Source organism: Helianthus annuus, chromosome 6 (genome assembly GCF_002127325.2).
Source record: "Helianthus annuus cultivar XRQ/B chromosome 6, HanXRQr2.0-SUNRISE, whole genome shotgun sequence".
Taxonomy (NCBI): Eukaryota; Viridiplantae; Streptophyta; class Magnoliopsida; order Asterales; family Asteraceae; genus Helianthus; species Helianthus annuus.
In genome coordinates, this window is record NC_035438.2 from 91,115,140 (window position 1) to 91,187,228 (window position 72,089).

Sequence of the window (72,089 nt, forward strand, 5' to 3'; positions counted from 1 at the left end):
TTCAACCATAGTAAAAAGCGAGCAAGAAGTGGCAATAGTTTAGATGCAAACCAGGAGAGAGGCTCAGTATCATTGGTAGACAAGAATTCTGGTGGACCGATCATATCTTATCCACCTATTGAGGTAATATATTTTATAGGCTGTTAAAAATGTTACATATTTTTTAAAATGTTTTATGGTTTCGCAGAAATTAACACCCTGTGAGATGCTTTTTCTATTCCAACTTACCGATGAATTGACGGTGGCTATAGGGCAGATATGGCCAACTTCTGATAGGATTCTACATGGCAAACTAATAAGCGAGGGTTTTGTAAAAGTTCAAGTAGATAATGTCATTGAAGGTTGCGAGAAAATGCCTGTTCTTGAAGTAACAAAAACTGTGGAAATTAAACGCGTTGGAGACATGCTTCACTGTTTTGTTCAATGGCCAAGGGATGCACTAAAGGTATATTTGTTTATACATTACATTATGTTTTAGTATATTGATATTTACTCTAAATTTTTTTTGTTAAATTGTAGATTGTGAAGAAGGAAACATCCCACAGCAGGTCTCTGAGTTACCTGAGAACGAACCCGAGTCTCGGTTCATCAAGCCACACTGGCGTCTCGCCTCAAACACAAGCCGGTGACATCGCAGCGATTTCATGTTACCATCCAGAGGTAGTTTAAATTAATTTAGTTTGATCTGTTCATATTCTAACAATCTTTATTGTTATTTTAGATTGAGGAAGACGATTTGTATGAACCACAAATGCCTATTCAACAAAACACTGATCAGAGTTTTATGAATATGTTAAAACATCAGCAACTTGTTTTTGTAACAATCTATACACACATGCGCGCACACACACATATCTCTTTCTTCTTTTATTCTCTCTCTCTCTTTATATATATATATATATATATATATATATATATATATATATATAGAAAGAGTACAAATCAGATTCTTGTTACTATAACAATACCTAAGTACTAATATTGCTTTTATAATCCTTGTTAGTTAATGCAAGTACAAGAACTACCCCAAAATGTATATCAACAACAGATGCAAGCTACTCATGCTCCCAATCCTGGTCCAACACAAGAGATGCAAAGTACTCATGCACCTAATCCCGATCCAACATTTATCAATCTTGAAGTAATTACTTCTTTGGAAAGAACAAAGACTAGGCCTCGTGCAATTCAGGATTTGGTAGAGCTATTATCAAGGTGTGTTTGGGATAACCATAGGATTGAGATTTCTTCACCGACGATGATGTATCCCCATATGGTTCGAGATATTATTCCATATGTGGAGTTGTTGCAATTATTTACTAATGACTGGCTTGACATCACCGTCATACATTGGTTTGCCATGTAAGTCTTTGTTATTGTTTTATATGGTAAAATAACATTTCTTAGATACAATTTTGTTTGTCAATTTTATCATATCTATTTGTTCTTGATTTAAGGTACTTTTATGAGTCCCACAATTCTCTATGTGCGTTCTTTAATCTGCACCAAATCAAAGGTGAATCGTGCACTAAAAATTCTGAAGGCGTTCAATCACACATCATAGACATGTTTACGTTCCATACTGACAAAAGATTTTTTGTTGCACCATATTTAGCAAAGTAAGTTATGTTTTTCCAACATAATTACATATATACACATACATACTTAATTATTGTCTAATTTTTTTGTAGTAACCATTGGACACTAATTATCATTTGTCCCTCAACTGAGAGAGGCTATATTATTGATTCTATAAATAGAGAAAAAGACCAGCATAGTTACCTTCTTACGTCTATCATTGATGAAGCTTTTGGGTTTCCATTTCTTTGGGAAATGGTGAAAGTATGTTATCTATTTTATTATCAGTTTATTTTCATGTATGCAAAGTACTTATTGTTAAATCAATGCAGTGTAAGCAACAAATGAATGGCTGGGAACGTGGTTTCATGATAATCAAGCACATGCATGAATTTGTCAATTCTATTCAACATGATTTTCCTATTAAAGTAAGTGGTTTGTTTTATAGACTTTGTGGATTGCCTAAATTATCTATTTTTCAATTACATATTTTCTATTTCTTTTTTAGCTTTGGAACGAAAAAGGCTTTCTTCCGCAAAATGAGATCGACAAGCTGATCTTAGACTTAACACCACAATTTATTAGCAGGGTGTTTCCAACAGGTCAGATGTTGTCCTATTTTGTTTTTGGGATATCTTTTGAGTCTATATGTTGAGTTGGGAAACATATTGAAAATGCTTAAATTGTTCTAATGCACTGGGTATTATTTTCATTCAGCTTAGTTATAATCTATTAGTTTTGTTGTGTCTTGAACAAATTGTTTCTTATTTTTTTTGTTTTTTCTTTTAAACTATAATGTCCAGGGATAACTAAACAACTCCTTGGAGGCGACAATATGTAAGAAATCTAATCTTTTCTTTCATAATTTGTTATGAATCACCGAATCTTAATATATCTGATCTTGATTAATTTGTACTTTTACTTTTGTCAATCAGTGGGGTAATGAAAACCAAGAAGAGAGCAATGCACAACAAAAAGTCAAAGTTGAAGTTCCACTGTTGGAGTTTAGAAGTTTTTTCATTTCGCGTTTGAACTTTTGGTTGCAATTTCGTTTCTATAGGAGTTTAAGTTTTTTTTCATTTTGTGTTTGAACTTTTGGTGGCAACTTCGTTTCTGTAGGATGTCTTTTCATTTTGTGTTATGTGAGAATTCGACTATTGTCATTTGGTATCAAAATATTATGTTTTCTTTGTTTATTTGAATCCATTGACTGTATTTTTTTGTTATAGAAATATAAAAAGCTACCTATATTATTATTATTAGAGTAAACTGCCATTTTGGTCCCTGTGGTTTGGCCAGTTTTGCCACTTTAGTCCAAATCTCAAACTTATTACATCTAGGGCCCTGTGGTTTGCATTTTGTTGCCATTTTAGTCCAAATCTCAAAAACCCCATATTTTGAATGTTGAGAGCTGCCTATTTTGTCATGTAGTGCAGGGGCATTTTGGTCATTTATCTTTTCATTTAATACATTAGTCCAGATTATTCAGCACATTAAAAAATCTGCATCTTGTCTTGATATGCAGATGTTCATCATCATCATCATCGACAACACCACCATCACTCTCTCTTTCTTTCTCTCTCCAAGCACCACCATCACCGCCACTGCCGTCGTCCAACACCACCACCACTGTCAGAACACCGCCGCTGACCCCGTCTCTCTCCTCTCACCCCGTCTCTCTAGCACCACCACCACCACCGCCATAACCTCCTTCCACAACCACCTATTTCCACCATCACCACCCATTCAACAAGCACTCCAGTCCGGCGGCACAACCAAACCCCCTATTTTCGATTAACGAATCCGTGATTCTCACCCTAAATTCTCACCAGATTATGAATATTCCAGTTTAATATCAATCATACAACCACAATTGTTTCTCTCTCTCACTAACTAATAATCACAAAAATGATTGCATGTACATCAAAACCAGCGTTTAGATTCAAATAATTCAATCAAAACCAGTGAAGGTAATTTCCACCATCCTCTAAATTCCCCATCTCAAACCCCTGAAAAATCAAGATTTAAACAAAACCCAAAAACAAAAAGCCACATAATCTGCAGATGAGAGAGAGAGAGGCGGTGGCATCCGGCGGAGGAACGGTGATGATGAAGATGATGACGCCGGTGGTTGGGTGATGATTTATTTGGGGAACGGCGATGATGAAGATGATGACGCCGTTCATCAGCATCAATCATCACGGTTGTCTGTTCATCTTCAAGTTCCAGATCCACACATCTTTCTTCCCCCAAATCTCAGATCCGTCATCGGAGTTCCTTCCCCAAATCAGTGTTTTGCTGAGTTTCTTTCTAGAGAGAGAGAGAGGGAGGGGGTGGCGGTGGTGGTGGTGGTGGTGCTATAGAAAGAGAGAAGGATGGAGGAGAGATCTGTGTAGAGAGAGAAAACTGAGAGAGAGAGAGAGTGTGTATGGCGGGGGTGAGCGGTGGTGAATGGTGGTGATCTGTGGTGATGACGGTGGTGAACGGTGTAGAGAGAGAGAGTGTGTGTTTCTGTGTTGTTTTAGTGAGAGAGAGATCGAGAAGGATGACCAAATATACAACCCATCATCATAATCAGTCATCATGTATTATTAATTAAATTATATAATATATAATTAATTTTGTTTTAATTTATTAGAAGAGTAAAACCAAAATGACCAAAATGCCCCTGCACTAAAGGACAAAATAGTCAGGTTTCAACAGTCAAAATATGGGGTTTTTGAGATTTGGACTAAAATGGCAACAAAATGCAAACCACAGGGCCCTGGATGTAATAAGTTTGAGATTTGGACTAAAGTGGCAAAACTGGCCAAACCACAGGGACCAAAATGGCAGTTTACTCTTATTATTATTATTGTTGTTGGCTTAGAAAGTTTTGTTAACTCTATTTAATGACGCGGTTGTTTCTATTTAATGACGTGGTTTCTTAACTGCGCTAAAAGATAGCCTCATTTTTTGACTCCCTATTTAAAGTGGCTTTGGACGCATCTGTTTCTACTTAATGACCCTGTTGTTTCTATTTAATGATGCGGTATCTTAACCGTGCTCAGAGATAGCCTTATTTTTTGACTCCGTATTGGTTGGGGCGGTCCATAAACCATGTCAAAAAACGACTTTAAATGCCCCAATAAACCATTTATGTACTAGTGAGGTATTGTGAGGCTCATCCCCCAGAGGATGGGCCGCCACGTCACCGGGAGTGAGGATGGGCCTAAAGGGGATGGACCAAAGGGGTGGAGGATGGGGCAATATATATATATATATATATATATAGGTATGTGTGTGAAGGAGGTGGCCCAGCTTGGGCGTCGGCTGGAGGACGGGGAAGACGGGACGAGGCATAGGGGGGCGGTGTGGGGGTCCGGCGCCGAGGCTCCTTGCTAAAGGAGAATATTATGTAAATATCAAGAAGTTCTTCCTTAGGGAAGAACAGTTATGAATAAATATCAGTTTCCTTTTTATCCCTTTGTTCATCTTTAAAGATTTTTGCAAAACCTGGAGCCCTGGAGCCATAAAAAGTACCGTTTAGGCAGGAGGCCGTGTAGGGAAGAATTGGTTGGGTTGGTCACTTGGAAAAATCAACTTAAAGATTTACCTAGTCAAATAAAAAGGAAAGGTATGTTCTATTCTAACTGTTAAATTACTTCGAAATATTTATATTAATATCTCCTTAAGCATTTTTATAAACAACTGTTTTTACAAACAAACACAAACATAATCGATTAACCAATATCGAAATCAAATGATTTATACTATCTCAAACAAATGATTCTTGTAATCAAAAAATCTAGTCAACAAGTGACTACTAAAATGAATTTCATTTTCCAATTCAATTCATCGACAAATTGTGTCGACAATTATCATGTAGACATACCTACTACATCAAAAACTTTTGTCATGGCATCTTTTGACAAAGACCAAAATTATAAACGATTGTTTGATTGAAGCTTTTGTCATGGCATCTTTTGACAAATACCAAAATTATGAACGATTGTTTGATTGAACAAACCTACTACTACAAAAGTCAACAAATGATGACTATGTTAGTAATCAAGAAATTACTACAACTATTTGCTAGTAACCAAAAAATTACTACGACTATTGGTGTAGTAAAATTAATAATTGCTAGAACCATTCCGCAGTCTGAGGATCACAGTTGGATTCTTGCGTGTACCATCCCCATCAACATATCAACGTTTGGCGCACAGGTAGATAATGTCACATGTTCACATGGCTAAAAACTACCTCTAGCATTATATGTATGATTATATATAATTATTATTTTATATTTAATTATATAACCATTATAATCATTTATATTATATAGATCAAAATATATTATACCTATAATATAATTGTTAGTTGGTAATTGTTAGTTGGTAATTGTTGATGGACCATACTACTCTTATTAACTAATTAGGTTTCTCATTGGATGTATATCAGGATATTACTAGAGAGAGATTAAGGTTAGACTCTCATAACGTCAAACACAATTCCGTCTCCCCTTTCTCTCCATTTACGAATTCCTAACCCTAGATTTCAGTACTACCATGAAGAACATACATCCTAAACCGGAACCAGATCAAGCTGGCAATTATGTCGAACTCTGTGGCTGCGTCCGTGACTAGATTCTCTGCTGGTCTGTCTTCTGTAACAAGTATGATTTACATGTTTACCATTATGTTTAAACAGAAATGATCAACATGTGGTATCAGATCATATGTTGCTCAATCAGTTCTCTTTGTTTCCATGAATCAGAATTGAAAATCTGGAAAACAAACTTTACGAAAACCTGAAAAATTCGAGAACATAAAATTTGTATAAACTTAATATTCACGTTTTAATGCTCTAAATAGATGTTAAATCACATCTTTGTTAATGACAATTTCAAAATCTGTATAAACATGTTTCTTTTTTCAGATTTTGGATTCTAGAATTTATTTTATTAATTTTAGGGTTCATTATGTTCTTATGAAAAATTTGAATAAATTCCTACATTTTGGAATGAATTGAGGATCAAAGGGTGTTTTCTATTTTTTGATTAAGTCTTATCTAATTAGGATTTTGAAACCTGTTAATTTTAAAGGATATAAATTTTTGAAATTTTTTAGATAAATATAAAACACCACTTAAACAGGAAACATGATCTCCTATGATCCCTTAAGTTTCGAATTTCAACCTTGTCACAATTAACAACTATTTATCAGCAAATTTTGAGTCTTGGAGAACAAGTTTCGAGATCCATAAGAGATTTCGAGATAACATAGAACTCGAAATCTCATTAAAACTCGTAATCTCATTAAAACTCGAAATCTTATTATTTTCGAAATAACATCAGTTTTCTCGAAATCATTGGAGATATCGAAAACCCAGTTAGAACTCGAAATCTTATCAGATCTCGAAATCTCATTAAAATTTCGAGATCAAAAGGCTTCTCGAAATCTCATGAAATCTAGAAATCTCATGGTAACCACAAAGCTTGTCATGTCTAATGAAAAAGATGACTTGGTTGATCAGACCTTATATAGAAGCATGATTGGGTCTTTATTGTACCTAACTGCATCAAGGCCAGACATCATTTTTGCAACATGTGTCTGTGCCAGATCCCAGTCAGCACCTAGGAAGTCTAATCTCATTGCTGTGAAAAGAATATTCAGGTACATAAAAGGTGCTCCCATACTTGGTATCTAGTATCCTGCTAATGGGAATGTCAAGCTTTCAGGTTATTTAGACAGTGATTTTGCTGGATGCAACTCCACCAGGAAGTCTACATCAGGAGGGTGTCAATTCCTAGGCAATTGCTTAGTGTCTTGGCAAAGCAAAAAGCAAGCAGCTGTTTCCACATCCACTGCTAAAGCAGAGTATATTGCTGCTGCAAGCTATACAGCCCAACTGTTGTGGCTTCAAAACCAGTTACCGGATTTTGGTATAACTGCTCTAAAGACTCCTCTCATGTTGGACAGTCAAGCAGCTGAAAATGTCATCAAAAATCCAGTATCCCATTCAACCACCAAACACATTGACATCAAACATCACTTTGTGAGGGATTGCTATGAAAAAGGTTTGATTTCTCTGCATCATGTTCCAACAAAAGATCAACTGGCAGATGTGCTAACAAAATCACTAGACACATTTACCTTTGAACATTTGATCTCAAGAATTGTTATGCTTAACTTGGATTAGAAGGTAAAAACTTCTTTTCCTTGAATAAAAAGCATTAAAATGTTTTCAGAAAATCAAAAAATTCATCCTTAAAAATAGCTAAAATGAAAATTTTTCATGAATCCTTAAAAGTCTGTCCATATCCACTGCTTGTTTTAAACCTCTGATGGTTGAAAATTCACCCACTGCTGAAAGACAACCTCCGTTTATCATTTCCTTTGTTGACCACTGTTGACCAAACACTGTTGGTTTCAACCTCTGATGTCTATCCACTGATAGACAAAAATCAGCCACTGATATTTCATGCACTGTTCCCAACCACTGTTGTTGCCCAACAGTGGTTTCCAAACAACTGTCATCTACTTTTTTATCAGAGGTTGCCTCGTGGGTAGATATTAACTTTCCGATCTTTAAAACCGCTACCACGTCAGCATTCACTTTTTCACTTTTTCAAACCCTGATAAAACCCAAACAGAGCTTTTATCGCCATATCGAATTCAAAATTCTCCAAAATGGTTTTCATCTTCTTCTTCACTTCTACTTCAACCATTTGCGATTTCTACTTCCGACCATGACTCTTATCATCAAACACCCACATAATTACCTCTGTACCTTTGAGAAAACCGACAAAAATACTGAATTTCATTCAATAATTGACATATTCTCATCCTCCAAGTGCAAAACACTCCTCACTGCCGATGCACCAATGTACCACGACACACTACGTGATTTCTGGGCAAATGCCGAAATTCAAGAACAGGGCAAAGAACCTTTGGTATCACTTCAAAAGTAGGAGGTGTCTTGGTTGCTATAACCCCCACTACCATTTCAGAAACATTCCAGATGAATAACTTAGCAGGTAAAACTTCTTTCCCTAAAAACGAATTTCAAACAGACTTGATAGAAAGGGGTTATGATGGACAGTTGACAAAAGCTACAATGTTTAAACCAAATTTTCCACCACCAATGAAGTTCCGGTTCCATACCCTGTTAACTTGCCTGTCAAACAAAACCACTACTTTTAATGAAATTCCTTTGAAAATTCAATACTTGGGGTATGCAATAATGTCAAAAACTGATTTTAACTACTCCCAAGCACTGTTTAAAGATATGGTTAATAATGTGAAAAACATTAAGAATGGGAAGAATACTACTTTTCTCTTGTTCCCAAGATTTTTGAGCTATTATTTGCAAAAGAAGGTTCCACAAAAAGCTTTTGAGCAAGGAACACCTTTCAAAATGAACAGTCTTTCATCTTTCATCTGAAACTTTTACTCGCCTAACGGCCAATGAGTCAAATGTTTCTAAAACAAAAGTAAAGAAGTCTGAGCAAATGTTAGATGAGTCCACATCTGCTCCTCAAACTTCTGTTGCTGAGCCCACTACTCATGGTGATCACAGCACCACAACCACTATTGTGAAACCCCCACCATCAAAACCCAAAAAGACCAAATCCAAACCCAAAAAGCCCACCAAACCCACAAATAAGGGTCCTCTGGAATATGAGACCCCAGAGGTTAACCCTGTGACAACACAAATGTCACTAGAAACCGCTGTTGCTACTTCCTCACAACAGATGGAAAGATCTCAACTTGAAACCTTAACTCCTCATGATTCCTCACAAAAGGAACATGTTGTAAGCACAGGACACCACAATATGAAACATTACCTTCACTTGAAAGTATGTTTAAAAGCCCTTATCTTGGGACAATGTCTCTTTCTACACTAATCTCCACATCTCCTATTCCACCAACATTCATACCTCTATTTGAGGCTATTGACAATCAGACAATAAGCAGCCCCTCTCACCAACACATTACTGAGAGTATAACTTCAACAATAGCTGTGTCTGAACCTGTTCAATTAGCTAACCAACAAACAGTTGAGGAGGTTACACCACTTGAATTTCCTGAAATTCTTGTTGGTAGTTCAACCGGAGCAGCTACTACAAACGTTGGATCCACTGATCTACATTTGGACAGTGGTTTCATTAGTGAGACTCCCTTGAAGGCAACTACTACTGTTTCTACCAAGGTAACCACTGGTGTGTTTACTAAGGTAACCACTGATGCAGAGGGAAGTCCCCAGAACCAAGAAAAAGGAGCATCTGCAGATAATGATTTGGAGTCTACTCCTATCACAAAAGTAGATATAACCACCTCTGGTGGGAATTCAGGTGATCCTATTAAGTTAGGTGATGAATTAAAATATAAGGATTTGACGGAGAGGATGTCCACAATTGAAACAACCGTTGGTGAAATGAAAGATCTAATGAAGCAGTTGATGGATGCTTCCAAAAGTCAACGTAATCATCAGCAATTATCCCATGAGCTTTGGAATCCAGTTCAACCTATTATTGCAGCTCAAAGGGGATTGGTTGAACTTCAACATAACTCCCACATGGAGCTAATTACAGTTACGGTTGAAGCAAGATATAAAGTCACTCATGCAGATATTAGGGGCATCAAAGAAGTGCTTGCAAAGTTAACTGGCACCTCCCCAGCTCCTGTATTTTAAAAAGAGGACCAAGATGATGCCAAAAAGGGGGAGAAAGATTCTCTAAGGAAATTGGATGTTGACCCCAAATCCAAACCCAAGGGTCAACCAAAACAAAAGCCAGATTCTGTCAAATACACTTCTGTGAGATCTGTTGAAAAATCTGATGCTAGAAAGAAAAAGGGAGTTGATGAAACCTTAAATAAATAGACAGATGAAGAGATTTCAGAAAAACAAAAGAGAAAAGACACCAAAGAATGCAAAGCAGATGTCTAGAAGAAATAACAGGAGAAAGAGAGGAAATGGGAAATCCAAACACAAAACCTTGGCACTTCAAATAGAAGAAAATCATTCAGAAACAACAGACCTCCAATTGCCACATTCCCTAAAACCACTGATGATTCTGAAAAGCCAACCACTACTGCAACCAAACCTAAACCTTCACCTCAAAAACCATCACCACAAAAACCACCTTAAAAGAAGCAGAAAACGGCTTCATCATCACCACCACCATCTTCCATAGCAACAGATGTTGATGCACCAAAAGCATCATCAGATGTTAAGACAACAGTTGTTGAGACACTAGTGGTTTCAACAGTTGTTAGTCAATCCACTGTTCCCACTCACTTTGATTCACCACCATCAACAAAACCATCAACACCTCAAAGATTCCCCTCACAATCAACTTTTTCACCCAAACCACCTTCTCCCTTAAAAACTCCTCCTCCTCCAAAGTTTGCTTATGCTAGAAAAAGGAAGTTTGTGATGCTTGATGATGAAAAAGAAATACCTGCACCAATTCCTTTATCATCTGTTCCTGCCTCATCATTCATTCCACTCTTATCACCAAAAACCAACCCAGTCAAACAACCACCCACTGACTACATCCCATGAAACATCTCCTTGGAAACTCAATATCCTCTTGAACTGATGGCAGTCTAACATGAAATGGAACAGTTCTACAAAATAGAGGATCCATCCAAAAGAACCTTCTCATCTCTGTATGGCTTCAGAACACCTCAAAATATGGATGAATACCTAAAGTTGAAAGCTAACCAAGCTCATAGCATTACAAAAGAAGAGAGTAAAGGGCAAGGTGACTGGAGATACCAAAGTCTCTATCAACATGGGCTAAGTAAAGTCAGAAAACTGGAAGACTATGCTAGAGACTTAAATACATCCATGTCTGGGTTACCACCAACTGCTGGTCTTCAAAAGGAACTAAGGGTTGATTATTTAAACATCATCATGGATACCAAGCCCTACAAAGCCAACAAGTCTCAATTCAAGGATTGCCCTCTTGAAGCTCTCAAAGATGAAATCAATAGAATTGAAATGATGAAGAAAGATCCTCAAATGAAGAAATCTGCACCCAACTGGAACAAATTCAAGAAGGATGATGTGGATGAAGCATTGAGGTACAAAAGGAAGAGAGTAAAGCTTATTGCAGCTAATTATGGGACTGCTAGATCCATTGCAAGATGGTCTAAGCAGAATGTTGATCTAACTTATAAAAAGTTAGAAGAGCTCAGAAAAACAGACCCAACAATTCCTCAGAAGCCAGTATATGATGATGAAACCACTGCTGATAAGCCTCAACAGACCCATACCTTTAAAAAGTTGTTCTCATCATCTGCTCCACCCATTATTGCCTTGAATCAACTAAAAAGGCAGAAGCAGATTGATGAGGAAGATGAAAAGAGGGATGCTGAATACAGAAAAAAGGCTATCAGAAGTCAACTACAATTTGGATTGGATGATGCTTCTCTACAACTTCAAGCTCAATTTGCTAAAACACTCAAAAAGTTAGCAAGCAGACCTCAATCCCCAAACTCATCACAAATAAAACTTCTCCCTAAAAAGCTATCAGATCCAAAAATACTAAAGTGGAAGTCTGACAAAGATACCCACGTATTGACTCTGATCAGGTCTGATGGTAGTGTTGAAAAGCTGTCAAGGAAGGATGCATTTGGTCTGGATGTAGGTGACCTCCAAGACTTATTGAACCTTCAACTGCACAGGGATGAAGAAGACACAGATTCTTTGGATTTTGAGCTCCAATTCAAAGGGCAAATCCGGGAACTGTTGATGAGAAAATAAAGATAAAAAATAATGGAGAGTTTTGGCATCATCTGTTCTAGGGGGAGATTGTTGGCCCATGTGATCCTTCCTTGAAAAAAAGATGATACAAAGTCAAAACTCATCTGCAACAGATGATCCAGAATAATAGTGCACTTAACAGTTTTTCCCTCCAATGGCAGTGGCATACATCAACTGATGATCTCTAAAGTTTGTTGGATACTAAAGTCTGTTACACTCAAAAGTCTGCTGATATGCAAATTCTGTTGAAGACCAATCAACTGTTTAAGTTAAAGAACTACTAGAAGTCAAAGGCCTGATCAACCTTAATGGAAAGCACTGCTCAATTCTTCATCAGTGGTTGATCATCATCAGCGGATAACATGCATCAGTGTTTGTTTAATCAGTGTCTTAATGTAACAGTGTCTGTAATCATCAGTGTTTAGAGGTTGTTAAGATTGTTAGCTGTCAGTATCGAGGTGATGTCAGCAAAGATGCCACAGTGTTTAGAATTGTACTATAAATAGATAGTGTATGTACTGTTCTATTAGCTCTTTGCACACACTTACATCTTGTACGAACTAACATTGTGAGCTCAGGCTGAGGGGGAGAAAGTGTTCATGCATGCATAGTCGAAACATTGTGTATTCAATCTTTTAATTATAAAAGCATATATGATGAAACCTGTTCTTTCCCTGATTGTGTTATAAAATTTTACTTCATTTCGCTGCAATTGCTCATTTGTTTATCTTCTTCATCTTACATCTCTTATAAAACAACACAATCAAGTAAACTCAGATCCTAACATAATCCCAAGTCAAGAATTAGCCGCTAATAATCCGAACCTCGTCTAATTTTTTTGTAAAATACTCCACAGATAAATCTAGCTAACGGTATTATAAAAAAAATGGTGACTTGACTGCCACATGTTAAATGACTCAAATGAGATTATTTATTTCCAATGACATGGATTATTTTAATCCTTTACTGTTGACTGACTATAAAAAGGGGCATTGACCCCAACATAACACACCGACGATCAAAACACCATCTCTTGAAAACCCTAAAATCCATCTCAAGAAGAAAAACGATCAGGTATGCTAAAATTGTTGCTACATTCTTGTTGTTTATGCGTTTTAATCTTGATTTAATCCTTCTCCCACTCTTAAAACCAAAAGTATGGATGACAAGGTTATTGTCAAAGCTTGGCACGGTGGTAAGCCGAAAAAAAAAAACCTAAATTGCACTATGAGGGAGGTGATACTTATATGTTTGATGTAGAAGTAGACAAGATGTCTTATTTTTGAGCAGATGGATTATGTGATTGAGAGTGGGTCTTACACAAGTCTTGCATTGTCCATCTCAACGAAATGACAATTACATTCACTTGATAACACAGCATCGACTTCTTGTTTCCACATAAAGAATTTGCAATCAGATCGCTATAGATATGCATTACAAACAATTGGTTAAAATTTGAAATTCAATATCGATTTTTTTTTTTTTTTGTAAATTAACTTACAGGCCATAAAGGGCATCCGTAAAACTCTTCTCCTTGCCTTGAACTTCGATTTCCATCCACCCTACGGCTTGCAACTAATTCATGGTTACAATAAACTTTTCCATCCGTGCAAAATCTGAAAATTTTTGGGGTTTTTTGGACGAATTGAAGCAGACGATGATGATGAACTCATATTTTCGTTATTGGGATCGATTGAAGAAGTTTAATTTGTATATTGAGGGTTCACTTATGAATGTGTAGAATTAGGGTTCGTGTTGGTGTGTTTTGATCGTCTGGTGTTTTAAGTTGGGGTCAATGCCCCTTTTATACCCAGTCAACAAAACCAATTAAAGATTTAAAATAATCCATGTCATTTAAACAAATCCATGTCATTTGAGTCATTTAACATGTGGCAGCCACGTCACCATTTTTTATAACACTGTTAGCTAGATTTAACTGTGGAGTATTTTACAAAAATTTGGACGAGGTCGGATTATTAACAGCTAATTCCTGACTTGGGATTATTATTGGCCAAATTCAGATAGGTTAGGTGGGATTATTATTTTCCAATTTGCCTTTAAAAAAAATCCATGTCATTTGAGTCATTTAACATGTGGCAGCCACGTCACCATTTTTTTATAACATCATTAGCTAGATTTAACTGTGTAGTATTTTACAAAAAAATGGACGAGGTCGGATTATTAGCGGTTAATTCCTGACTTGGGATTATTATTGGCCAAATTCAGATAGGTGGGATTAGGCCCGACAAATCCGACCCAAACATCTGATTTTGGGTCCTAATGGGTCTTAATAAAAACCTTATGGGTAATTCTGGACATGGGTAAGATTAAGAATGGGTTGTTCTGGGTAAACCTAAAATTAATTAAAGAGTAAATTGCCATTTTGGTCTCTGAGGTTTGGTCACTTTTGCCACTTTAGTCCAAAACTCAAACCTTTTAAATCTGGGTCTCTGTGGTTTCACTTTTATTGTCATTTTGGTCCAAAAATGAAATCAGGGGCAAAACGGTCAATATAATTTTATTATAACACATTATTAATTAAATTATTGGAATCAGCTGATATTTGGCCATTTTACCCCTGAGGAAAAGGACAAAATAACAGGTTTTATTAGCCAAATATTAGCTGATTTCATTTTTGGACCAAAATGGCAATAAAAGTTAAACCACAGGGACCAGATTTAAAAGGTTTAAGTTTTGGACTAAATTGGCAAAAGTGACCAAACCTTAGGAACCAAAATGGCACTTTACTCTTAATTATATATATATATATATATATATATATATATATATATATATATATATATATATATATATATACTAGTCACTTACCCCGCGCGATGCGGTGGGAGTGGCAATTTACAATAGTATAATTGTTTACCGTTAGTTTATCCGTCGTCTCGTGAAATATTGTATAGTACTTAAGTTAGTTTTCTTATTCGTGATACAATGGCACTGGTTTTTCTGTTAGGTTATCGATTATTTGGTGATCTTCTACAAGAATAGTACAAAACAAGGAAGTAGATGTAATTAAAAACAAGAAGAGTTCAGAACAGTCAAGTAGCTGGACAAAACAATAAAAACACCATGCGGGGAGTCTCTTGTATCTCTTCCTGTTTTACCAATACATCCGTTCGCTTATGACTTTCTTGTACCTTCTCCTCTACTGTACCAGATTTCGACACATAAAAAAATGTTAGACGCCTACTAGTGGTTTAAAATAGTAATTAAAAGGTAATTTCTGGAAGCAAATAAGGCACAAAATCTACTAACTTACCTTCTTTTTTATTCGGATGCGATTAATTAATCACGCAACACTTCCTGGTAGACAACATTTGATGTGTAAACTCCGCTTTGTTTGAATTCTTTGGCGAGATGTACCAACACCTTCGTACTTTGTCTTGAAATCCCTCTTGATAACGCGACATAAAGTTGTCCATGTGAAAATACAGAATCCGGAAGATAAATACCAACGTTCGGAATTGTTTGACCTTGAGCTTTATTAATCGTCATGGAAAAGCTAAGTCGAATTGGAAATTGTTTTCTTTTCAGCTTGAATGGGAACATGTCATCTTCAGAAAGGGTTAGAGGGATTCTTGGCAAAAAAACTCTTTTGCCGGCATGTTGACCGACTGCAATTTCCGCATCAATAACATTTCGCATGAAACCCTTACATATCAATAGCGTGCCATTACACAGGCCATGTGATGGATCGATATTACGTAACAATATTATTGGGCATCCAATTTTTAAACGAAGCTTATGAGGCGGCAAACCACTAACATTTAGCGAGTTTAAGAACTCGACCGGATAGAAGTTGCGCTGATCGTCTTCAGCTTCATCAAAACTGTAATAAACTTTTTCCTCCCCTTGAAAAATTTCAATCATTTGATTATTAATCTCGTCAACACTGTCATTTTTAGTGGACAATATTGCTCTAGAGATTATATAATCTGAAGAATATACATTATCTTCAATTGATGGAAAGATGGCATGGATCAATTCTTTTATAGCGTTTTCTCTGTTGTTGCACTGAATTGTCATGTCATCGGGTATGCGGATATAGTTTCCTTCGATTGGTTCTTCAGTTCCATCGCCGACTCTTAAAAGAAATTTAGAAAACCATGGATCTTTTAGCGCTCTCATATTTATGGTCAACCGCATCTTCTTAGTCAAAGACCAAAGAGGTGACATTCGTACGCTGGAGTCTACAATCTGTGCTCGAGTGCCACGTTTAATAACCGGCAACACTTGTCTGAAGTCACCTCCCATAAACATTATCTTTCCACAAAATGGGAGACTAACACCTATAATGCCTTGGAATGTACGATCGACTGCCTCTATCGCCTGTCGTTTAGCCATCGACGCTTCATCCCATATGATTATTTTGGCAGACCGAATCAGTTTAGCGGCCCCACTCTGTTTTTTGATATTGCACATTGAATTATTTTCAAGATTAAGAGGAATATTGAATCTCGAGTGAGCCGTTCTACCTCCTGGCATATTATTAGCCGCTGCACCTGATGAAGCTGTTGCGAGAGCAATAAGACCACGTGACCAAATTTCAGTAAGCAAGGCAATGTACAAAAATGTTTTTCCAGTTCCACCTGGACCATCAATAAAGAACACGCCTGGAAGATCATTATCAACATGCATCATGATCTCATCAAACACGTTTTTTTGGTCCGGATTAAGTGAATCTTTGGCACTCAAGTGTTCAGGTTCCAAAACAATCCCATACTCTTCTTGTAACTCACGATAACCTGCATCTTGTAAGTTAACATCGTCTGTTATCTTAGGAAGGTCGAACTCATTGAAATTTTTACCCATGGATTGTACCAAGACACTAATTTCGGTAAGAACCATATTTTGAACTCGTTCTATACTTTGACAGTGTAACCGATGATCTTCAGACAGTGAATCAAAGTGGTCATTCCATAACTTTCGAATATCTCCAGGTTGGCAAAAAATCATTATGGTCGCAAATAACCTTCTAAGAGCATTGGGAAACTGAAACGTAGAGGCTTCTTCGAGACATTGTGATAGATATTCATCGTCTTCTATTAAGCCTAACTCAAGAGCTGCTTTCCGAAATGTCGCACACTGTTGACCATTAACTGTGCAAAGATGTTCAAAAGAAGTAGGCCCTCTGACATTTGACAAAAGTAGGCGTAAGTAATACCTTTCTCCTTCGGCTGGATTAGCGGAAACGATACGACCTCTTTGTTTTTTACCGAAACGACGACTCCAACGGCGTGTGCTTCCATTCCACGTGAAGTGTTTTGGAAAATCTTTATACAAATGTACCCTTGCTGTTTCATCGTTTCTATTTATCTCAAAAAATGATGTTAGCATGGTTCTCTTATCCCTTTCCCTATCAACAATATTAGGCATCAAGTCATCATCTCTAAATCTAACCATCTGATTATTTGGGAGATGAAGTTGTAAGGCTATAACAGCAGGAAAGATTTGAGAAAGAGAGAAGGAAAAAATGCGCCACATAGCTTCTGGGGGCGATATGTAGCGTGCATCTTGAAATCTTTTTATCTCATTAATAACAACCCCTGGCTCACTTTGATCGACTTGAATAACCTGTTTGTCATGTCCTTTATAAACATATTTGAAAAGATATTTCACAGATTTTATACTTGAGCAAACTTCAACATTCATGTGGCAGTTAAACATCATCAAAAGCCTTGGGTTATATGGGACCACCCATCTATTATCAAGTGTTGTCCTCGTAGGTCCACTTCTATCCCGGTGTCTCTCCTTCGATACAACGGATACGAATCTTCTCCTTGTGTCGTCTGTTCATTAAATTGTCTAGGATAGTGAAAACGACAAATTTTAGGATCACCCTGCATACAAGGACTGCTTGATCGTAAATTGCCGCAAGGACCGTGAATCATGTGCTTGACAACCATCTCATGCAATCTGGGATGTGTTAGTTTGTTAGGAATTTCAGCACACACAACCTTATCATAATGGTCCGCGTTATTGATCTTGTGTTGCGGGTACATGATTAGGAGAAAATGTGCATGCGGCAAACCCCGCTTTTGAAATTCAATGACATAGACGTATGCCTTAACTTCCCCGAGGACATGTTTCTTGAAGAGTTGATCCTTAAGATCTTCTAATTTAGCCCGGAACACTCTTGAAACAAGGTCTGGACGATCTGTAGCAGTTTGACCAACATGTAAGTTATCACATATCTCAGGCCACTTAGGATTGCATGTCATTGTAAGGAATACATCAGGCTTGCCGTCATCTTGAACTAACGTCATCGCGTCTAGAAACCGACGTCGCATGTCGCGAGGCCCCCCAATGAAAGATGCAGGCAACACAATTCTTTTCCCGACTCTGTTTGCATGAACCTCACCAGTATTGACGCGATCCACAATACCTTGGTACAATTCGGCCCGAATCTTAGCCTGGTTTCTCTCACAAAATTCTAAGCGTGACGTCTCAATTTTGATGTAAACATCAACCACAAACTGCTGTAGCATCCTACCACCGAACAAAAGCAAATTATCGGTAGATCGAATCTGGAACTTGTAACACCTTGAACCATTCCTGTAGAAGGAACGGGTGGAAAGCTTATCTCCTTGAACTGCTCCGAATTAACATCAAAACAAATCACCACATTCGTACCTCCAATCCAACATTCGCAAACAGTGAAATATAGAGTACCACCACAAAATGTGCCAGCTGACCAATTGAAATGAGGGCTTAGGTACTCTTGTCTTGTTATGAAAGGAATATTTCTCCAAGAGTCTACTTCCCTAGAATAAACATAGACACCAAGTACACCACTCCTACGCTTTATATGCAAGACCTTGTAATCATCGTCAGCGTCAACGTACAAACCAATGGCATCAAGGTTATTTATATAGAATCCATGAGAATCAGGGGTTGACAAATGCTTGAAAGCAGTAGTTGTTGGATTCCAAAGAAGCAGCTCGTATGTATGATTCAAGCAAACACACAACAATCCGTTCAAATGTGAAAGTATTGAGACATCATTATTTTGGTGATGGAATGGAAATGTAACTATGGAGCTTGGCCCATAGTCATTGGATTGAAAGATGATCGGATGAACAGAGCATGTTAGGTCGTCAATTAGTAGAACTCTCTGGTTAGATGAAACTAATGAGCGAGAACAATGTATCCTTACGAAATCTTGTGTTGACAGTAACACGTACCATTGCTTACATACACTCTTAGAACGACCTACATCCTTCGCTGGCACCCTCGTTAATATCTCAAACACGATTGTATGAACAGGAAGGTCAGCCATGGTTATACCTTCGTTTAACACAGATAATGATTATTTAGTTGTCCAATCTAAGAAGATTATAGTTTAGTGAAAAATAGGTGTAACCATTACTTGTAAAGCAAGTAATATAACATACTTGTAATATCATATTATAAGATTAGACAAAGTAAAATATACTTCTACAATTACTTCAATATGAGGGGAAAAAAGCAAAACACTAAACATCAAGAGAGACTTTAATATTCAACAACTAAACATATAACAACACCAAATGTTTCTAACTTAAACACAAACTTGGATAACGATCCATAATTTAAATATCCCGTGCCTCGACCATATCTGGTTCGTACGTAATCGTACTCAACTCCGTAGACTTCAAAATATTAACTGAAATAACAAATAAAATATAACTTTTATTAAATTACATGAGCCATTAAATCTAACTAATTTTTAGAATGTTCATGTGTAAAGCATAACATACTATCTGGTAGATGAACCAACTTGACACGCGATACATATATGATAGACTTTTGTTGCACGGCTCGAATGGTATGTATAACATCGGAAGGCTTCAGGGCGGACAAAAACATTTGTATTGTGTGACAACTGTATATTACGGTTTTGGATTAAAGTTCTGCTAATAATAATATTTTCTTACATATAATGTAAATATTATGTTTGTAATATGTTAATAATAAATAATAACTTACGTCTTATCTCGAAGAGAAAGTTCAAAACAACATCGATCACGTTTGCCTTCTATTATTCTCCCAACCACATCTATAACAAAATCAGCCAAATCGTATACACTATATTATACATACATATATAAACTTTTATATATTTAATAAAAAATATAGATAGAGAATTTATATGTACCAACAATAATTTTTTGAGGTCTCCTGTCATGCTTCAATTCTATAATGGAAGGGACCAATGGATATAAAGAAGCACCCCTTGGAATCGTAAGCATAAGTGAAGAAAGCTTTGTATATTCGTTGATGACAATTTTTTTCTCGGACCAAACTAACACGTAATTCTGGTACTTTGGGTACTCATGATATTTGAGATTCTCAATTTGGAAATGATTTAAGGAAAAAAAACCACCCATCAATGCCGTATCATTATATATGTGTATCAAATGTTGTGGTACGAACGCAACAATTTTTTGTCTCTAAAAAGAAAAGAAATTTAGTGGTGGAAAAACGCTTACTCGTATAACACAAAGTAAATTAAAATAATGTTCTTACGTGTTGATCAAGAAAAATAACCACTAATCTCTTTTCATCGACGTCATGCCAAATAAACTCCACCTTAACAAAGATTATATTATACCATGCTCTATCATTTGTCAATGATGAAAATTCTTCAACGGAAAAATGATCAGACATATCCTATTAAGTGTTTAATGTTAGTTAACTAAAAAAAATAAAAACTCCAGAAACTTAAATTTAAACTAAAACATGATTAAAATTAAACAACAACAAATTTAAATTTAAAGTAATACATAATTAAAACTTACATAATTAAGATTCAAACTAATTCGAGAAAAAAAAACTACAGTCATCATCAAAATTGTTCTAAGGTTCCCAAACCATTTCTTCATCCAATGGTGGTTCGTAAACCGCCCCAGGGTCAGTTTCGTACCCTTCAGCCCAGCTCGGTAGTTCTTGTGTTTGACTGTAGTTTTCCACATAAGGGGGGTTTGAAGGTGGAGGATGCATAGGCAGTATAGGAGTGTTTACCACCGGACGATGATGCCCCTCCTCAATTTGTAGTCCACCAAATTGTAGTTGAGCGAATATATAGTCATACGCCCAATTCAACTCTTCATCCGTCCAACCAAATGGATCATCGTGTTCAAGGTTTGTCACCGGATGAGGGTTTGCCACCGGAGGTGGGTTTGACACCGGAAGTGGGTTTGACACCGGAGGTGGGTTTGACACCGGAGGTGGGTTTGACACCAGAGGTGGGTTTGTTGATCCTTGTGGTTCAATGGGAATTGGATAACCACCACCCATACCTCTCAATTGATATTTGTTTGGAGTGATTTATAAACTGAAAAATACAATTTTGATTGTATATAAAGATCAATTTTAAAGAAAATAAAAATAGTTTGATTAAATATAAAAAAAGGATTGTGTAAACTTAAACATACAATTTTTATTGGATATAAAGATCAATTTTCTTACCATGTTAAAAATTAACATCAAAGTAAACTGAAACACAAGGATTGTGTAAACTTAAAAACAAAATTTTTTATTGTAACATTTTTAACATCAAAGTTAAGTCAAATGTTTATTGGATTTATATTTTTTTTGACCAAAAGAAATGGAAGCAAGTGCTGAACACGCCCTTTTGTGCCTGAGGATAGGCCCGTATGAGGGGAAGCCCATATATTAAATTACATGATTATTGGATAAAACGTGTGCCCTTTTTAACATCTTCTAGTAACAATCATTTTGTTTTTATTGATAACAAGTTGACGTTAACCCGCGCGTTGCGGCGGGATATTGGTTATATATATTCTTTATATCATTGTATGAGGTGTGAAAATTATTAAGTTTATAACAAAAATAATTAAGAAATGTTAAAACTTCTTGAAAAATGAACAATATGTCGACGTGAGTATGACTTAGTATATGAATAGAAGGTTATCCCTAATGCACTTATTATATTATTTACTTTTGTTTTATAAAACAAAATGTAAGAGTTATAAAGCTTTTGAATTGGTTCTTTCTAGAAAAAGACATAAAAAAACTAAAACAAAGTCATCAATGATTTCGGAAAATAAGCAGCCAACAAAAACCACTAAGTTTTGCTTTGAACATAATAAAAGAACGTATGCAAACACTTATGATCGAAAAGAATTAGAAACCAAAAAAGAACGAACACTAATATATTTGATATACCTGAATTCTTTTTTTTTTATCAATTACAAAAAGAACAAAGTATGCAAATATTTGATATACCTGAATTCTTTTTTTTATCAATTACAAAAAGAACAAAGTATGCAACACTTTATGATCGAAAAAATTAGAAACCAAAACAGAACGGATATTAACATATATATTTGATATACCAGAATTCTTTTTTTTTTTCAATTACAAAAAGAATAAAGTATGCAACACTTTATGATCGAAAAGAATTAAAACCAAAAAAGAGCGAATATTAATATATTTGATATACTGGAATTCTTTTTTTACAATTTGAAAGTTTAATATATTAATATATTTGATATATTTGAACTAAATCCTAACAACTTCTATTTTACTTAGATTTCAGAATATATTGACTCTTTGCATCTGGATCTTGCGTTGTTTCTCGGCTCTCACATCAAGGTTTCTCGGCTATCTATTCAAATTGTAAGTTTATCTCAGTTGAACTAAATCCTACTTTTAAGTCTTGATTGTAATATATTAAACTTTCAAGTAGGATTGATGTAAGTTTAGGATTCTTTTGAAGGTTTAATTGATGCAAGACTTTTAAGTAGGATTGATGTAAGTTTAGGATTCTTTAGTGTTGAGTTTATTTGCATTTTCAACAACATCATCTATCCATGGGAAGCATTTTGACTCGTAATCATTGTGCTTTGATGGTGCGTAAATCTGGCATAGACAGTAGACACAATTATTGTTAGATAATGTGTTTCAACTTTATGTCTTTTTTTTTCATTATACGTTATACTTCTGCTGACTATAAAAGCCAAACATCAACTTTATGTCTTTTTTTTCATTTTTATTCATCGGTAAGCTGCTTGAGAGGGCAGGAAAGTAATTCTGGAACACTTACCTCGGGATATTGGCAGTTTTTACCCAGGAATCGTAAACCGTTTGTGATGAGTTGTCTAGATCTTGAACCTTCAAAATGACAAGATGGAATGAATATGGATTTTTTTAAATTTTTTACGTCTAGCGGTGGAAAATGGTGGTTGCCCACGACTTTATGGTGATTGCCCACGACTCTTTCTAAGGGCATGATTAACTGTAGTTCACAACTTTATGGTGATTGCCCACGACTCTTTCTATATTTTTTAATTAGAAGATTGTATTATTAATAGATATTTCTAAGTGATTAATTATTTGGTTCGGTTACAATTTGGGGATATATTGAACTTACATTCTTGCTCTTTGTAACCGTAACACGACCGACTCCAAGAATGGGCTTCATTCCAAGCTTTAACATAGCCTTTCGTTAACCATGCAGTCAAGTCCCATACACGAATATTGAACTTACATTCTTGCAGTCAAGTCCCATACACGAATATTGCCATTTTTGTTAACCATGCTGCTACGCTTGTCGCGGCTGCGCTCGCCACGCCGCTGCGGCTGCGCTTGCTGCGCTCGCTCGCTCACTGCGCCGAAGCTCCTGTTCACGTTTCAAAGCTTCCGCAGCTTCTTTTTATTCCTTTTTCCTTATTTCAGCCTGAAAGAACAACATTAGTGTTGTCAACTTCACTCAACACTTAAAATACAAAAATATTACCATTTCTTTATCGATTCTCTTCCAAAAGACCAGCATGTCCCTTGCCAGTTTCCTTGTGCGAATTGAAGCGCCCCTCGTCAACTTAAGCGATCTACTCACCTTCATCTTTACCTGGAACAAAGCGAAACTTCTTAAGCATGTAAGCGAAACTTCTTAATACCAAAAAATCATGACTTTAATTTGCCAAACAGCGTGTAAAATGGAATTAAGAAGCCAGAGATCAAGAGCAAAACAAAAATAAAAACGAAGTAGATGTTACATAAGAATCAATACATAGGATTCTGCTAGTTTATTACAATAAAAAGGGTAACTCATAAAATGCTAGAAACCTATGTTGCGTTTGACCCGTAACCCACATGACACATTTAACCAGTTGCCCCAAATCCAACTGGTAAAAGAATATCAAAATATCTTCAGCGGTGATCTCACCATGCTCTGAACTCGCATCTGAACCGGAGTCACCCCTTTCTCTAAAAAACCAGGTCGCTTCAACCCAAGTGTACTTCATCATCCAAACATTTAGGCAAACAACTAAAAGTACATATCTAATTTTAAACAAATTCAATTAAACACCTTACCAATGATGATAGCTTTTAGCTAGTCATATGGGGTAGAACTATATAAAGAAAAAACTTCCAACCATGTTTCCTCCACCAACAACAGTACATCCAGTTTCAAAAACGGATAGCTTAGTTCAGGTAAAAAACGGATCGCTTTGGAAATGTGACATTTAAATGAGTTGAAACGATTCATTTTTTAGCTGAACCAAAACAACATTCAATAATCGACCCATTTCGACCCGAACAAATGTAGCCTTTTTAATTGACCTGTTGACTGGAAGCCATTATGAGCGAAACCTGTTCAAAGAAGCAAACAAAATGAGTTCAATATTTCAAAGAAAAAAGGCAGGTCACGTAACGCATCAGAATGGATTTAGGTGAAGATAATCAACAAGTTGAACGTGTATTCGGTCGATTCATGCAGGTTTGATCCAATGGTCAAAACATTTTCTTTAATGAAAGACATATGAGTGCACCAATGCCCCTTAAGTGTGCCTACCGTCGCGAATGAAGAAGGATCGAGACGGAAAATAGATGGTGAGACATCGACGTGGAGGTTGCTGCCGAACTGTCCTGCCTTGGAGCATTAGAGCTTGATATAGAGGAAGCATTAGCTTGACACTTAGATCCACCTTTGAGGTTTTGACTCTGCAGTTGATGGTAGCAATATACCACCAAAAGGATTCTCCTCTGCATTTTGACAAACAAACACATTATCAGAAGCAGTACCTTATCTGAAATACTCTTTTTAAAAACAAACCCATTTGGACCCATCCATATTGACAAAACTTGTTTTAACACAAACCAAAATGCCAACTTTTTAAAACCCGCCCTAACCTGTACCCATCCATTTTTTTAAATCATTCATCCCTAACACAGATTTACCCTAATAGTTGCAACTAATAACACTTCTAGTCCTAATAATTATACCAATTCCACGATATGTTGCTTTAGAAGCCCCTTTTATTTTAAGAAAAGGTTCAGCATTAAGATTAGAATACGATTCAATTATTTTTTTGAGACCTTCCTGCAGTAAACATACTTCTCTACATCAAAAAAATATATATATAAAAACAGAATACTAACATCACATATACAGCGAATAGCGTCTCACTTGCAACCACATCATATAGAGGATGTGACATTTGAAAGAATCCAAGCTTCCTAGCTGAGACAATAACCTACATTGCAACACAATAGCCGAATGTCATTCCAGAATCTCAAATGAGAAATCCAAGTTTTATGAGTTTCAGTAAATACTCCAGAAATTACATCGAATAAAACACTTAGAAAGTAAATAAAATTGGATTGCAGGAGGTTTGACAAACCATCTCAAACAAATCTATTATCGGAATGCCTCATCATCTTGTCTGTATATATGTAATCCGATTACCAGCCTGGTGAAATGAAAACACACACATTTTAGAGCACATACTGTAAATTTGTTAAAAGCATTTTACTTAAAAAAAGAGATCAACAGAAAATACTTCCTTTTGGTTCAGAATTGCTAAAGGTAGCTCTGAATCATGCTCCACAACACAGTTTTGACATCGGCGTTATTACACTCTGCATATAACCATGTAAAAGTTGATGACTTTGGGTCCCATATCAAGACATAAACTAAATTTACCTTTCGCTGACCTTCCGCATGAATCCTAAGGAGAGCCTTACCAACAACCTGAAGCAGAAGAAAAATTCATAAATTGATAAAAGTTAACACAAATAAATCTCTAACATAAAAGAATTATCTTTTCTTGCCTTGTAAGGACCTTTGTAATCAAGGGTTCCAAGATCTGGTGAAATAATCCCTTCATCCAATATGTCAACAAGCTGAAATACAACCATGGACCCAAATACTACATTTTTATGTCTTAACATAATCAAAACTCAAAACAGTAAGAGCTTACATCAAGAACTTGAAGAAGTTCATCAACATAATCATGAGGAAGCGATAACTGTTTCCCTGTCTCCTTAAGCAATCGCTCCAGCTCAGCATCTGCAGACGCCATAAAGTCGCACTGTTTGAAACCCTAGCAAAAAAACCACAGTCAAAGAAACCGAAAACCAAACGAAATCTCCCTAAAAAAACACAAAACACATAAAAAAGCCTATAAATTTAAACAAAAAATCAAGAAATCTTGTAAATAAACCCTAGACTTGTAAATAAACCCGAGAAATCTACTTACAAAGAACAGATCTACTACAAATAAACCATAGATCTTGCCAGATCTTCCACCCACAAGCACCATCGTTGACGAACCCACAACCAAAAGGAAGATCTGAAACATTACCCATTCAAGATTCAAATAACAAAAAAATAAATAAATAAATAAGATATGGTAACAAGAAAGGTACCCTACAGTCAAACCAGTAGATCTGGTGTCGGATCTACTGAGATAGTGTCGGATCTTGAAGCCACCGGGAAAGAAGCCATAGAAATCGATGTGGTGTCGGATCTGGTGTCGGATCTGGTGTCGAATCTGCTGAGATAGTGTCGGATCTAGAAGCCACCAGGAAAGAAGCCATGAAGCGATTGTTGGAGTGGAGAAGGGGAGAAGACGGTGATGGCGACGACCGGTTCGATGGAGGAGCGGTGGAGGAGCGGTGGAGGAAATGAAGGTTAGGGTTAGGGTTTGTAGAGAAAGGTGGAGCGTCTGATGGATGAAACGAATTTTGTGGTTAGATAGAGTGAATGAAAGATTATATTGGATCCATCAAACTAAAAACGGGTCAAGTTAACCCGGGTAAGATCCGCATGGGTATTAGGTGTTGAAAACAAGTTTTCAACACTTTGTGCTTAACAGGTTTGTACAATGGGCTTTAAACACTTGTAAAGTGGCAAAAGACCATTCTATCCTTCCTATATGCTTTATAAAGTAGTATATATATATATATATATATGGAACCCATTAAGTCTAACCACCCTTCAAATCATTCTTGTCCATTGGATCATGCTGAAAATAAATCTTGACCCTTTAAACTCCTATTTTTAACTGCTATTGTGGCAGTTCTAGGCGGTTCTATACGCCCCTCATTTTCTGGCCCATCTTTCCCACTAAATACGGTTGCTATAAATCTGGGACGTGGGTAGAATGCAGTTGCCAAGAGATCTTATATAACATATTCGCCTCCATACATGATATCATATATACACAGAAACACAAAGATGGTACCGTCATTCAATCGCGATCTCAAACCTACATTCAAGCGTTCTTCATTCGCGATCTGGTAAGCATCTAGATTTTCGTTAGGGTTTCTTATGATTATAGTTTTTATTGTTTGAAATCGGATGAAATTGGGTAAAATTGCTAACGGCTATTATAACCAGGTTTTGGATCGGTTACAACAAGATTTGAGACGTCGTTTGTGATTAAATTGGTCTAAAGGAGAGTGGCAAAAAATGAAGCCTGCAATTAAATGGTAAAGCTATTGCATATTCTGTATTATTAATGAAATTAACCAGGTTTTGGATCAGTTACAACAAGATTTTCTGGATTATTAAAAGTTAATGTGTTTTGACAGTTTTGTTAATTTTTTTTGTTGAACTGGTTTTAAAGGGAGAATGTAGCTCCATAGGAATATAGTGGATATCTCATGTATATATTTCAAAACAGTTTATGTATTATGTTTAATTAAGGGGAATCTTTTTTTCGGCATACCAGATGGAAGCAAATGTGTGGAAGTTTTTGTTGGTGGGTTGGCCCGGTCTGTAACTGAAGACAAGGTTCATAAGGTTAGCTAACTCTTTATTCTCATCAAGTGAATACGTTTTGTCCATAAAAATAACTTATTGCTGCGTTCGTTTAGTTAATAGGTTGCGAAACTTTACCGTGTTACATTTGATGTTTTAACTATGTCAACTCTCAACCCTTTGTTTCTATCTCTTTTAGGTCTTTTCAACTTGTGGAGAAATCATGGACATTCACTTGATAAAAGATCAAAACGGTAGCCTAAAGGTTCGTTCAATAGTCTGCCACAGGGCACAGTTATCTTTTCTCATCATCAGTTTCTCTCTTTTGAAAGCTTACATATCTGTTTATGTGCATATATACATAGGGGTTTGGCTTTGTACGCTTTACAACAAAAGACGTTGGTGACAAAGCTCTAAAGGAGTTAAATGAATCTATGGTAAAGAATAATCTTAAACAAATTTACCGTTAATTTGTAAAACCAACTTGTATCTATCACATTGTTACAATTTTTTTCTAATGCTATAGCCTTATGTTTCAGCTAAAAGGGAAAAAGATTGGTGTTCTCCCATAAGCTGGTCACGATACACTTTTTTTGGGGAACCTTAACAAAGGTTTGTTTTAATCTCGTCATAATACCGTAAACGTTAATGATTAAAGTCTTTAGTTCCCCTTATCTTAGCTATTTTCTTTGTTTAGGGTGGAGCGCTGATGATTTTAGTAACGTTGTGTGCCAGGTAATATATATATTTTTTTGTTTTTTAGTTATCAACTAAACTTCTACAGTTCTACTGATTATAATGCCACGTCACCAACTTATTCTTGGTGGTTATAGGTTTTTCCAGATGTTTCCATTGATCTTGCACAGCCAAGTGGTAGTGAGACAATTAGCAAAAAGTTCAAGGACCGTGGTTTTGGTTTTGTGAAGTTTTCGTCTCATGCTGTAAGTCCCCTGTTTATTTAAATAGTTCAAAATTGCTGATAACAAATTAACAGTATTATACTTTTATAATCAGGCTGCAGCACGCGTAGTCGCGCACTTAAGGTTGGTGCTAAGCCAAATTTTGTTCTTGGTGGTACTTTGCATCCATCTGTTAAGTGGGCTGAAGAGGATGCTGGAGTTGATACACAGGAACTTGCTAAGGTGTTTATTATTTTCAGTAATTTATCATGCATGATTCTTCTGAATTATCTGATGTACATTAATGATTTTTTTTTCTAATTTCCAGATAAAAATAGCATTTATCATAAACTTACCGTCTACTGCTGATGAAAACTACTTGAAGTTACTCTTTGGTCCCTTTGGCAAGGTTAGAGATACCGTGGGTTATTTATTTATTGATTTTTTTAATTTAAGTATGTAAGTCTATTTTGAATTTGTTCGTTTTGTTGCCTTTAGGTAGGTTGTGTTCAGGGGTGGAGCCACACCGTGAGTGTGAAAACAAAACCTTTTTGCCAATTTGTTCAGATTTATCCAATCGAGCAATGGATTGACTGCTCTTCATTTGAGATTGATGTACATATCAGAGGATGGTTATACCCAAGATTGCGATTTGGCAGCTATATTAAACGTGTTAGTTGCTTTTTTTCCCTCTCTATCCTTTATTTTTTTTTTTTGGTATTTTTTACATGTCCTTTAAATGATATATTTGAGTCTATGTTTTAAAGGCTGAAGAGAGCTCTATTGCTGGCTTGAAGAGAGGTTTCGATGCTTTGAACAGCTATCTAGCATCACACACTTTCTTGGTCGGTGATGGTGTCACCTTGGTTGAAGAAGAAGAGGCACCGAAGCCTAAGCTGAACAACCCTCTTGATTTATTACCTCCGAGTAAGATGGTTTTAGATGACCTGTGATCATTCAATTACACTTTACATGTTCTTCAATGCATTATGCTTATCTCTTTATATTACACACTTTATCTTATTTTTAACCTTTTTTTTTTAAACTAAATCTTGACTGCAGGAGTCGTCGAAGGAGCTACTTATTTCATCCGTGTACCAGCAAAGGTATTTCATATATACTGCTACAAGTGCATAAGTTATATGATGTCAGAAAAATTATATTTCCACCCCTCCTTATTATAAAGGGGTTTTGATTGTATGTTATATAATAGGAGTAGATGGGCTGGTTGAGCAACGGGTCAAAGGGGCATGTTGTATGGATCAAAGAAGCTAAACGGGTCAAAATATCTATTCAATTGTAAAATGTTTAAATGCTGAATAACATTATTTAAAACACTTAATTTCATTTTATTACTCATTCATCATTATAAAACTTTAAAAGTGCACAAAAATAGTGCTGGTGGGTCGACCAAATCAGTTGTGTCCAGTGTGAAATGTAGTATATAAAAGTTAATGTGTTTTGACAGGATGTTTTTGGCCTATTTTGAATATGTTTGTTTTGTTGCCTCTTTTTTATCGCATTAGGTTGGTGGTGTATATATCGTATCCCCTAATATAAACACATTATGGTGTTTACTGGCCTAACCCATCGATTTGAATCGTTTGACTATTTGAACTGCCTGTTCCTCTCATTTACGACCTCTAGGATGATGTAAAGTTCTGTGAAATTAGTGGCTAAAGTAATCGATCTTGTAGTGTGTTCCTTGAAATTTTGCATCATTCTTTTTTCAGGCAACCATTTTTTAGGAATTGGAAAAGACGTTTAAAGTTTTAATTGGGTAACTCTAGGTAGGTTGTGTTCAGGGGTGGAGCCACACCGTGAGTATGAAAACAAAACCTTTTTGCCATTTTGTTCAGATTCATCAAATCGACTAATGGATTGACTTCTCTTCATTTGAGATTGATGCACATATCAGAGGACGATTATATCCAATAATGCGATTTGGCAGCTATATTAAATGTGTCAGTTGCTTTTGTTCCCTCTCTGTCCTTTATTTTTTTATTTTTATTTTTTTATATGTCCTTTATATGATATATTTGAGTCTATGTTTTAAAGGCTGAAGAGAGCTCTATTGCTGGCTTGAAGAGAGGTTTCGATGCTTTGAACAGCTATCTAGCATCACACACTTTCTTGGTCGGTGATGGTGTCACCTGGGTTGAAGAAGAAGAAGAGGCACCGAAGCCTAAGCTGAAGTTTTTGGGTGGAAGCTTCACTTGTGATGCTTACTATACAGCCACATCCACAAGGTATCAAGCGTTACATCTATTGTACACTGCATATATAATTGGTCATGCTATAAACATTACATCTATTTAGCAAATGTTTATGATTTGTGTGACTTGCTGCTGTTGTTTAATGACGATTTTTATTTAAAAAAAGGTGAATTCTAGGTTCTCCATTTATCAAAGTCGATATTCTTCTTTTTATATATCTATGAAACAAGTAGACACTATTTCAATATTGATGATTCTGTATTTAAGATAGATGGGTCATAATTGTTTTGAAATTTTATGTCGTTAACAATTTGTTTTAAGCTACATGAAAAACTGGGACCGTTATATTTTCGGTACTGAATCAATACCGACTTTTGACGTTTTTCGGTACTCGTATAGGTTTTTCAGTACCGATACCGGTACCAATTTTTGGAGATATTCGGTACCGGTATTTTCGGTTGGTGCCGAGCTCACCCCTATGTCAATTAAAGGAACCTTCAATACTTCGAAGGTTTATTTGATGTCTTTAACTTTTTTTATTTATTAGAAAAGGAACCTTCAATAATTGACTTTTTAAAAGTTAACAAGTCATTTATGTGGTGTTTGGATAATGTGTTGAGAAGGGAGTTTTTGTTGTTTGAAAAGAAGAAAAGGAAAAGTTAGATGATTGTGAAAATGAGAAAGAGAGATAGAAAAGGAGAAAAGAAAAAGGAGCAGCGATCCCAAACAAGCTCAATATAAATTATCTTTGTTTGTTACGCTGTTAGCGTAACCCGTCCACCGGACGGGTATTAAACTAGTTAAAAGATGGAGAATGGGTCTGAATGCTTACAACTGAGAAAGGGTTTGGAAGTTTCACGTTGGGGGAAGAGAGACGAGAAGTATCTGGAGCGGCGAGGCGGCAATGGTGTGACCGGGGGCAACGGTGAGGGACGGCCACCGTACCGGAACGACAGCGAGCGAGGCTACAGTACTAAAACGACGACGTCACAGAAGACATCGGTCTTCAATTCCTTTTAAAACTATTGTGTTGCTGTGTTGCTTCTTCATTAGGCTGAATCTGAATCCTTTTATTATTTATTATTAAAATAAATATTAATCAATATTCAGTTTCCAATTTATAATCAACAAGTCTTTCGAAGAAAACCTATAAGGATTCCTGCAATTTTAAAATGGTTAAGACGGAATATCATCCATCACAAACAATTAAAATAAAAAAATTATTTAAATTATTTCACTAGAAAAATATCATCCACCCCAAATCCATCCTGATAAAAACCCATTTTGACCTAAACATATTTCTTCATAAACATATCCTAACTCAAACTTAAACTCATTCTAACTCATACCCATCCTAACCCATTACCCAAACCTGTCTAATCTACCTATTTTGTCACCCGTAGATAGGATTATTATTTTCCAATTTATCTATTAAAAATGCATTTACGATCATATAATAGGTTGACGATACAAGACCAAAAGTGGAGACGCGACATTTTTGTCCTCTATGGAGGTAACTTTTGTATGACACAACTATGTATGATTTAGTCGCTACAAGCCAAAAACGATTTAACACTTTTTCATATTATTCAGTTGTTGCTTTACTGGAGGAAACTAATTATTAATAAATTGTATAAAACGGCGGGGATTCTTTAGTTATGACTAAGTCGATCTAGGACCCGTACGTTATGTTAAACCTGTCAAACGGGGAAAAAATAGACGATGTAAAAACGTTCACCCACACACGCACGTTGCGTCATGTTAACTCGCAAAATTTAGAACGAAACATAAAAAAGTTAAACCAAAGACGCACGTTGCGATGTGTTAAGTCACAAAATTTAGAACCAAGCATAAAGCGAAAAATTTGCGGAAAATGAAAACTGTAAAGGACCAAAGTTGAAATTAAAAAAAGTTGTGAGGATAGATTGCAAAAAATAAAAAGTTTTGGGTTAAAAGTAAAAAAACAAATAGTTTTGGGTTAAAAGTAATTTATGAAATACTTTTGGGTGAAAAGTAAAAAAAAAAATCAATTTTTTTTGGAAACCCCCAAAGCCAAGGTTACGACAACCATATGCATAACGATTTTTTCTTTGGAAAACCCCCAAAGCACACGTCGCGTTGCGGCGGGGCGTGAAACGGTGTCAAATAGTACTAATGTCACACAACCGTTATCGACCACCAACACTGACTCGACCTAGGGTCTGCGTGTTGCGACGAACCTGTCAAACATGAAAAAATAGAGGTAAAACGTTGAACCACACATGTACGTTGCGTCGTATTAACTTGCAAAATTTGAAACAAAACATAAAAAAGTTGAACCACATTTGTACGTTGCGTCGTATTAACTCGAAAAATTAAGAACTATACGTAAACCGAAAATTTGACAAAGATGAAAAGTATAAGTGACAAAAGTTGTGAAGTTAAATTGCAAATAATGAAAAGTTTTGGGTTAAAGTTAAAAAAACAAATTATGTAGGGTTAAAATTGCAAAAGGTAAAAACATTTGGGTTAAAAGTAATGAAATGTTTGGGTTAAAGTTAAAAAAACAAATTATGTAGGGTTAAAATTACAAAAGATAAAAACCTTTGGGTTAAAATTAAAAAATCAAGTTTTTTTTTTTGAAAAACTCTCAAAACACATATTACAAGTAATTATGCACAAAAAGTTTGCTTATTTATATATGGAGTAATTAAAGAAGGAACCTTATTTAGTTAGAACTCCATTATTATTATTTTTTCATTAAAGAATTTAAAAAGTTATATACTTTAAAGGTACACCGAACTCATTGAATACTTTTCTTTTTAGTCAAAGTTCTTTTTTTTAGAAACTTGACCAGTTAACAACACGTAATTAGCCAACTCATTTTATAAGTCGAAAGTACCACCACTAATTACTTGACCAAAGTAAATTGGATGGGGCTTCTGGCAATCTTTTGGAGCTAATTTCGACTCATCTAGTCTTTCTTGGCTTAAGATCTAAAAAAACTACGAATAAAACTCTACGCAAATTCACCGAAAGATTTAAATGAAAGTATAACTAAAATAAATAGCAGATTAGTGAGATTTAGATTGAAGGTATTTCAAATTCATAAAACACTTAGTGCATAATTTAGCCTGTGGAATTAGCATAAAGACTTGCCATGAAGTTCTTTACGGTTTATTATAATATAAAAAGCTATATATGGTCATTTCTTGAACGCACCGAAAGGCATATGTATTGGGTTAGTGAGTATTAGAACAATACGTAGAAAACCGTAGTAGCATGAGATAGCCGATTATAAAATAGAAAGGGAATATTTGTTGTAAAATAATTAGTGTAGGCTGGAAATCTGGAATACAAGAACCACCGCCTAATGTTTTGCTTTACAATGAATTTAAAAAGGCATAAATAAGATATTTTGGTTAGAAGGAAGCTTCTATGCAAGCTTCCACAAGGAGAAACTTTTCTTTTCATTATTTTCATGCCATAGGAAATCAATACATAAGGTTCTAAAACATTTATGTATAGTATATCTGGTTACCAACTTTAATCTATATCTCTAATAAAGCAAACCATTAGGGGACACATGTCACCCAATGGTGCAAGCCAACTAAGCATCCACATAGGCAATGAGATGGCAAAACTCAAACAGACATGTGGCATAGCTCTAAGGGGCTGATTGAATTTGGCTTCTCACATACGCTTGGTGTATACTCTCTCTCTCTCATTATCTCAAAATCTATCAAACGGCAATTCCTCTCCTCTGAAACCCTAATCGGCGATTCATCGCCTCCTGACCCTTTCGGTGAAATCATCTTCCTCATCTAAATCAATTTCTTTACCCTAATCTTACACCATATGCTTGAAAACACAAAACCCTAACTCTAACTCTCTCTGGTGAACAAGAATCCTCTGCGTCTCTCTCTCAGTACCATCGGCGACAACCTTCAATCGGATCTTTCAATCATCATTCTATCGAAATTGACGGATAATCCATTGAGTTTAAGGGTGTTCAAGGTGAGTTTTAGGGTTTCAATTAGGATTTCGTATGATTTAGGGTTCGATTTCGTATGATTTCATATTCTACCATGTGTTTAGGGTTCGATTTCATAAAATGCAGGTTCAATTTCATACGATTTCATCTTAAACATTCATTTAGGGTTCAATTTTATATGGTAGCAACAGTGAGAAGAGTTGTCAAGTTTTGTTTATATAAGTTCCATTTGTTTTGCAGTTAAATGGCTCTTTAGCGGTGATATGAGTATATGCGAACATTGCTTCTTCTTGTCTCCAATGGTAATAAAAAGATTTAAGATGTGATTTTCATTTTGAATATGCATCAGCGGATTACATTTCTTTAATCTCACTGAATTGAAATTGTTGTTTGATTTATAGTTTTTGGTGCTTTTAATCATTCCGAAAATACGTTTGGTGACTGGGTTCTGATGATCAACTGATTCATGCATGAACTGAGTTGTTTGATTTGAACTGCAAACATTTCCATGCTTTTAGTTTAAAGATTTCTCACAATTAACCTTTCTATAAGTTGCAGTGACCTTTATTTTATAATTAGATCATACATAGGGTTATGAAAATATACAATCTTAAAACATTTGTAATATTGAATTACATTAAACGAACCAAATGTTCAACGAATAGCTATGTTCAACAGTTATTTTTTTTGGTCGGTTCGTAATTTTTCTTATGAAAAAATGCAGATTTAATTTTAAAACGAATATATAACGTTTGTTTGTGTTCATGAACATTTGTTTATGTTCGGTAAGTGGTGTATATAAACACACCCATTTCTTAATAAAAGAACACAGACAAGACATTGTTTATGTTCGTTTGGTTTGTTTAGACGTGACAAATCAGAAATGGAGGGATTGGAATTAGTTTTGTGATATTGATTTATACTTGAATCTTAATTCACTTTAGGTATTAACTAGGTTAGAATCAATGAATTTTACAACTTCTTTCATTTTTATTTAATTTGGTTTTATGGTATTTTACATATAAAATAGATTAGATTCTTGATTGTATGTATTTGTAATTTTCCCTGACTTTCTTATCCATCATTTGAGCACACAGGTTGTTGAAAGCAGCATCGACATTCTCGCTGCTGCAGTGAAAAAGTTACCGTCTGGAAAGGATGATACGAGCTTGATTTACGCGTTCTATTCGGTGCACGAGACCAAGAAGAATTCACACGCGAGATTGTATGATTCACAACTTTGGTTGTATACGTTGATAACATGTTTTTGGTTCACAATTTGACATGTTAATGTGCATTTCGTGTTTTATAGTGATCGGCTTGAATGGTTTGAAGAACGGCTTTCAGAACCCTCCGTTCGATGGGAATGGTGATCGTTGTTTACCGAAGGAAAACTCATGGACTGGAGTTACATGCTCTAATGGATCTAATATTCGCGTGACAAGATTGTGAGTTGACTGTAATTTTCATGATGATCATACTTTGTTACCTGTGAATTGACTGAATTTAATTAATTTGGGTTTTTTTTTACAGAAACCTTACAGGCATGGACCTTTCGGGATCTCTGTCGTCCAACATTGCGAATTTGACTGCATTGTGTGGCCTGTATGACACATTATTTACTTCTAAACCTACTTGCTTATATAATATTAGTTTTATATGCAAAATGTTTAAATTTTATAGAATTAGAAGTTTTATAGACTGTTTGGTGGACTTGACAGATGGGTTGGTAACAATAACATGTGAGTCTAGGTATATGTGGCAGTGAGAGAGCTTTTCAGTTGTATTCAATAGTTAGTGCTCTCGAACCCTATTAAGTAATAACCCTGATATACATCACTTTTTTACAACATCTTCGTGATCTCTGTTGTGGTTGGAATCAACTGACTCAGGTATGGTTTACTTTTTTTTTATATTTTATTTGAAATAATGTGTAATTGTGGTGAACAATGAGTATGCTTCTGAATTTCATTCGTGACGATATGATTCACTGATTTGCTTTCAAATGATTTGAATTGCACTTAAAGTACTACATCTATGCTCCGAAGTCCGGAAAGCAGAGCAATTTGCTTAAATCTATGGGATACTTAGCGTTAACGGGCCAGTTGTATACATCAAGAAACAATCAAAGATCTCATGGACAAGGGAAGTTAATTTTGCTTCTCATTAAAATAAATGTTCTATGCTCCAAATTTTTATTGTTTGTCACATGTTTAAATATTTTATACGTTGTCGATGCAAAGTTTTACTATTCTTACAAGTATTTAGTTAAATATTGTGGTATAATTAACAAAAGTATACAGATTCCCAAGAGTCTATGGTTTTAATGGACTAAGATTGGCTTAAATTTGAGAGATATGTTTGGCTGAATTCTTATGTTACTTCTAAGCATTTTTAGGAAAAAAGAGTTTCGAATAGAATTGTTTTTTTAGTTAATGCACCACTATAGTAATAACAATAATACATAAATATGAAATTTTCGGTTCATGCAGGATGTTGCAGTCAGGTTATTTGTATATAAAAAGTTTTCAGATGATGTGATCGTATCTTTTAAAATGGAGGCAATTTTTATTTTTATTTTTTTACAATTTTAGAGAAGATGTAAACTAACAAGTCAACTGACATGTAAGTCATGTGTTTTGATATTCATCAGGTTATCTTTAATGAAAAAGGCTTCGACATCCTAATATTTTCCTATTCATGGGGGCTGTAACTTCAACACCTCAATATCTATGCATTGTTACCGAGAGTACCTTCCCGGTTAGTTTCAAATAAAAAAATAAATGAATTAAAATTTAGGTTGGTGGAGTCAATTTACATGCTGGTAAGGTGTTTAATGAAATGATTTAGTGAGTCTTTTTTGTTCGAGGTGCACTTCCAGGTGTCCATTTTTAGTAAAGTTCTTATAACAATATTTTTCCACCAAATTATTGATTTATTTTGTTTTTGAAATCATTGAAGGAACCCATAAGATATCTGTGGGCCCAAACTGGATCTGAGTATGTCATTGAATCCACCGAAGTGTTTGCCGGCAGGTATTTTAAACATGAAATTTATATAGCCATACAAAGGAATAACCAATCTATCTTAGTTTTAGATTATTTGGTTTCTTTCGAGTTTAATTTGTTGTAGCAGTTTTGGGCTTCACATATCTTTAAAGGATTTGTGTATTTTTTTTAAATAATGCCGATGTTGATGTCTTTGTATTTTCTCCTTTATAGATCGATGTTTGTTAATATGGAAAGAATGGCAATGACGGAGCATTCTACAATCTGCAGCCACTGAGGAACCTAAGGTTGATATGTTCGAAGATCCTTTGGTGTACGATTAGAAGGTAAACCCTTACACTTATATTATTTACATTCATTTCGTATATATTTTGTTTGATTTTTGCATTTCATTCATTAGCACTATTTATTTGTAAATAAACCCCAATGTTTTACTTTTGGGAGTGTGTATCGTACATTCGACTGATTTCTTTGGGTCTAATATCCATATTGTTGAATTTTATTTGGTGTGCTTTGATTTCTAACAAGTATTTGATTGCAGCTAGAAAGTTGCTACAGTTTGGTGCTCCACTCCACTTATTTTAAGGCTCAATGTCTTGAATATGGTATGCTAACATGTGATCATTATGAATTATTACAATGAAATTAATTTGATTATTAACATTTTTGTATTTTATTTTTAGGGACCACTGGATGGGTTGTACCTTGACTAATATTTGACCCGTTTATTTGTTCAGGTATCTTTTACTTTTATTTGTTCAGGTATCTTTTACAACCGACTATGTAGAAGTAACATGAAAAATCATAAATGCAAAAATCATACGTTTTCTTTCCCACAACAGCTAAGTAACCTCTCCAAATCGGCATCTGCAGTCACATTCTTCACCGCCCTCCTTTGCCGTTGCTTCATATCAGAGTTTCTGCAAAAAGGTCCTGTTTCCATGGTTTGGGAGACATCAAAAGTCTTAAATGGGCTTTCTTGATGAAGTGGATATTTAAGCCCAATCCGTGGTAGCTATAGGCAACCATCATCCGCGCTATTCATGGCGAATGTACAAACAATTGTGGAGTTCCATTAAAAAGTAATTCTTCTGGATGCTATAAATAATATTTTCGGCCGAAAAGGAATTGGTAAAAACTGGAATCGTTAATCTGGATAAGATGGGGTTCGAAAAGAGACACATATCAAAAGAATTTTTCGGTGGCTTTGTTTAGCGACAACATGGCGGGTCAAACTATGTCCAGAGTGGAAGTGGATCTGCATAGGTGGAATGCCCCTGCAAAGTTTTATATTTTGGCTGGAAACTGTTATTAGGGTGCATCCCATCCAAAAAGGCGCCAACAACTAGAGGCCTTAATATAAAACGCTAAGATTTACGGCTATGGAAACGAATCAGTTAATCACATTACTATGGAGTGTGTTTTGGTTAAAGCCGTATGGTGGCATGTGTGTGGGTGTGGATTACGCTCTTTTAATGGAGGGATCCTTTAACGAAGTGCTGGAGGTTTTACACAACACCAAAGGGTCTGACGTTTGGAAGAAAACTATGGAGGTAGTGCTTTTATGTTGGTACTCTTAGCAACGTGTTGGCCCTGTGATCTATTTTTATATATAAAATGGTTTTCGTTCCAAAAAAAATGTGCTAATTTTGTTTTGAAATTAGTGCTTACCGCTTATATTTCTAAATGTCACCGTAAGTTTCTTTCCAAGTTCCTAGATCCCCGTACAACTTTACAAGGTAGGTTAATAGAGTAGGTTATTTTGAAGACAGCAAATTTGTTTATTGAAAGAAGTTATAAAATTGTAGTTGAGTATGTTATTATGCTTTGAACCGTTATATACCATCAAGGGAGATATTAATACATGTGTTTATGTTATAATTTGTGAATATAATACACGGGTTAGGATCAAATACAAAAGATAAAATAAATAAGAAGGGTAAGAAGGATTCTAGTCCATTGATCTTAGATTTAGAGGGTTGAGATTAGTTATAGGGAAAAGAAGATAATAGAAGGGTATAAAGGGAATCCTATATTTATGGATTTTCTCTCTCCACATGCAAGCCACATGCCAATTCCCCCATCGATTTAAAACATCCATAACTTTTTCATACGACATTTTTTAAAAAAACAAAAATTCACCATAATAACGAGCGTTTTTTTATCTTTAATATGAGTACCATATTATCATAAAAAAATAAAATAAAAAATTTCGTTTTTACTGGGTTTTTTTTGCATTGTGTTAAAGGTTCAGGTCATTGTGTCTTTTAACTAGGTTCTGGTCAGTAGAGTTTCTATACATTGTGTTATTATCAAAACCTATAACACAATGTTAATTTGGGTTCTATCCATTGCGTTTTTATAAGAACCTATAACACAATAAATGACACAATGAAGATGGTGTTATATCTGGGTTTTCTATAAATTGTGTTATTAGTTCAGGTCATTGTGTTTAATATGTTATTCATTGTGTTTTAATATGTTGTCCATTGTGTTTAAATAATTTGTTCAATTTTTTTATTATCTTTGTTCATTGTGTTTTAGTTTGTTGTGTATTGTGTTTTTAGTTTGTTTTCCATTGTGTCTTCATCTGCTCTCCATTGTGTCTTTTATCTGTTGTCATTAATTGTGTCTTTTATATGTTGTCATCAATTGTGTTTTTATTTAATCTGATACTTATTGTGTTATATGTTATCGCCATTGTGTTATACCTTATGGTCATTGTGTTTTAGTATATTGTCCATTGTGTCCTTATCTGTTGTCATTGATTGTGTTTTTTATCTACTTTACATTGTGTTTTACATCATGTCCATTGTGTTATTATCAAAACCTATAACACAATGTTAATTTGGGTTCTATCTATTGCGTTTTTATAAGAAGCTATAACACAATATATGACACAATGAAGATGGTGTTATATCTGGGTTTTCTATAAATTGTGTTATTAGTTCAGGTCATTGTGTTTAATATGTTATTCATTGTGTTTTAATATGTTGTCCATTGTGTTTTAATGATTTGTTCAGTTTTTTTTATTATCTTTGTTCATTGTGTTTTAGTTTGTTGTGTATTGCGTTTTTAGTTTGTTTTCCTTTGTGTCTTCATCTGCTCTCCATTGTGTCTTTTATCTGTTGTAATTAATTGTGTCTTTTATCTTTTGTCATCAACTGTGTTTTTCTTTAGTCTGATACTTATTGTGTTATATGTTATCGCCATTGTGTTATATGTTATGGTCATTGTGTTTTAGTATGTTGTCCGTTGTGTCTTTATCTGTTGTCATTGATTGTGTTTTTGATCTACTTTACATTGTGTTTTACATCATGTCCATTGTGTAATATGCAACTAGGTTTTTGAATTTTTTTTAAATATAACAATATGGTACTCGTATTAAAGATAAAAAAACGCTCGATTTTATGGTATAATTTTTTTTAAAAACAAATGATGTATAAAAAAGTTACGGGCATTTAAAAATTGGGGGGGGGGGAATAACATGTGACTTGCATGTGCATATTCTCTTTCCTCTTATAGACAAAATTACCCTTTCTATTTAATTACTTCTAGGACACTTGTCACTCTCTGGTGGCTTGTTGGGATCTGGGGCCGTCATGATTGTTTTTGTTTGCATAAAACGAATGAGTGCAGCGGAAATGAGTAGCAAACTTTGTAAACATAATCAAAGGAAAGTATAGATTGATAAATAATTGCTATTTTCATTGAGTCAAAAGATTTACAATAGAAAGCAAATGATTACAGCAAGCTTACAATCTAAACTCCCCCTCAGCCTGATACACCAGAGTTGGTTGCACAAGATGAAAGGATTGAATTGAGGAGGTGAACTCTCTCAAAACGAATCAAATATAACAGTATAGAATACTGTCATATTTATAGGCAAACCAAACTACTGATCTACCTCAGGTGACGTCACCATGATAGTGACATCTAACGACCTAACAAACTACAAATACTGTTCTATACAAACTACTGACATGCTACATCTGATAATCAGTAAAATACAAAGCTAAGGAAAACTACTGCTTCACGTTCCACTGTTGTAGCCTGAGCACAGATGTTGAATCTTCAGTGCTTTCTTCAGAGGTGATCAGTCTTTGAGAGAGCAGTGCTTGAGTCTTCAGCAGTACTTAGGAAACAGCAGTAGATAGAGCATCAGTGTTTGTCTTCAGCAGTCTTTAAGGTATCATCAGTGTTTGGTTCATCAGTTGTTGTAGTTGAGCAGCACTTACGATTCATCAGCTGTTAGATAACCACTGTCAAGGGGAGAGCATAGGATAAACTGCTGCTTATTGATGGTCCACTGATGGGATCCGGTTTTGGCTTTACATTATCTGTTCCTCTGATAGGGTTCAATCCCAACAATCTCCCCCTGGAACAGATAATGCCAAAACCCTTCATTATTTGTGGATATTTTATTGCCTCATTAACAGCTCCCTTATCTGACCTTTAAATTGTAACTCAAAGTCAAGGGCATCTGTATCTTCATCATCATCCCTGCTAAGTGGAAGATCAAGGAGATCCTGCAAATCTTCAAGACTCAGGCCAAGAGCTTGTTCCCTTGATATTTTCTCCACTTCTCCACCAGACCTGAGCAAAGTCAATACGCAGGTCTGTTTGTCAGTTTCCCACTTTTGTATTTTTGAGCCTGGTGGGTTTCTTGGGAGATGTTTATTAGCAGAAGTATTTGGTGAGGCTGGCCTGTTCATCACTGGCTGAGCAGTGGTAGCAGAGTTTTCCTGTTCAAGTTCTTCTTTTAACGTTCTTAACTAGCCTTCTTTTACAACAACATTTCCAGTAAGAATTTCTTGAACAGTTTCAGCTCCTAACTGGCTTTGTTTCCTTCTTTTGTAGATGGCATTACCAGCTGGAGCAGTGGCTCTCCTGATGTGCAGCTTTGTTGGTCTTTTTGAAACCGCTGCTTCAGGATAGTCAGGTTTTTGAGGAACTTTTTGGATCTTTCTTTCTTAATTCCTCCAACCTTTTGTAGGTTGACCTGACCACATCTTCTTTCCATCTAGCAATTTGTCTTTTTGTACCAAAATCAGCAACAACCAGTTCTTCTTTCATTCTCTTCAGTTCCATTTGCTTATCAGGTACATTCTTTCTGAACTTTGCCCAATCAGGAGGAGTGTGAGTGACTTTCCTTTTTATCATGTCTTGAATTCTTGCAGCTTCAACTTCAAGTTCAGGAACAGTCCACTCTTTGTACATGTGTCTCTCTCCTTTGTATCTTTTGTAAAACATAATGCTTTCAATGTAGTCTTTCTTCAAAGTTTCAGCTGCTCTTTCTGAAATTTGTTGACTGACATTCTTTGCAAAACGTTCTAGGGAACTGACTTGTGTGAGCAGATATTGGTAGTATCTTGATACTTCTTTGTCAGATTTCCCTTGTGTGTTTCTTTTCGAGATATCCTCTGCTTGCTTGGCCTTTATCTTCAAATATTCTTCAATATTTTTGGGCCAGGGATATCCTTTGATTGAAGGCAAACTCCTTTTGGCAGGGTCATCCTCAATATAGAAAGATTTTATTTCTTCTCTAACAGCTTCTAGTTCAAGAGGAAATTGAACACCTGCAGGAGGTAAGGGCTTGTGCATTGGAACAGAAGAGAGTGTGACTGGTTTTGGTATATTGACAAGAGCTAAAGGTTTTGAAGATGTTTGGGATGGTGTAGTGACATCATCTTTAGGAATTAGCCTTCTCCTCTTTATTTGAGGAGGGACTGATGATGTTTTGGATGGAAAGGTGGTTGTAGTGGCAGTGGTTTGTGATAGACTAACAGCTGTTGAAACAACTGGTGTTCCAACCACTGTTGTCTTTACAGCAGAAGTTATAACAACTGTTGTCTTCTGCCTTTTGACAAGAGGTGATTTTGATTTTGGTGGTGATGGTGGTAAAGCAGTGGATGTGGTGTGTGGTGAGATGGTGTGTGTTGAAGTGGGAGCAGATTGTGAAACTACTGAAGTACCAGCAGCTGCTGATACAACAGGAGTTACAACAGCTGTTTTAGGTGATGGTTTTTTAGCAGACTTTGAACGTCTGACTGGAATGGATTTGGGTAGCCTTACTTTTCTAGTAGGCTTCTTCTTTTCATCAATAAGATTTTCATCATCTCTTGACCCTGAAGTACCCTGATCCGGATAATCCACCCTGGCTTTCTTTTTGGCCTCTCTATCCCTTTTCACACATGCAAGTGCTTCTGCAAGTGCATTTGTGGTCACATCAATTTTCTTACTCCCATCTGGCAAAGGAATCTTTTTGGTCATATTTGAATTTTCTAGTGCAAGGTAGAGACCATCTGTTATTCCTTTCCTTCTCCACTCCTGAATTTTCTCCCCCTTTTTGGCATTATCTTCGGGGAGTTGATCAATGAAGAATACTGGTGGAGGGGCAGTGCCAGAGTTGTGCAGGATCTGAGTTTTGAGAGCCTTTAGATCAGCCTGAGTGTCTTTGAACCTAGACTCCATAGCATTTCTCAGCTCTTGAACATGTTTTTCATGTTGCTGATCTGCTGCTTGTGCTTGATGATGGAGAAAAGGTTGAAAAAGATTCCAGAGCTCATTTGTAGCAGGTGTGTAGGATCGATTTCGCGACCTGAATGAGTCGTTCGGAAGAGCTCTTGTACGTTTCAGAGGCGGAATACTAAGAAACGCACTAGAAAACAGCTTGAATACACTTTAAACCTCTTTTCTATTGATATAACAGTAATTATAGTCAGAGAAACAACCGGCAGCACTTCGGTATCAAGTTTCTCAATCGTTACAAATGAAACCGTTTGAGAGCCTATATATACTAGTCCCTGACCGTTTGAAACACGCTTCAAACGGCCAGCCTTCAAACGGCCAAGTTACAAACGGACACGTCTTCAAACGGACATGCTCCTTTCAAACGGTCAGCTATCCTTTTCTTGATTTCTTGCTTGATCAGATCTGCAACAAACTCGAGACTCGACATAAGACGAAGACGACAGATGACTGCACCAACAGACTCCCCCTCAGATGTTGACGAGTCTTAAAGGTCGATTCTTTTTCAATCTTCAGTCTTTATCAGTCCTCTGAACTTCTCTCTCTCTATCTTCAGTCTCCCCCTCTTGATTTGCTGGTAATTCTTTGATCTTCAGCAATATCTTCAGGATCGTTGTCTGGCTTCTCAAAATTTGATTTTCAGAATCTAAACTTGGCTTTCTTCAATGAATATTGTAACCTGGCTTTCTATCTTTAGATGCAAGATCAAAACCTGGCAATTACTTAACCCGGAAATAAATTTTCTAATTTTAACAATTTTGCAACACTAATTTTCTCTCAAATCATTCACATATGATGAACCATTTGTTGATTTAAAAACTATATATTGACAATTAGAAGCACTCCCCCTCACAATAATGTCATCATGTTTAGCACTCAAAATTTTGATAATCAGCTTTCCAACATCAGTTTGTCGAAAATATTTTTGAATTTTTCAAAATTTATGCTAAAACACACACAAAATCTTTTTGGATATTTCAAAATGAAATGCAGACAATGAAATATTTACAAACATATTTTTGTGAGTTCGTGCAAGAGGATCATATCAGTTTATGAGATATGCCACTAACACCGTTAAGCTTGATTTCATTTTAAGTTCTAAACAATTTACCTAGATTGTCAGTATATCGGTCCACTGAAATTTTCACACAAAGTTCAACTGATCCGAGATACGATATTAATGTTTTAAGAACTTCAACTTATCCGTGTGTCTCACTACTTGAATATACTCCTGTATCCAGATCCCAATATTCAGTCTTACAGGTGAGTATACCACAGCTGATATCTGTATAGGGGTTAGGTGCGAGGGCCGTGAGAGCTCATGTCGATACTTCCGTATACGCAGAGAGATGACGGCTTCGACTTTTGGTGTGTCCCCTTTAGAGGATCTTTTAATTTCAACAGCAGCGACTATCAATTTTATTGTTTCATCAGCATGCTGAGGGTGAAGCTATGTTTCAAGCTTTTTGCGGAAAGCATTATCCGGGGACTAGGTCAGTACTTCCATACAGCAGAAGTCCCGGGATGATACCCCAGATATCACTGAGCATAAAGACCTAGTATCTCAGAATAAGGGACCTTTCAAACAAGATTTCAGGGGTTACCTATATATCCAAGTTTGTGTTAACCCACAGAACAAGCAAGTTTGAAATTTTAGATTTATATCTCGTCACAATTTACTAAATGTGTAAAAACCTACTGACATATCCACAGTAAGACTGTTTATCACATATTATCTTTCCAATTCTTTAGCATGTTGTGACAGCCTACTGACGTACTATCATTTCCTCTTTTCACAACGAAACTCATTTTTTAAATTTTATCATGTTTTTGTCTTTTTCAAATTTTCTAATGTTTTTGGATTTTCTGAAATTTTCTACTCCCCCTAAAATGCAAACACATTTCAAAGGAAATTTGAAAACTACTAGACTCTTGACCCACTTGACAACATAGAAATCAACACAAACTGTACAAAAACTTGACAACTGATATCGAATCACATCAAATCTCCATTCACTAGGCATAAACAATCTGAACTCCCCCTTTCAACAAACCATTTTCTCATTTAGATTTCAAAACACTTAAGTTTGTTTTAATCAAAATGATTTTTCCGGAAAATGAGTTTGTGTTTACCATTTTTAAGTTTACCACTTATGAAGCATGGGGATATGGTTCATCATCTTGTTTATCAATCTCATATGAATAATAAATCAAGTACAACTTAATGTCCCTGATTTATCATTTGCAGTTAAACAGCCTCTGTACTAATTGTAGAATATAACCATCTCAAACATAAAACCACAAATACCAATTTTAGATCAAAATACCATATGTAGGTTTTACTGTAGGAATGACATATCTACAGAAACCTCTTTACCACTTGTCGAATTAGACAGAAAGATGCCGATTCCTGCTTCTCAATTACCAACCTGGAAGCTCCGGCGTAGTCCTTCAACATGTAAAATTCAAATATTATTCAACATCTTTCAAACAAGCTTTTCAACCACTAGAATGATGCCGATTCCTGATCCACGATATAAACTTGGGATCTCCGGCGTAGTCCTAAGACTATTATGGGAAGCAAACTTCCATCCAAGTCTTCTCAGACTTGATGGATTTCAACTCTTGAGCAGTAGGATTGTATGTTGCCTTTTTTGTTGCGTAAAAATCTTTTACCCCCTTAGCTCTCCCACTCAACATTTTTCCAAAAATCTTTTTAACATTCCCGTTGAATGTTTTCTCGACATCAAAATCTTTTTTCTCAGTGTAAAACTGATTTGAAATCTCAGTTTTTCCAATTTTCTTCTTAACTTCCTCAAATTTTAGTGACGGAAACTCGTCATCATTCACTAAAATTTTCTTCTCAACTTGTGGCTCTTCTGGCTTTGTGGAACCAGATTCATCGCCGACATTCACATCAACCTTTTTAACAACCCACACCTGGTTGTCTTTTTCTTTCTTTTTGTAAAAATTCTTTTCCGAACACTCACCAACCTCATATTTAGAATTTTCAAAACATTTAACTCTATCGGTTGGTGGTTCAACATCAACAACTTTTTCTTTTAGTTTCTGAGAAACTCCCTGTTTTGTTTTTGCATTTGCAGAACAGTTCCATGCAATGTGACCAGTTTCATTGCATCTGTAACAGGTACGAGTCTCCCTTTGATAAAACACTTCAGTTCCATTCTACTTTCGCTCAGCAAGAAACTCTTGGTTTGACTGTCTCCAGAATGGTTTCTTCTGTTCTTCATCTGAGCTTCCACCTGACACAAATTCTGTTTTTGTTTTAGAATTTTTATCATTTTTATAATTTTCTGGTGGAACAAAACCTAAACCTTTCTTTTTTTAGCTACGATTTTGGTTAGGTTTCTTTTGAAAACCCGAACCAGAATTGTAACCCTTTTTCTTGTTTAGACGTTGTTGAACTCTTGAAGTGTACTTTTTAGGTTTTTCAGTAAGATTTAAATCTTTTATTTCAGAAATATTGATTTCTGTCATTTTGAAAACCTTTTTGATCATGTCAAAACGAACACTTCTTATTGGAAATTCTTTGTCATAGTATAATTTGTCCGAATCATTTAAAGTGTATGCAACTTCAAATGTTTCATCATCCAAATTTGCTTTTGATAACAAAAATTCTATATTGTAAGAACGTTTAACCGACGAATTTTGACTGTTGACTGACAAATTTGACCCTCCAGACTCAGATTTTGACTCGGATTCCTCATCAGTATCCAACACCTGATCGACCACCTTTTTAATTAACTCAGACTCATGATCAGTATCGGACGAGGTAAATGTGACATCAATGTTATCTGGTAAGACGTCAGTTGTGTCGGTTTTTAGCTTTATATTGACTGCTTTCTCAAGTAGCTCCTCATTTGGTTTCCTAGGAGAATACCATCCCAAATTGGAGGCGGACACTTGTTATAGCTAACAGTCGGTTTCTTACCACAGTCTTTCTTCTTCTTTGGCTTCTCGTCTTGAAAAGCTTCCAATCCTGCAACAGTTGGGTAAACACGATCAATGAGATAATCAGAAGTAGAATAGCTTAACAATAACCGCCTAATTCTCTCATTTTCGATCTTTTCAGTTTCCAACTCTTGTTTCCATTTGGCACTCTCTTCAATGTAGAAATTGATCGCCTTTTGTTTTGACATCAAAGTTGCATTCATCATTGTCAGTGCCTGTTCTCTTTCTGAATTTGTCGTTTGGAGACCAGTTACTGTTTTGTTCAAGACATCGTATGATTCTTTCACATAATTGAGATTGAACAGTAACTGCTCCTTCTTCTTTTCGTACTCAGCTATAATGTCGTCTTTTGTTGCACATTCCTTGCAGGCTTCCAAACACTTCTTACAAGGCTTGACGACTTCAACAATCTTCTCAACCTCGATTGTTTTCACAACTTCTATCACTTTTTCAGCTACAGTCACCCTTTTTTCTTCTTTCTCCACTTCGGTAACCTTCTCAGCAACATTTTCAACGTTTTGAATATCACCTTCAGACTTCTCTTGTTGTTCTATAGCCCTTAGTGTATTCATGCGATCTTGTCACACCCCTATTTTCCACGTGTCACCGGTGGGCCCGGGGGAGGAGTATCGTGACGTCATTGATATCATCATAGTCAAACAACACAACATTTAAAATGCACAGCGGAAGCATAAGATATAGATTTATTTCAACTGAACAAAATGTAATGTTTAAGTATTACAACACAGTCGAAACAGATCCACAGGCGGATCAAGATAAAAAGGAAAAATTGTTCAACAGACTTTGACATCTAAAGCTTGCGAGACTTGAGTAATGATGCCTGGAGTAACCAGCCTATTTCGTCTAGCACATGCACTTAGCCTTTTTTTGGAAAATACGTCAGTTTGCACTGGTAAATACAACTTAACTGACTCATTTTGAAAAGAGTTTGAAAATTGATTTAAATGCACTTCGGCAAAAATATTTTATAACTTGGGACAATTATTCAAAATAATCTTGTATACAGTTTTACTCATTTGTCGTCCATTAGGGCCGGTTTGTAGGGCCGGACTTAAGTTAACTGACACGCCACAGGTATAATGCCCACAAGGTCGATTCCTTATAGTGGGATACCAGTTTTTTACATAATCAGCTGTCAAGTGTACGCCTACACCCCGTGCTTAGGTCGTGGCCATTTCATGAATGATGCCAAGGATATCCGGGACATGGTCATTTAACCCCCAAGGGCCATACACCAAATAATACATATCAAACAGGTTATGTATATACATCAATCACAATACGATTTAAATGACTACATACACCCGACCAAGCGGTACTTTTATAGTACCGTATCCCAAGCCCGTATAGGGAAAATAAGTTAAGGGTATCTACCTGAGCTGAATATAAATTCAATCCCAGCCGTATATCAAATCAGAAAGTACAGATAGCTTTTACTGGGCTCCTAAACTGGAACGAAGGTTTTTAATAACCTATTAGAATCCTAACGGGTCTTTAATTAAGCTTAGACTTAGACCGGTTAGTTTTCAAAAGGAGTACACGGTTCAAACGCATGATGAAGCGAAGACCGGTTTAGAATGTGGTTTTGACCCAACAAGCTTGAATACTTGTTTAATATGGGTAACTTAATCACATTCTGAATATTGAGACAAAAACGATTTGGTTTGACCCGTTTCGGCTTACATATGCAAACTAGTCACATAGGCCGATCTGAACGCGAAACATGCGTAACGGGTAACCATAAGAGTCATGAACATGTTCCATAAGTTAATATGCCTTTGATATGTTGTGATATCAGTAGGATATCTTCCATTATGCCCAAAACGAGTTTAAAACTAATTTATGCCACGTAGGGGTATCTTGGTCATTTTAAAGGTTATAAAAGAGGTTAAATAGTAATCTGAGTTTCGGGTCTGATTAAATCAGTAAAAATACTTAATTTACCAAGTTACATCAGTAGGGTATAACCTATACGTGAAATTTATCACTTATAACCAAACTATGCATCTTAAGGGCATTTTGGTAATTTCACATAGGCTTAAAAGGTCAAAACTGGGATTCTGAGCTTAAGACTTTTGCTTACTGCTAAAGTATGAAAGTTTACTTAAAACATCAGTAGGTATCAAGTCTTATACACCTAAAATGGTTTCAATATATACTATGCGTTAAAAACGCTTAAATAGGTGATTTTGAGCTATTTCCGGGTTCAAAAGGGAAGCTGATATTTTTATTATTCTAGAAGGCTCAAAATACTTTATTTATCATATTAGATTCGTATAAAAAGGTTTGGGGTCAAAAGGTTTTGTAAAACTCATTTTCTAGCCTAAAAGGGCAAAACCGGCAATTACCGAATTAAGCTTAGAACTCTAGGTTATGATCAGCCCAAAAAAAAAATAAATAAAAATCTTCAAAAATCCCAAAATATTATATTACATCAGTGGGTAATAAGTTTGGTATTAAAAATTGGGTTTAGATAGGCTATATGCTAATTATACGGTTTATTTACCGAAAAGCTTCTTAATTACGCTAATGAGCCTATCTCCTAATCTAGACCTCAAACTGATGTGAAACTTTATGGACATGCTTATAGATCAGTAATAAAGGTTTTAGTCCTTTCACATCTTCAAAATATTGTTTTAACATTAAAGGGCATTATGGTCACATTTAGGCATTATGGAAACATGCGATGGTCTTTAATTCTAAAGAACCAAGTAGTATAACTTTGGGGGGTTATACTATCATATAACATGATCACAAAGGACCCCAAGGCATAAATAACTCAAGCTAATTCGGGTCAGAACTGAAAGTCAAAGCAAAGGTCAAACCTTGCGACTTTCGGTTGCGAACCGAGCCTATACTTAGAATTGTCGGGTTGAATCATGCTTAGACATGATCAAGTAATATTTACCAAGTTGTTAAAGTGACAAAACTGATTTTAAAGATTTTATATCATTAGTTATGAATTTTATTTAAAACAAACCCGATTGACTTTAATTTGACCCGACAATTAAACTAAGTAAATGTGGTAATTAGGAGGTGCCCTATAGAGGGTTAATTACCTACCTAATTACGATCACGTAGTCATGTTCAACGCGAACAATGGCTCAACCGATTAAAAGTCAAAGGTTTATCGATAACGCTTGACTTTTCGGTTTAAACGCTAAACAAATAACTAAGCATGAAAGGAATCACTTACGAAAGTCCAAAAGACTTGGAAGAGGTTCTCAAGAAGCTCAAGACCCTCAAAGATTGCAGAGAAATCAGAAGGAATGAATGGTGCAATGAAACCAAAATCAAAGGGGGGTATTTATAGGATTTTGAGAGTCGTTAGGATCATTCCTCGGTAAACGGGATTCGATCTCAGCCCTACAAGTATACCCACTGATTTAGAAAACCATGGGTGTCCCTAATTCAGCCCATAGAATCAAGAATTGTGAGAGGGAAGCAAAACCACAACTGGTTTTTAAAATTCTGGAACTGGGCATGCTATACGGACCGTATGGTCCTGTATACGGTCCGTAAGGGACCTGCACAGCACATGCAATCTTTCAAAACTTGACAGTTTTGGCCCCTGCACCGCCAAAAGTCATTCCCGACACATTTGAGGCCCGTTAAACCATTTTAAGGCTCTACAATGATGCCTAAGCATAGGGAACATGAAACATGCTCAAAAATATGCCGGATGTCAGTTCGTTTGGTCATACGGTCCCGTTGTTCGGCTAATTACGACGAAACACGGACGGACGCTAAAAACGATCCAAATTACGCGACGAATGGAATTTTATCAAGCCAAACACTAAAATAAAATATTTTAGTGCTTACATAAATTTTTGGGTGTCCGGGGATATTCAGAATGCAAGATATGCGCGAAAATGCAAACTTGTGCACTTTTTGACACTTTTAGTCCCTGCATGACATAAAAGTTTATTTTTGCGCACCAAACACCTCTAAGCCTATATCTAAGCTATATTAAGGTTAAATTGGGTATTCTAAACTCATGGTCATATTCCGGAAGGTCCGATACCTTACGAATTGACATACTTTTGCAGTTTGACGCTTTTAACCCCTCGCATACGAATATTGTCATAACTTTCTCATACTTCATCGAAACCTTGTGAAATTTTTATCACACATTCTTGTGAGTATAATTAACCATTACAAAGATTTGGGTTTGCTAAAAGATCACTCAGAGGTATACTTTAAACATGTTGACACATTTAGCCCCTGTAGTTTGTAATTCCTCACTTTCTTTCACAATTAGCTTCGTATGATCCATGATTTATTCGTTTAAGGGTATAAACATCATGTAGAGTTATTGAAAGATATATTTACTCATTGTTGACATTTTGAATCCTTTTACGCACATTGATTTCTTGTTTGTCAACTTTAGTCCCTCAAAATCAATCCTTTACACGTTTTAAGTCCATGACACGTGTCAATACATTATTGGACATGAATTTTCGAGGTGTTACATCCTCACCCCCTTAAAAGAAATCTCGACCTCTAGATTTACTGAAACAATTGAGGGTACTTTTCTTTCATTGTGGATTCTACCTCCCTCGTATACTCGGGACCTCTGCAGGCATCCCATTTAACCTTTACAATAGGCACATGCTTTCTCCGAAGCTTCTTAACCTGTCGATCCTCAATCGACAAAGGTTTCTCCACAAATTTCAAGCTCTCATCTATATGCACATCCGTATGTGGTATGACTAGCGACTCATCAGCTAGACATTTCTTCAGATTGCAGATGTGGAAGACATTATGAATGCCACTGAGCTCTTCAGGTAAGTTTAACTTGTAAGCCACTGATCCAACACATTCGATGATCTCGAATGGTCCTATATACCTTGGGCTTAACTTACCTTTCTCGCCAAATCGCATTACCCCTTTCCAAGGTGATACTTTAAGCAAAACCTTATCACCAACCTCGAACTTGAGGGGTTTTCGCCTTTCATCAGCATAGCTCTTCTGCCTATCTCTGGCAGCTTTTAGGCGATCACGAATCTGGACAATCTTTTCCGCCGTTTCCAAGACTATATCTGGTCCTGATAATTGAGCTTCTCCTACTTCTGCCCAACAAATGGGTGTTCTGCACTTTCTACCATATAGTGCCTCAAAAGGCGCAGCCCTAATGCTGGTATGGTAGCTGTTATTGTAGGAGAACTCGATCAGAGGTAGGTGCCTATCCCAGCTACCTCCTAAATCGATCACACATGCACGCAGCATGTCTTCCAATGTTTGAATTGTACGCTCACTCTGCCCATCTGTGTGAGGATGGTAAGCCGTACTGAAATTTAATCGCGTGCCCAAAGACTGTTGGAAACTTTTCCAAAAATGAGATGTGTATCTGGTATCTCTGTCCGAGATAATAGCCACTGGTACTCCATGCAGAGACACAATCTTATCAGCATATAACTGGGCCAACATGTCGGAACTGTAAGTTTCCTTAATAGGTAGGAAATGTGCTGACTTAGTCAGTCTATCTACTATCACCCAAATAGTATCATTTCCTTTCTTAGTCTTTGGCAATTTGGTGATGAAATCCATTGTCACCATTTCTCATTTCCAAGTGGGAATTTCAGGCTGTTGCAGCAAACCTGACGGCTTTTGATGTTCGGCTTTAACTTGAGCACACGTCAAGCATTTAGCTACATAAGTGGCTATAGACTTTTTCAAGCCTATCCACCAATAATTAGCCCTTAGATCCTGGTACATCTTATCAGCTCCAGGATGAACGGAATATTTGGAACTGTGGGCTTCCTGGAGGATAACATCCCGAAGTCCTTCATAAATTGGAACCCATATTCGTCCATTCAACCTTAGGATTCCGTCCTTGCCGTAGGATAACTGCTCCTCAGTTACTCCTAGCTTCTCATCCGAATAGTTAGCTTCCAGCACTGCTTCCTTCTGTGCTGCTAACAATCTTTCATTCAAATTATTCTTTATCTCAATGCTCTTGGCATTGATTCTTATAGGCCTTATCCTTTCCTTTCGACTTAAGGCATCTGCAACCACATTTGCCTTGCCTGGATGGTATCTTATTTCACAATCATAGTCATTTAAAGTTTCCATCCAACGTCGCTGTCTCATATTTAAGTCCTTCTGATTAAACAAATGTTGAAGGCTCTTGTGATCTGAGTAGATTACACACTTCGTTCTATACAGGTAGTGCCTCCAAAGCTTTAGTGCAAATACAACGGCACCCAGCTCCAAGTCATGGGTGGTGTAATTCCTTTCGTGCACCTTTAACTGACGTGAAGCATAGGCAATGACCTTGCCTTTCTACATAAGCACACACCCCATCCCGGTGTGTGATGCATCACAATATACTACAAACTCATCAATTCCATCAGGCAACGTCAAAACAGGAGCGTTGCTCAACTTTTGCTTCAATATATCGAAGGATTCTTGCTGCTTAGGCCCCCAATCGAACTTACTATTCTTGCGAGTCAGCAAAGTCAGGGGTGCTGCAATTCTTGAGAAGTTCTCGATAAATCGTCTGTAGTACCCGGCCAATCCTAAGAAACTGCGGATCTCCGTGGGCGTCTTTGGCTCTTGCCAGTTCATGACAGCTTCAACTTTAGCGGGATCTACTTGGATACCACGCTCACTGACAACATATCCAAGAAATTGGACTTCACGAAGCCAAAATTCACACTTCGAGAACTTGGCATAAAGTTTCTCTTGCTGAAGTAACTTCAGAATGCAACGGAGGTGCTTCTCATGGTCAGCTTGACTCTTTGAGTATATGAGAATGTCATCGATGAAGACAATGACAAATTTGTCCAAATAAGGCTTGCAGACGCGATTCATGAGATCCATGAATGCGGCAGGTGCATTAGTGAGCCCAAAAGGCATCACTAAAAACTCATAATGACCGTAGCGAGTCCTAAACGCAGTCTTGTGTACGTCTTCATCTTTAACCTTCAGTTGATGGTAGCCTGACCTCAAATCAATCTTGGAGAAGTAGCTTGCCCCTTGAAGCTGATCGAATAGATCATCGATCCTGGGCAAAGGGTACCTATTCTTGATAGTTACCTTATTAAGCTCACGGTAATCAATGCATAGACGCATTGATCCATCCTTCTTCTTAACAAATAAGATTGGCGCTCCCCAAGGGGACGAACTAGGTCTTATAAAACCTTTGGCTAGCAAATCATCTAGCTGCGTCCTCAATTCCTTCATCTCTGTTGGTGCCAACCTATAAGGTGCTCTCGCAACAGGTGCAGCTCCGGGGATGATGTCAATTCGGAATTCTACCTGCCTATCTGGTGGCAAACCAGGTAGTTCTTCAGGGAAAACTTCAGGGTATTCGGAAATGACTGGAATATCTTCAATCCTGGGCTTCTGCTCGTCGACTGTCACTTGTGCCATATAAATAACACAACCCTTCTTCATGCACCCAGATGCCTTGATCATAGACACCTGCTCAGGCAATCCGTGTTGGGTATCTCCTCGAATGGTAAGTGACTCACCAGACGGAGTCTTAATCACTACTTGCTTCTTGTTGCAGATGATCTGGGCTTGGTTATGCGATAACCAATCCATGCCCAATACTATATCAAATCCGGCTAACTTCAAAGGAAGCAAGGACAAAGGAAAAGAGTAGTTCCTAACGGATATAAAACATCCATCTAAAACGGTTGAGGCGGTTTCTAAGGTACCATCAGCTAATTCCACCTCATATTTCACACTTAAGGTTTTAACAGGTAAATTCAACAACTTACAAAACTTGTTATCTATGAACGACTTATCAGCGCCAGAATCAAACAATATTCTAGCATGTACATCATTTACGAGGAAAGTACCTGTGATCACATTGTCGTCCTGAATGGCCTCCTGTACGTTCATTTGGAAGACCCTAGCATTGGTCTTCTTGGCTTCCTCAGGCTTCTTAGCGTATTTAGGGCAGTTAGTCTTAATGTGCCCTTTCTCATTACAGCCATAGCAGGTAGCATCTTTGATCCTTTTGCAAATAGTCTTATGCTCCTTAGACTTGCATAACCCACATGCAGGTGATCCTGATTGAGACTTGGTCTCAAGCCTGCATTTTCCAAAGTGGCGTTTTTGGCAAGTCGAGCACTTTGGCTTTTCCTCTGCTCGCTGACTACCTTTTCCAGACCCAAACTTCTTGGACTCAGGGTTTCCCTTGTGCTTCTTCTCAGACCCTCGTGAGCCATTCTCCTCACGCTTCCTCTTACTCTCTTCAGAGTTCTTGAGCGATCTTAACCTGGCCGCATCCAAGGTGAGGGATAGAGATAGATCAGCAACTGATCTAAAAGTAGTAGGTCTCGAAGCCTTAACACTGGCTTTGATTTCTGGGGCTAGACCCCCAATGAAGCGAGCAATCCTCTTGGGCTCTGGTGTCACCAGGTAAGGAACCAATCTAGACATGGTATTGAAACTGGTGAGGTAAGCTTGACAATCTAAATTCTGCATCACCAAAGATAAGAAATCTGATTCAATCCTTTCCACCTCATGCTGTGGACAATAGTTCTCCTTAATGAGAACAACAAACTGCTCCCATGACATATTATAGAGTGGGATCTTCCCAGCAGCTTGAATGCGAGACTTCCACCATGCCAGTGCCTCTCCCTTGAACGATTGGGATACATACTTCACTATATCCCTTTCAGCACAACCGCTGATATCAACAATAGTCTCCATTTCATCTAACCAAGTCATACAATCAATTGCTCCTTTCTCCCCAGTGAAATCCCGGGGTTTGCAGGAAACAAAGTACTTATAAGTACAAGACTTGGTGTCACACCCCGGCCGCGTATAACATGCAACCGCGGCGGAAACGCCGGGGAGTGTCGTGGACAGAATTAAATTGTTTCATAACCATGGCATACAAGTTGTATTTTATTTATAAACAAAGGTGTTACATTGTCTTAGAAAGAGAGTACAGAAATCAAAACATAATTAAGCTAGTTCAAACTTCATTTTTAGGCTCTAAGGCACAGGTCCGCCCTAGAATCATGACCATCGTCCTATGGAATAGCTCCTGAAAACACATGTGAAAGTAGGTACGTCAGCATAAAAATGCCTGTGAGATACATAGTTTTTGTGAAAATGGGATTCATGACTTGTGTTTAAAGAGTGTTTAATAACAGTCAGTCATGAACCTTGTAATTTGTCTTGCTTTGTAAACCATTTGAAAAGCGATAACATCAAAGGATATGTATAAATAAGTGCAAGGTTAAATGAATAACCAAGTAAAATGAGTTGAATAAGATAAGTTGTTTGTGAAAATAATGTCTTGTGAGGAATATGTTATTTATGTAAAATATAATGTGTCTAAACTGAAATGACTTAGATAACGCCACGATATGTAATATTATACAAACATTTATATATAGGAAGTACCAGCGGCGTATCCACCATGTTTGTATCATATTACATACGCCACGTTACTTAAATCATTTACCCAAACCAATCCACCATGTAAATTGTTCATGTGTAAACCAAATGTCAAGTGTTATTGTGTAAACTATGTCAAATGTTTGTGTTCAAATGTAAACCACCAATGTGTATGTCAATGTCAACGTGTTTATGTTCAATGTAAATCATGTAATGTGTATCCCAAAATGAATCATGTATGGTAAGCGAAATGTATCAACTTAAACCATATGCACAAAACAAGTCGTTGAAGTAAAACGTGGTTTAAATCAACGTTATGTTCTGCTGAAAATGCATGCTCTATTGATATTAACATTTATGCTGTTTTGTAAACTATGCATACATCCAAGCCTTGAGACTGCGGCGATAAACCCTTAAACAAATTAAAGGTTTATCTAAGTTATGTATATCGAATTCGGTCATTCCTTCCAGTCCTATCAAACCCAGGACTTCAGGAATGGGAGTTGTCAATTCCTATGGTACCACTACCTACTAACGAACGGCGTGATCAATGTTAATGAATGTATTGTCCCATGTTAAACAAACCAAATGTCATAACAAAATGAAGGCATGTGATGTAAACAATTGTACTAAGTATGCTAAGTAAACATACGAAGCAGAAATGTTCATGTAAATCAATGTGCCCATATGCTGAGTAAACATATGCAGCAGAAATGTTCATGTAAATCAATGTGTCCATATGCTGAGTAAACATATGCAGCAGAAATGTTCATGTAAATCAATGTGTCCATATGCTGAGTAAACATATGCAACAGAAATGTAATGCAAATCAATGTACTAAGTACGCACACAATGGGCATACGTAGCATAAAATGTAATGAAATCATGTACTATAATGTACTAATGAGCATAGCAGATATACGATGTGAAAACATGGAAAGCATGAAAGTAACAGATAGGCACATGTGTTTCACCCCAAAACAGTTTAGAAAACAGTAAAAGAGGGGTTCAATGTACTCACCTGAGATTGCTTTGAGTTCTTTGTATAATAACCGGATAATGCTAAAGATCACGGAATATCAACGGCACCTAATAGGTAGCTTATGTTAATATACCGGACCAAATCGGATGATCGGATAGTACGCGGGTTCGTAAACCAAACGAGTATGGAGACTCGTGTAATATGGTTTAACAAAGCCTACATACTAAAATGAAACTTAACCTAGGTGCTTACGGTCCATCACGACCCGTTTAGGTAGCTTATGCCACCTTACGCGTCGTTCGCGTAGAACGCGTCTGGAACGCCTAACATCGTGACCACAAGGTATAACCTCGGAAGGTTATAGCTATGGTCACCTAATGTGTTTGGTCAGGTCCTAATGACCGACCAAATGGGTCGGGTTCGAAAGTATAAGCGATGGTTTAGATCGCTTACCTTACGACCCTATATAAGCACTAAACTAAAAGTGACGAGCCAAGCATGTTAGAACATGCTTAACTAAGTTTAGAAACGGGTTTGACATCAAAACAAACGGCTTTGATGCCCACGAGTAGTTTGGTTACAAAATATGCAAGAATGCATATTTTGGCCGAAACTACGACTCGTCACTGAGCCTAGATAACGTGGTGATCAGTAGGTATGGTCACTATGGACCATAACCATCGTGATCACGCTCACGTTATGAAGTTCCATGAACTTCGCATCGACCATAAGCTGGTCAATGCAGAAAGTCAACAAAACGTTGACTTTCGGACTCGAAAAGCGAATAAAAGAGCGAAAGAAGACTTACGGAGGGTCCCCGAGTGCTAATCAAGATCCAATAGCTCAGGTATGAAGCAAAAGCATCAACTTAGAGCATTTAGATCTGATTTGTGGGTTTTTACACAAAAAGGGGGGGTATTTATAGGAAAGGTGGAACCGTTAGGATCGTTTTATCGAATAACGTGCTTTGATCTCGTGCGTACACGTGTCCAGGGGTTAGATTCAGTGTACTTGACCCTTGGCCCTTCATTTGGGTGAAAAGGCATCGCCCTTTGATCGAACGAAAGGCCAGATTCTGCATTAAATGCAGAATCTGCTGTCAGACATGTTCACGCGGCCCGCGTGAAAGTGGGTGCAGGTCTTACGCGGGTCGCCTAGCCCCGTCTGATCTGCACCACTTGCAGAATTTACGTATTCAGCCCCTGTTGCGTTTTTAAGCTATTTCCAGCCCCTTTAAGACCTGTAAAGTCACCTTTAAGGCCCTAAAATGATGCCTAAACATTGTGGACATGAAACATGCTCAAAAATGTGTCGGATGTCGGTTCGTTTGGCCGTACGATCGCGATGTTCGCTTAATTACGACGGAATGCGCATAAGCGTGAAAGACGATCCAAATGACGCGACGAATGGGTTTTTCTCATGCCAAACACTAAGGCATAATATAAGGATGCTTACATAAATTTTTGGAAGTCCGGATGTATTCAGAACGTAAGTTATGCGCAAAAGTGCAAACTTGTGCACTTTTTGACACTTTTAGTCCCTGAATGACCCAAAAGTTTATTTTAGCATACCAAACCCCTCAAAGCCTATTTCTAAGCTATGCAAAGGATATTTATGGTATGTTTAACTTATGGACATGTTCCGGAATGTTCGTTACCGTTCAAATTGGCATACTTTCGCAGTTTGTCAAGTTTAGTCCCTGTAAGCGAATTAACTTGTTTTTGCTATACCAAAGCCTTCAAAACTTATTTCTAAGTTATGTAAAGGTTATTTAAGGTATGTTGAGTATATGTTGGTGTTCCGGAGTATTTGTCGCACTAAACTGAGTACGTTTACGCACCAGTTAGCGTATAACTCTCCAGAAAGTGATGTAGAGTTTGGAATTGAATAAAAGTCAAAACACGAAAAATGTAAAACACAATGAAACAAACATTGGGATCAAATAACATTATTTTATTGATAATTGAACTGTTCATGATGATTACAGGCACAAATGTTACAGTCTCCCCTACTTGTGGAAATTTCGTCCCGAAATTTATTTAGAGGAAACTGATTGAAAAAGATGCGGATATTTTGCCTTCATTTGATCTTCACGTTCCCAAGTAAACTCGGGTCCACGCTTAGATTCCCAACGAACCTTGACCAAAGGAATGCGCTTGCGTTTGAGCCACTTGACTTCACGTTCCATGATTTCTACCGGTTTCTCAACAAACTTCAGTGTTTTATCAACACGAATTTCGTCAAGCGGTATGTGGAGGTTTTCATCAGCTAAACACTTCTTGAGATTGGACACGTGAAAGGTTGGATGAACATTTCCAAGTTCAGGAGGTAATTCAAGTCTGTAGGCTACCTTACCGATTCTTTCGACGATCTTGAATGGTCCAACATATCTAGGTGCAAGTTTTCCTTTCTTTCCAAATCTGATCACACCTTTCCAAGGTGAGACCTTAAGTAATACACGATCACCGACTTGAAAATCCAAGGGTTTGCGTTTTAGGTCCGCGTAACTCTTTTGACGGCTTCTAGCTGTCTGAAGGTTATCACGAACTTTCTTTACCTTTTCTGTTGTCTCTAGAATGAGGGCAGGTCCAGTAAACTGAGCCTCGCCAATCTCATTCCAGCAGACTGGTGAACGACATTTTCGACCATAGAGAGCCTCGAAAGGAGCCATGTTGATGCTGGAGTGATAACTGTTGTTGTAGGAGAATTCAATCAATGGAAGATGTGAATCCCAGCTACCACCAAAGTCTATCACACAAGCTCTAAGCATATCCTCCAGTGTCTGGATTGTTCTTTCAGATTGACCATCCGTTTGCGGATGATAAGCTGTGCTTAAATTGAGTTGAGACCCCATAGCAGATTGCATGGTTCTCCAAAAATGAGAAGTGAAACGAGCATCTCTGTCAGAAATGATGCTCAAAGGAACACCATGTCTAGCTACAATTTCATCTACGTAGATTTGAGCAAGTCTGTCAGCTGAATAATCCTCACGGATTGGCAAGAAATGTGCTGACTTGGTAAGACGATCAACGACTACCCAGATGGCATCGTGACCTTTCTTTGTGCGCGGGAGTTTAGTAATGAGATCCATAGTAATGTTTTCCCATTTCCAAACTGGGATTTCCGGTTGTTCCAATAAACCAGAAGGACGCTGATGTTCTGCCTTAACCTTAAGACAAGTAAGGCATTTAGATACGTATAAGGCAATGTCTTTCTTCATACCAGGCCACCAATACTGAATACGAAGATCCTTATACATCTTATCTGAGCCAGGATGAATGGAATAACGAGACTTATGGGCTTCATCCATAAGCAAGGTACGAAGATTATCTTGGCTTGGGACCCACAAACGGTCCATGAAGTAATATGATCCATTGTCCTTCAGTTCAAGAGCAGGTGTTATGTGATAAGGGAATTCCTTATCCATCAAGCCTTGTGAAACACACGCTTGTTGGGCCTGAGAAATACGGGCTTGGATATCGGTTTGAACAACAGATTGGACACGTACACAATGAAGCTTAATACGTTCCTTGCGACTCAATGCATCGGCTACGACATTCGCCTTACCAGGATGGTAGCGAATCTCGCAGTCGTAGTCATTTAGAAGTTCAACCCAACGTCTTTGCCTCATGTTGAGTTCCTTTTGATTGAAGATATGTTGAAGACTTTTGTGGTCAGTGAAAACCACACATTTTGTACCATACAAGTAGTGTCTCCAGATCTTGAGAGCGAAGACAACTGCACCCAACTCAAGATCATGAGTGGTGTAGTTCTTCTCATGTATCTTCAACTGCCTTGATGCGTATGCTATGACTTTGTTTCTTTGCATCAGGACGCAGCCAAGTCCTAATTTAGATGCGTCGCAATATACGACGAACTCATCGTTGCCCTCAGGCAATGTTAGGACAGGCGCGTCGCAAAGCTTTTGTTTCAAAGTCTGAAACGCTTCCTCTTGTTTGACTCCCCATTCAAATGGCTTGTTCTTCTGAGTTAGAGCAGTTAGAGGAACTGCAATCTTTGAGAAGTTTTCAATGAAGCGGCGGTAATAACCCGCTAGACCAAGAAAAGAACGAACTTCAGTAGGGGTAGTAGGTGTATCCCAATCCTTAATCGCACTGATCTTGGAGGGATCTACATGAATACCTTGTTTGTTGACAATATGTCCTAAAAATTGAACCTCTTTAAGCCAGAATTCACACTTGGAGAATTTGGCGAAAAGTTGTTCTTTCTTTAGGAGTTCCAATGTAAGACGAAGATGTTGCTCATGATCAGCTCGCGTCTTAGAATATATCAAAATGTCATCAATAAAAACGATGATGAACTTATCTAAGTAAGGTTTGCAGACCCTATTCATTAAGTCCATGAAAACAGCAGGAGCATTAGTCAAACCGAATGGCATGACTGTGAACTCATAATGTCCATAACGAGTACGGAACGCTGTCTTGGGAATGTCTTCTTCATGTACACGAAGCTGATGATATCCAGATCGTAGATCGATCTTTGAAAAATAAGAAGCGCCTTGCAATTGATCAAAAAGATCATCAATGCGAGGTAGGGGATATCGATTCTTGATGGTAAGCTTGTTAAGCTCACGATAATCGATACACATCCTAAAAGATCCATCCTTCTTCTTTACAAAAAGAACGGGAGCACCCCAGGGTGAAAAGCTAGGACGGATAAAACCTTTGTCGGAGAGTTCCTGCAGCTGTTTAGATAACTCTTGCATCTCGGACGGTGCAAGACGATATGGAGCTCTGGCAACGGGATTTGCACCAGGTACGAGATCAATACGGAACTCGACTTGGCGTGCTGGAGGTAGACCAGGTAAGTCTTCAGGGAATACTTCGGAATAATCCCGAACGACAGGAATATCTGAAATAGACTTACCCTTGCCTTTATCTGCTGTAACATGTGCTAAGAAAGCCACATAGTGCTTTCGCAGATACTTCCGTGCTTTAAAACAAGACATGAGTTTGAGTCCACCGGCAGGTGATGTGTGTCGGTGTGTATATAATTTTAGATATATTTTTAAGCCCTTTTTACACTTTTAGCCAAGTTTTAAATTTATAAAACACGATATTTACTAACACTAAACACACATATGGGCAAGTGCACCCATCGTGGACGTAGTATAGTGTTGGTAAGATACCGAGGTCGTCCAAGGACACAAGAGCTTTTAATACCGGTTTATCCTCAACGTCTAATCAAATCAAAAAGTTAGAAAAATGTTTTAAACTAAGAAAAATAAAAACTAACTAAATGCTGAAAAATAAAATAAAATAAAAACAGATAGACAAGATGAATCACTTGGATCCGACACGTGTATTAGTATAACCTTTGATTATTTTTGCACTTTTGCACTTGTTTAAGAGATTATCTTAGTTATTGTAGTAGGCCCCTTTTTCGGAGGTGACGTTACCCTCAACCCAGTAGTTTGAGTCAGCAAGGATACAATCCTAAAGGGTTGGATTATTGAAAGATAATGAATTAAGTTATTAATGCAAATTATGGTAGGCCCCGCTTTTGGCGGCGACGTTACCCTCGGCTAAGTAGTCTGAGTCAGCAAGGATACAGTCCTAAATAGCCGGGTTATAGTATTAATAGTAGTTAGCTTATGAGGGGGTCAAAGAGTTTGGATCCCCGCCATCCAATACCTATGGGCATTGAAGGAGATCCTACTAAATTTGACCCAGGTCCCAAGCAGGACCTCTAAACGCTGAACAAGGGCAAGACCTTTACCAAACCGTTCCCTTAACCCCCGACCAGGTAGCCAACATACCTCCATATAGACCGTGGAGATATGAATGGTGAAAATCTTTTATTTTATATAGACAGTAAAATAATGCCAAGACACCACGGACAAACGATAAGGAAAGATCACCTTCAACATAAGTAACTAGTTATTAAAGTCATTAATACAAAACCAAATAAAAAGTGCAAAAGATTAAAAATAAAAAGTATTATACTAAACACTTGTCTTCACCAAGTGATGTAAGAGACTTAGGCAAACATGGCCTTGATTGTCAAGATCTCTTACGATCAATCTTGGATCCCGAGACGACTCACACACTCTATGATGGACAATGGATGATGGTGGTGGATGATGGTGTTATGGTGGTGGTGGGTGGTGGATGAAGTGTGAGAGAGGTGGTGTGCCAAGGGATGAGAGAGAATGAAGCCAAGCTCCTCTATTTATAGGCTGAACAGAACGCTGGACACGGCCCCGTGTTCGCTGAACACGGCCCCGTGCCCGTCTGACATTCTCTCTCTTCATTAATTGTAATTGCGAATTACAATTAATGCGCCTGCTGTACTTTCAACACGCCCCCGTGCCCGCTGGGCACGGCCCCGTGGTGAGCAATGGAAGCTTCTACTGGTTTGTCTTTTCTGCTGCTTCCTGGGCACGCCCCCGTGTTCACTGGACACGGGGCGTGTTCAGACATCTGTTCTCTTCTCTTTGTCTTGGGAGGTGCCGTTGAGGGTCCGGGCAGTTCGCTTTTGTTCCTTTTCTTGTAATTATGATAGAATTAGGGGTCTTTTTGCTTCTTTTGTGATTTTGAGCTCATTTCATCCTGAAAATACAAAAGGAAGACAAAAACATTCTTTTTCCAACATTAGTACTTAAAAAGGGTTAGTTTTATGCCTTAATTGATGTGTTTTATATGTTGCATTTTACACACATCAAATACCCCCACACTTGAACTTTTGCTTGTCCTCAAGCAAAACTCTTTTAATGTTGCTTACACTCCCAAATGGAATAGGTAGAAGAGAAGTTTTTCAACTTGTCCTAGAGTGTCGGGAATCCAAGGTTTGTATAGGTTCTATTTTCATTTTATTTACAATCTTATTCGTCATGGTTTATTTTGAACTTTACATAAGATAAACTACTTAATTTGGCATAGCATGCCTTATTAAAATTCCATTTATATACAAGTTCACATACCTCACGGGAGATCACTCAATCACTCGGCCGAAGGTGTATATTTAAGTGAATCGCTCGAGAGCGGCACGGATTTACATTTTCCATATGCTTGCCAAGCGATCAATCCTCCTCCTTTTTAACTTTTACCTTTGTAAATATCAAGAGGTCTTTTTGGGGTGAAGGCTTGGGTTTAAAGGTGGGTGGTTGGTTAGTGGTTAGTAAAAAGGGCGAAAAAATCGTAACAAGTGTCGGTTTTCGTAAAATACCTTATTTTTGGTGATATTTATTTTTGAAGTATTTCTCCAAACAAGCTTTTTGTAGCTTATGTTTGTTTTTGACTTCAACATTTTTTTTTTTTTTTTTTTTTTTTTTGATCACGTAAAGGTATGTTTATGAAAAACCGAGTTTGTTACTAAAATAAAGGTGAAAAGATGAAAAAGGTTTTTGGTGGGTAGAAAATTGTTTTGGGGGTAATGAAATGAAAGGTTTAGGCTCAAAGGGGTTTTCTAGGGGGATTTTTGGGTAGGTAAAAAAAATGAAAAATAATGGTTTTGAAAGAAAAATAGTTAGTCCTAATGCCTCCATCATTTACTTACTTGAGTTTAAGTTGGTAAGGACCGGGAATGTATCGTCGTGGCAAGTTCTAGATTTGTAAAGACCGAGCGGCTATTCACACAAGAAACGAAAAATGAGCATTTAATCTAAGTATGTGTATTTTTATGCTCAATAAAGGCTCAAAACTCACTTTTTGTGGGAATGGGTTTTTAATGTGAACAAGCATATATAATCGAATTTTTAGCTAGACTTGTTATACCGTTTCATAATTTTCTTATGTTAGTTCTTTTTATCACGACGCTATCGGTTGTAAGTTTGTAAAAATATAACCCTTTTATAACTTGTTATTCCCAACTTAAACTAAGACAAGTAAATAAAAAAAAATTGAAAAAGTTTTTGAAAAAATTTGGGGTGTTTAGCGGTTCCAATAGAGTTTTGTGTAAGGCTTGTTTTAGGATTTTGCAAAATTCCAAGGTTTTTAGCATCCCCCCCACACTTAAATTACACATTGTCCTCAATGTGTCCAAAAATAGAGTTTTTGGTTGATTAGAATATGTAAAAGTGTGTTTAAAAACAAAGATTTGTGTTACTGGCACTCTGGACACGGCCCCGTGTTGACCGGGCACGGCCCCGTGGTCAAGTGCCAGTAACAAAAATTATAGAATTGAAACAGAAGCCTGGACACGGGGGCGTGTTCGCTGAACACGGCCCGTGTCCAGTTACCTGAACTGGGTGATTTCCTGCAGGGGGCTCAGCACGGGGCCGTGTTGGTTGGGCACGGCCCGTGTGGAGCCTTCTGTTATGGAGATTTTTGTCGGTTTGTTCTGTTCTTCTGCATGGTTCCATTTTTTCTCGTTCCCTTTTTCATCCATTACCACCATGAGTCCATAAATCATAAAAACCATCATAACATTGCTAATAGAGAGATAATACATAAATATAGTTAATTAACTAAGGGATACATAAGGTTATCATAAAGGTTCTACTTATTTAGGAAAATTTCGGGAATAGCTTCCCGATGTAGAAACATCCTTCAGCCCATGGCTCCTAGGTTCTCACTCAAAGCCATTCTTCTATCTCCCTTGGAAGGTAGAAGGTAGCTTCATTCTCGTCGGTATCTTGAGGAGGAGCGCTTACCGGGACTCCTTGCACTACCCTTGGTTGCGATACTTGGTGCAAGGCGTGCCATTCCGCTGGAATGATAACCTCGGGTACCACATTCCACGCCCTGTGTGTAATCACCGGAACCAAAGGCGGGGAAGCAAGAAGGTTTATCCTTTGGTGCAAAAGGTTTACTTCTTGCAGGCAGCCCTCCAAACTTATCGTCAGATGATTAACGCGATCCACCAAAGCTTCTTCTACACTTGTCAATTCGTCCACGGCTTCCCTTAAAGCGTAAACGTAGTTTACTAGGGAATCCTCTGCGGTGGACGATCTCCTTCCATTTCGGTTATTCCTTGAAGATGCTCCGCTGTTCCGGCTGGCCATTTTCTGCGAGACAAGCCGAGGAACTAAATTTTTACAAAACAGTACCTCGAACACGGCCCCGTGCTCAGTGAGCACGGCCCCGTGTTCACTGTCTGCAGGAATTTTTGTCTAATGGTTCTAGGTTTTTAAATTATTTCTATATACTTTTGTCGTGTTATGAGCTTAGATAATTTAAAAACACAGTTATGGAACTAACTTTAGACAAGAATCCATAGCGAAAATTCCTACAAACCTTGCATAGAAGGTTGGAATCATGGGTTTCCAAGCTTCCATGGAGGTAGGGTTTGAAAAATTTTTGGAAGAAGAGGAAATGCACAAAAGTGGAGAAGATAAGGTGGTCCTTAGGAACCTTCTTTTGGTACTTACCTAGGATGGTATATGTGAAGATTCCAGGGATCTCTGCTTGGTGGAGTGGTCAAAAATGAGCAGGATTCAGGCTGCATTTAAAGAAAACGACAGCACACTGAACACGGCCCCGTGTCCGCCGGGCACGGCCCCGTGTGCAGAGAAAATCCTGACACATTTTGTCCGTATTCTGACAGAATCAGCAGAAAATCTTCTGAGCGAACACGGGGTCGTGGTGACCGGACACGGCCCCGTGTCGGAGGACTGTCTCGTGGAGTTTTGTCTTTTCTAAGGCGCTTACTTATATCGGGTGGCTCCTGACTTGTTGGAACAACCCCAAAGTGCCTAAGATACCTTAATTGTCCTATACTAAGGCGAGAACGCAAGAGGTTGTCGGTGAGGGTAATTCCTATTTTTATTCTAGGTGGACAAGTCCAACCCTTTCCCGGGCTCTCGTTAAAGAAGGTGTATGCCGAATCGCTCAGGTCTATGTATGCACCGAACGAGGTCGATGGGGAGTCCTTCACGGCACAATCGGCACAGGGACGACTATCGTCCACGTCTTGTCTAGGAAGAAAGGTATTTTCGGGAGCAACGAGGTTGTCAGAATGCGGTTCCAACATGGTCATCGTCTAGGGATGGATCTAAGAAATCCTTCCTAAGTTCTTTTGACCAATTTAGAAGTAGTTCTTCTAGTTGAAATAGCTCGTCAAGGAGCATATCTCCTAGAATATCCGGTTGGGCGCATTCGAGGGAGAAATAGTGTTTATTTTTACTTTCGCCCCTCTTAAGGCTACAAGGAATTGGTGGGTCTATATAGTGTGGCCTATAAGTGAGGAAGAAACATTTTAATTCCTCGTGTTCGCCTCCACATATTCGACACCACAAACCATAAGAGTGCCGAAAGTAAAAAGAATCACTATTACTCATGTTTGTATCAGAAGTTACCAACCGCTGGGATCAAACGGTTCTGTTTTCAGCAACTGAATCTTGGGCACGGGGGCGTGTTGAGTGGACACGGCCCCGTGTTCAGCCTACTGTCTGATATAAAACAGGATTGCCAGTTCCAATGATTGGGCACGGGGGCGTGTTCAGCGGGCACGGCCCCGTGCTGAGCTCTGCAGAAGCTGAAAAATCTAAAAAAAATCCTAAAAAATTAAAGAAAAATAAAAAGATGATTAGGCCGTTGATTCCTAACTTTCTTAAAATCCTTGTGTCCCCGGCAACGGCGCCAAAAAACTTGATGTGTGTCGGTGTGTATATAATTTTAGATATATTTTTAAGCCCTTTTTACACTTTTAGCCAAGTTTTAAATTTATAAAACACGATATTTACTAACACTAAACACACATATGGGCAAGTGCACCCATCGTGGACGTAGTATAGTGTTGGTAAGATACCGAGGTCGTCCAAGGACACAAGAGCTTTTAATACCGGTTTATCCTCAACGTCTAATCAAATCAAAAAGTTAGAAAAATGTTTTAAACTAAGAAAAATAAAAACTAACTAAATGCTGAAAAATAAAATAAAATAAAAACAGATAGACAAGATGAATCACTTGGATCCGACACGTGTATTAGTATAACCTTTGATTATTTTTGCACTTTTGCACTTGTTTAAGAGATTATCTTAGTTATTGTAGTAGGCCCCTTTTTCGGAGGTGACGTTACCCTCAACCCAGTAGTTTGAGTCAGCAAGGATACAATCCTAAAGGGTTGGATTATTGAAAGATAATGAATTAAGTTATTAATGCAAATTATGGTAGGCCCCGCTTTTGGCGGCGACGTTACCCTCGGCTAAGTAGTCTGAGTCAGCAAGGATACAGTCCTAAATAGCCGGGTTATAGTATTAATAGTAGTTAGCTTATGAGGGGGTCAAAGAGTTTGGATCCCCGCCATCCAATACCTATGGGCATTGAAGGAGATCCTACTAAATTTGACCCAGGTCCCAAGCAGGACCTCTAAACGCTGAACAAGGGCAAGACCTTTACCAAACCGTTCCCTTAACCCCCGACCAGGTAGCCAACATACCTCCATATAGACCGTGGAGATATGAATGGTGAAAATCTTTTATTTTATATAGACAGTAAAATAATGCCAAGACACCACGGACAAACGATAAGGAAAGATCACCTTCAACATAAGTAACTAGTTATTAAAGTCATTAATACAAAACCAAATAAAAAGTGCAAAAGATTAAAAATAAAAAGTATTATACTAAACACTTGTCTTCACCAAGTGATGTAAGAGACTTAGGCAAACATGGCCTTGATTGTCAAGATCTCTTACGATCAATCTTGGATCCCGAGACGACTCACACACTCTATGATGGACAATGGATGATGGTGGTGGATGATGGTGTTATGGTGGTGGTGGGTGGTGGATGAAGTGTGAGAGAGGTGGTGTGCCAAGGGATGAGAGAGAATGAAGCCAAGCTCCTCTATTTATAGGCTGAACAGAACGCTGGACACGGCCCCGTGTTCGCTGAACACGGCCCCGTGCCCGTCTGACATTCTCTCTCTTCATTAATTGTAATTGCGAATTACAATTAATGCGCCTGCTGTACTTTCAACACGCCCCCGTGCCCGCTGGGCACGGCCCCGTGGTGAGCAATGGAAGCTTCTACTGGTTTGTCTTTTCTGCTGCTTCCTGGGCACGCCCCCGTGTTCACTGGACACGGGGCGTGTTCAGACATCTGTTCTCTTCTCTTTGTCTTGGGAGGTGCCGTTGAGGGTCCGGGCAGTTCGCTTTTGTTCCTTTTCTTGTAATTATGATAGAATTAGGGGTCTTTTTGCTTCTTTTGTGATTTTGAGCTCATTTCATCCTGAAAATACAAAAGGAAGACAAAAACATTCTTTTTCCAACATTAGTACTTAAAAAGGGTTAGTTTTATGCCTTAATTGATGTGTTTTATATGTTGCATTTTACACACATCAGCAGGCTTCTCACCACGAACCTGTAGGATCTCGCCTGTAGACAGCGGCACACGAACAATCTTCTCAGAACAAACTATCTCTGCGCGATGCTTGGATAACCAATCCATTCCCACTATAACGTCGAAGCTTCCAAGTTGCATTGGCGTGAGGTCAATAGGAAAAATATGGTCGTCAAGGTTCAACTGGCAGTTGCGTAGAATAGAATTAAGAACAATGGGTTCACCACTGGCAACCTCTACTGTCAAAGGTTTACCTAGTTTCGTTCTAGACACGCGAAGCATTGTCTCGAAAGACAATGACACGAAACTCTTGTCGGCACCCGAATCAAAAAGAACAGATGCTGGCTGATTATTAATAAAGAACGTACCGTTCACCACTTCGTTGTCTGCTTGTGCTTCTTGTGCATTCATGTTAAAGACTCGACCTCGAGCCTGTGGCTGATTTTGGTTTGCATTCTGGTTCTGGTTGGCTAGCCTTGGACACCGATTTCTGTAGTGGGTCAGATCCCCACAATTATAACAAGCACCTGGTGGG

General features: G+C 37.3%; 3 protein-coding genes and 2 long non-coding RNA genes across 14 annotated transcripts; 2 read left to right on the top strand and 3 right to left on the bottom strand.

The window, feature by feature from the left end:
- Positions 1 to 15,633: 15,633 nt before the first annotated feature.
- Positions 15,634 to 18,000, bottom strand: LOC110866519. Its single transcript, XM_022115693.1, has one exon. It carries the CDS (start codon positions 17,998 to 18,000, stop codon positions 15,634 to 15,636), a length of 2,367 nt encoding a protein of 788 aa, XP_021971385.1.
- Positions 18,001 to 19,770: 1,770 nt separating this feature from the next.
- LOC110944708 lies at positions 19,771 to 26,334 on the bottom strand. 6 transcript variants are annotated; one of them, XR_002595007.2, is made up of 13 exons: positions 26,282 to 26,334; positions 25,980 to 26,217; positions 25,738 to 25,832; positions 25,151 to 25,341; positions 24,670 to 24,948; positions 24,521 to 24,593; positions 24,092 to 24,202; positions 23,726 to 24,031; positions 23,399 to 23,466; positions 20,486 to 21,664; positions 20,317 to 20,386; positions 20,088 to 20,212; positions 19,771 to 19,993 (listed from the first exon to the last, which is right to left on the bottom strand). XR_002595007.2 is itself a non-coding variant. In XM_022186357.2 (5 exons), the coding sequence occupies exons 2-5, from the start codon at positions 25,980 to 25,982 to the stop codon at positions 24,869 to 24,871; spliced, it is 369 nt and encodes a 122-aa protein (XP_022042049.1). In that variant the 5' UTR covers positions 25,983 to 26,217; positions 26,282 to 26,334; the 3' UTR covers positions 24,519 to 24,868. The 6 variants fall into 6 exon arrangements, 1 of the variants encoding a protein (XP_022042049.1); XR_002595009.2 differs by having other exon boundaries at positions 24,521 to 24,948; positions 25,766 to 25,832; XR_002595004.2 differs by having other exon boundaries at positions 24,521 to 24,948.
- A 98-nt stretch (positions 26,335 to 26,432) lies between these two features.
- LOC118479872 lies at positions 26,433 to 27,335 on the bottom strand. Of its 2 annotated transcripts, none has more exons than XR_004861142.1 (4): positions 27,012 to 27,335; positions 26,838 to 26,930; positions 26,559 to 26,681; positions 26,433 to 26,481 (listed from the first exon to the last, which is right to left on the bottom strand). It is a non-coding gene; the product is annotated as an uncharacterized LOC118479872 (long non-coding RNA). The 2 variants fall into 2 exon arrangements; XR_004861141.1 differs by having other exon boundaries at positions 27,007 to 27,335.
- Positions 27,336 to 27,817: 482 nt separating this feature from the next.
- Positions 27,818 to 33,109, top strand: LOC110866598. The gene is made up of 15 exons (XM_035974203.1): positions 27,818 to 27,879; positions 28,209 to 28,215; positions 28,289 to 28,384; positions 28,542 to 28,607; positions 28,708 to 28,779; positions 28,882 to 28,900; positions 29,269 to 29,283; positions 29,357 to 29,484; positions 29,570 to 29,650; positions 29,740 to 29,913; positions 30,009 to 30,168; positions 30,304 to 30,347; positions 31,143 to 31,205; positions 31,300 to 31,490; positions 32,918 to 33,109. Exons 1-15 carry the CDS (start codon positions 27,818 to 27,820, stop codon positions 33,003 to 33,005), a joined length of 1,266 nt encoding a protein of 421 aa, XP_035830096.1. The 3' UTR covers positions 33,006 to 33,109.
- Positions 33,110 to 35,007: 1,898 nt separating this feature from the next.
- LOC118479873 lies at positions 35,008 to 40,253 on the top strand. 4 transcript variants are annotated; one of them, XR_004861146.1, is made up of 11 exons: positions 35,008 to 35,453; positions 35,671 to 35,732; positions 36,528 to 36,655; positions 36,743 to 36,878; positions 36,964 to 37,322; positions 37,458 to 38,190; positions 38,392 to 38,465; positions 38,652 to 38,764; positions 38,980 to 39,043; positions 39,122 to 39,175; positions 39,312 to 40,253. It is a non-coding gene; the product is annotated as an uncharacterized LOC118479873 (long non-coding RNA). The 4 variants fall into 4 exon arrangements; XR_004861145.1 differs by having other exon boundaries at positions 35,010 to 35,453; positions 36,964 to 37,035; positions 37,152 to 38,190; XR_004861144.1 differs by having other exon boundaries at positions 36,964 to 38,190; positions 39,281 to 40,253.
- Positions 40,254 to 72,089: the final 31,836 nt, after the last annotated feature.

What these genes read in the sequence shown, in the direction of transcription:
- LOC110944708 (XM_022186357.2), bottom strand. An exon ending in CTATTCGCTGTATATGTGAT is followed by an intron (nt 25,342 to 25,737) that starts GTTAGTATTCTG and finishes GTCAAAATGCAG; the next exon opens with AGGAGAATCCTTTTGGTGGT. An exon ending in ATCCTTCTTCATTCGCGACG is followed by an intron (nt 24,949 to 25,150) that starts GTAGGCACACTT and finishes TTCTTTGAACAG; the next exon opens with GTTTCGCTCATAATGGCTTC.
- LOC110866519 (XM_022115693.1), bottom strand. Translation starts at nt 18,000, where the DNA reads ATGAATGTTGAAGTTTGCTCAAGTATAAAATCTGTGAAATATCTTTTC.
- LOC110866598 (XM_035974203.1), top strand. Translation starts at nt 27,818, where the DNA reads ATGGTACCGTCATTCAATCGCGATCTCAAACCTACATTCAAGCGTTCT. An exon ending in CTGAAGACAAGGTTCATAAG is followed by an intron (nt 28,385 to 28,541) that starts GTTAGCTAACTC and finishes TATCTCTTTTAG; the next exon opens with GTCTTTTCAACTTGTGGAGA. An exon ending in TCATCCGTGTACCAGCAAAG is followed by an intron (nt 30,348 to 31,142) that starts GTATTTCATATA and finishes TCTTCATTTGAG; the next exon opens with ATTGATGCACATATCAGAGG.